The sequence below is a fragment of the Phyllobates terribilis genome, unplaced genomic scaffold (assembly GCF_046119375.1).
Source record: "Phyllobates terribilis strain yellow unplaced genomic scaffold, ASM4611937v1 Scaffold_237__1_contigs__length_3040347, whole genome shotgun sequence".
NCBI lineage: Eukaryota > Metazoa > Chordata > Amphibia > Anura > Dendrobatidae > Phyllobates > Phyllobates terribilis.
In genome coordinates this window covers 2,831,058-2,903,146 of record NW_027362997.1, presented here as the reverse complement: position 1 = coordinate 2,903,146, position 72,089 = coordinate 2,831,058, and positions in this window count along the sequence as shown.

Sequence of the window (72,089 nt, the reverse complement as noted above, 5' to 3'; positions counted from 1 at the left end):
AGAAATAGACATTCCTTACATGTACTAAAGCTGTCAAACAGTCGCAAATCATGCACACGGGAGTGATTCAAACATAACACTGAGCAGCTGTAACTACTCGGTGCTCGGCCCAAGCATACTCGCCGAAAGGGTTAACAGAACATACTCGCTCAACACTAATAATTATCCATCATGCAATACCATCAGTTAAGCGTCTGACTGACTGTAAATTTATTATTCAGCAGTGTAATGCGCTAACGCAGAAAGACCCAGCAAGACTGGCACCAAACCAGCAAATCCGCAGGGACAGACGCACTTGGCGTCTTTAGGACCGGGAACACTTTTCACTCAGCTCCCAGTGATGGAAGGGGGACTTTGGCAGAGCCTTCCCAGGTCCACTGTCGCCAGCCAGCTGGCGTCTGGTGACACGGCCGGTGCCTAGTCAAGAACCAGGTGGGTACCTCTGTAAGAACACCTAGGAAAAATTAAAAGGGAAAGAGAAGACTCCTAAGACAAAACGCTGGAAAGATAACAACTAATAATGATAGCACCCCTCACCACCACAGCACATTGAAACTGTAATAAACAGCAAAGGACTGAGCAGGGAACAGGGTTAAATAGCCCACCTAATGATCACATGTTGAATACCTCTCAATCATCCCACGACAACCACTCCCTGCTAACTTGCAAAGCAGCTTGGACCCAATCCCACCACTGCCTAGTGCCAGACACAGCAGTATAGTGTGTTGCCTGGCAACCGGGGGAACACAGCATCCCATGTTAACCGAGCATTATATCAGTGGGAGATACGGCGTCCCGCATCCTCACAAATCCTACTACTCCAGAGCGCAATGCTCCATACGATTGAGACGGTTTTCCTGCATGCGTAGTAGCTTCGCCTGCAGAGTCAGGACAATGGTGACCCCTGCGACCGGAGTAGTGTAGCACTGGACTTGATCCATTCCCAGATGGGAGCACAGAACCACAATACCTAAAAAGTAGGACAATGACCCCAAACATAAAGCCAATTTGACTAAGTACTATCTACAGTATAAAAAAGAACAACGAACCTGGAAGTGATGATATGGCCCCCACAGAACACTGATCTCAAAATCATCAAGTCTGTCTTGGATTACATAGAGAGACAGAAGTATTTTTGTCCAAGCCTACATCCACAGAAGATCTGTGGTTATTTTTTAGTGAGCCAAGATATTGGGAACAGTCTCCTTGTTGAGGTCCTTCACAAAACTGTATGCAAGTATACCTGATGCTTTGATGTTGTTTTGCAGCATTTTTCGATACCTGTTTAAAAATATTGCAGAGTACTGTATGTACCCATTTGACTGACTGGTTATAGCTGCATGTAGTGGCGTAACTAGAGTCCAATGGGCCCGAGTGCAAGATCTGGACCGGGTCCCCCTTCCATCTTGAATGAATTATTATATTATATATATATATATATATATATATATATATATATATATATACTAGATGGTGGCCCGATTCTAACGCATCGGGTATTCTAGAATATGTATGCGTCCGACCGGGCGCGACTAATCAGCGAAGCCGTGTTTAAATGGGTTGTGCACTACTTTAAATTAACCCCCCAATGTATCCCCCTGGGGCCCCTAATGAATTTTGGAGGACCGGGGAGCGAGACCGCCGGTCGGCGTACTTCTGCTGCGAGCAGCCGGGAGATGACCGGCTAGCACAGGGTGAGCGTGTGAGGGAGATGACCGGCTAGCACAGTGTGAGCGTGTGAGGGTGAGCGTGGGAGCGTGTGAGGGTGAGCGTGGGAGCGGGTGTGAGGGTGAGCGTGGGAGGGTGAGCGTGGGAGCGGGAGTGTGTGAGGGTGAGCGTGAGAATGTGAGCGTGAGAATGAGAGTGTGTGAGCGTCTGAGGGTGAGCGTTCGAGGGTGATCGTCCGAGGGTGAGCGTCTGAGGGTGAGTGTCCGAGGGTGAGCGTCAAAGCCTGAGCGTCAGAGCGTGAGCGTCCGAGCGTGAGTGTGAGCGTCAGAGCGAGAGCGTCAGTGCGTGAGCGTCTGAGCGTGAGCGTCCGAGCGTGAGCGTCAGAGCGTGAGCGTCCGAGCGTGAGCGTCAGAGCGAGAGCGTCAGTGCGTGAGCATCCGAGCGTCCGAGCGTGCGCGTCCGAGAGTGAGCGTCTGAGCGTGAGTGTCTGAGGGTGAGCGTCCGAGGGTGAACGTCCGAGGGTGAGCGTCCGAGGGTGAGCGTCCGAGGGTGAGGGTCTGAAAGTGAGCGTCCGAGGGTGAGCGTCAAAGCGTGAGAGTCAGAGCCTGAGCGTGAGCGTCCAAGTGTGAGCGTCCGAGCGTGAGCGTCAGAGCGTGAGCATCTGAGGGTGAGCGTCCGAGCGTGAGCATCAGAGCGTGAGCGTCAGAGCGTGAGCGTCTGAGGGTGAGCATCTGAGGGTGAGCGTGTGAGGGTGAGCCGCTAACGGCCGCCATCTTGTTCTGAAATCCCGTGTCTCTGATTGGCCGTGGCCTGACCAATCAGCGACGTGGGATTTCCTGGACAGAAAGACAGACAGACAGACGGGACAAGACAATTATATATATATATTATATATATATATATATATATATATATATGCGCGTCCTCCATCCTGGTATATACCGTATATCGCTCATCCTGGTATATATGTCCCTCATCCTGGCCCCATCCTGGTATTTATATCGCCCATTCTGGTATATGTCCCTTATCCCCGGCCCATTCTGGTATATACAGTATATCCCTCATCCTGGTATATTTTCCCCATTCTGCTACTGTTCTTTAATGTATAGAAGAAAATAAACTATGCTCATCAGGGGCGTACGTAAAAGTCACGGGGCTCCATAGAAGAAGTATAATGGACATCTCATAGTCCTTTATATTGTATAATACATCCCATAGTCCTCCATATAATACACTGCACAGCCCATAGTCATCCATATTAGCATAATACACAGCCCATATCCTTCATATAATATAATACACAGCCATTAGTCCTCCATAAAGTATAATGTACAGCCCATAGTCATCCATGTAGTATAGTGCACCCCATAGTCATCCATAAATTATAATGCACAATCCATAGTCATTCATAACGTATAATGCACAGCCCATAGTCATCCATGTACTATAATGCACCCCCATAGTCATCCATAAAATATAATGCACCCCATAGTCATCCATAAAACATAATGCACCCTATAGTCATCCATAAATTATAATGCACAGCCCATAATCATCCATGTACTATAATGCAGCCCCATAGTCATCCATAAAGTATAATGCATCTCCATAGTCATCCATGTAGTAGTGTGGCGCCCCTGAGGGTTCGGTCGCCACAGAGGTACTGCACCTCACCCAGAGGTGTGGTGTCTCCCTTCTCTCAGGTAAGGAGGAAGTGCTGCACGGAACCCCAACACCTACATCCAACACTACACTACCCCAGGCCAGCAGGAGGGGCAAGAGGCAATGTAGTTTTCTGCTGAGACCTGACCCTGGCTGGGGTGGGGGGAACCCAAAGTTAGGGGGAACCAGTAGTGGGTGTGGGTGGAGGAAGTAGTTTATGGGAGCACTCATACAGTAGATATATAAAAAGGTAGACATCTTAACAAGAGCAGGGAGTTGAGGAGTGTGGTTCAGAGGAACAGTGTGGGAGCAGAGTCTCTGTAGGAGCTCTGCTCCACTACAAGGTCCCAGGACTGAGGCCCAGGAGGGGAGCAGGGAGTAAGCTCTGTTCTGTAGAAGGGATCCTAGGGGAATACGGCGAGTGCAGGCGGCACCCATACACCCCGAACCTGCCAAGTGTCAGGAGGATCTAGGCCGCAAGAAGGGGACCGGCCCCTGGCCCAGTCGTGCAGCTTCAGGCCTCGGCTGGAAAAACCGGAGGCTTCTGACTTCTATAGCCAGGAGCCAAACCCCCACTTCAATCCAAGTGAGGTCAAGCAGGTCTATGCAACTCCGACGGACAGGGGGGACCTCGCAGCCACCCGAACAGGATTCACAGTGGGAAGCGCAGGGCAGGAGGGAGTAAGACCCAGCGTGAAGTCGGTCTAGAGAGGTACATAAGAAAGTGGGGTTCTGTACACCCGAACTGCCTGAGGAAGGATGGAACCCCTGCCCGGTGAACGTGGCGCGACGCGGGAGGCTTGCATCAGTACAGTGCACCTGTGGACTGTCTAAGAACTGTGAGTAAATCTTGGATGAGTGCACTGAGCTGCCTCCGCTCCTTTCTTTCGCCGGTGCCATTTCCCTCCCTGCACTACAACACCTGTGGGGAGCCATTCCATCTCAAGCTGCCCTATCATCTGCCTCAGAGGACTGTCGCAGCGCTGGTGATCCTCACCAGGCACCACAGGTGGCGTCACGACAAATCCCCTATAAATATCCCCTTTTTGCACTGACCGCCCTGGGTCACGGCAACGGGCCAGCCACCGTGATCTCTCCCCCGAAAGCAGCCATAAGGCCCGGCTGCCGAGTAACCCACGGCCCTGGGGGCGAGTCACTAGCATGACCACTGATTTAAAATAAATAAATAAATACTCACCTGCCCCCCGTTCTCCCGCCGAGCAGCGTCCTCTTGTAAAGCCGGCAGCTGACTTTGGCAGGCGACAGGAGTGTATGACGTCACTGCCATGCTCGCCTTCACATGCATGCCGACGTCAGCTGCTGGCCTCTGATAGGCCATCAGCATGTATTGTCGCCAGGGGCTCTCTGGCACAAAGAATTGGCCCATGATTGGCAATCTATATTGGCTCTGATTCATTAACCCCTTTACAGCCCATGACTTACTAATACGCATCTGTGCCCTGGGCTTTAAGAGCCTGACCCGTATTAGTACGTCATGGCAATCGCGCACCCACACAGTCTGTGCGGGCGCGATCGCCGCCGGGTGTCAGCTGATTGTCACAGCTGACACCCGGTACTATGTGCAGGGAGCTGTCCCGCACCGCTCCCGGCACATTAACCCCCGCAATGCTGCGATCGAAGTCGATCGCAGCATTGCGGTGGCTAGGGGAGGTGATCGCAATACTCACCTCCTCTTCCGGCCTCCAGCGCTGTCTGCCGGGGCTTCCCGGGTGTTGCCATGACGACCCGATGTCGTCATGACAACATCCAGGTCACCATTTAGCAGGAACATTGTTTGGTCATGCACAGTGCACGACCAAACAATCTCACTGTGCAGCGCTGACTGCCTTCATGGCACAGGGATGGTGCTCCATCCCTATGCTATGCAGGCGATCAGAATAAAAAAAGAGAAAGTCCCACAGTGGGACAAAGTAAAAAAGTGTAAAAACTGTCAGAAAGTGAAAAAAAAAATTGTAAAAATATTTAAAAAAAAAATAATAATAATAATCCACCAGAAATAAAAATATAATGTACCCATCAATAAATATTATTATGAAAAAAAAGCAAACAAGCAAAAAAAGTACACATATTTGGTATCGCCGCATCCGGACAACCTGACCTATTAAACTGTCCCACTAGTTAACCCCTTCAGTGAACACGGTAAAAAAAAAAAAAACGAAGCAAAAAACAATGCTTTATCTTCATACTGCCAAACAAAAAATGGAATAACACGCGATCAAAAAGACGAATATAAATAAAAATGGTACCGCTGAAAACGTCATTTTGTCCCGCAAAAAACAAGCTGCCTACAGCTCCATCATCCGAAAAATCAAAAAGTTATAGCTCTCAGAATAAAGCGATGCAAAAAAAAAATTTTTTCTATAAAATATCTTTTATTGTGTAAAAGTGCAAAACATAGAAATACGATATAAATGTGGTACCGCTGTAAACGTACTGACCCAAAGAAGAAAGCTGCCTTATCAATTTTACCACACGCGGAACAAAATAAAAAAATAAAAAAAACAATTCCTGAATTGCTGGTTTTTGTTTATTCTGCCTCCCAAAAATCGGAATAGAAAGCGATCAAAAAATGTCACATGCCTGAAAATGGCACCAATAAAAACGTCAACTTGTCCCGCAAAAAACAAGCTGTCATATGACTCTATCAGCCCAAATATGGAAAAATTATAGCTCTCAAAATATGGCGATGCAAAAACTAGATTTTACAAAAAATGCGTCTTTTAGTGTGTGACAGCTGTCAATCATAAAAACCCCATATGATTCTGGTATCGCTGTAATCGCACCGACCCGAAGAATAAAGTCGTCTAATCACTTATACCGTACGAGGAACGGTGTAAAAAATAAACTCTCGGGTTAGGGTTGTGCTAGCTTTAGGGTTGTGCTAGGGTTAGGGCTGGGGTTGGGGTTGTGATGGGGTTGGGATTTTTTTCAAAAGTAAGGAAAAAAGATGACGATATGGCGACTAGTGTTGAGCGCAAGTGCTCGCTACTTGATTTTGCATCGGGTGCTCTGGTATGCATTGAGTATCGTGGGTATTTGAGTGACATGCTCGAGTCTCCGCCCCATATGCTTCACGGCCAAAAAAACTTTGCGGGGATTGCCTGCCATGCACGAGCGATCCCTGCATGGGTTTTTTTGGGTGTCCAATAACCGTGAAACATGCGGGGCAGGGACTCGAGCATGTCACTCGAGCACACGCAGTACATGGTGCATACCTGAGTACCCGATGCAAACTCAAGTAGCGAGCACTTGCTCTCAAGACTAATGACAACTTATTCAATATGATGATCTAATGTTATCAAATTCTGTGTCGTACCTCTGGGTTCAAAATGTTCACTATACCCCTTGATAAAATCCTTGAGGGGTCTAGTTTCCAAAATGGGGTCTCTTGTGGGGCGTTTCCACTGTTAAGGCACATCAGGGGCTCTCCAAACGCGACATGGTTTCCGCTAACAAATTGAATGGAAAATCGGCTCAAATTGTTAGCGGACACCATGTTGCGTTTGGAGAGCCCCTGTGTGCCTAAACATTGGAGCTCCCCCACAAGTGACCCCATTTTGGAAACTAGACCCCCCAAGGCACCTATCTAGATGCATAGTGAACACTTGGAACCCCCAGGTGCTTCACAAATTGATTCGTAAAAATGAAAAAGTGGAAAAAAAATACTTTTTCATTTTTACGGATTAATTTGTGAAGCACCTGGGCTACGATAGAGGAGAGCATGGCTTCTCTATCCTCATCTCAGTTGCCTCTGGAACCATGTCTTACCCTGCTTCAACATCTGACCTAGTGAATAATATTGGCCTCACTATGTGTACACCTGATATGCCCAAACAAATCCATCACAACTGTGCCAGGTGCTGTCTAATCCTAGTGTACATGGTATGAGCTGATCAGTCAACTGATTGGCTGCAGCAGTCACATGTGGTACGGTCATGACGCAGTGGCATACCGCTAACAGCAGATAAACATATGGCTGTTATGAGGCCCATGAATCTGAGGGATCTTGGGTAATCATACTGTTTGTGGGCCATCATACTATTTGGAGAGCTATGTGGGAACCATCATACTATTTGGAGGGCTAGGTGGGGGCCATCATACTATTTGAAGTGCTATGTGGGGCCATCATACTATTTGTAGGGCTATGTGGGGGCCATCATACTATTTGGAGGGCTATGTGGGGGCCGTCATACTATTTGGGAGGGCCATCATACTATTTAGAGGGCTATGTGGGGGCCTGTCATACCATTTGGAGGGCTATGCGGGGGCCGTCATACCATTTGAAGGGCTATGTGGGGCCGTCATACCATTTGGAGGGCTATGTGGGGGGCTTTCATACTATTTGTAGGGCTATATGGGGGCCGTCATACTATTTGGAGGGCTATGTGGGGGCCGTCATACTATTTGGAGGGCTATGTGGGGGACATCATACTATTAGAGGGCTATGAAGGGGGCCATCATACTATTTGAAAGGCTATGAAGGGGGCTGTAAATACTATTTGAAGGCCATCATGCTATTTGGAATGCTATGTAGAGGCCATCATACAATTTGGAGGACTATGTGGGGGCCATTATACTGTTTGGAGGGCTGTGTGGTATTCTACTTTACGGGGGGTACTAAAAGAAAGGAGCTTCTGAACTCTCTCATCCATTGAATTTGTCAGGTTTTGGATGGTTTCTGCTTCAATTGTTTTGCATGAAGACAGAATACCCTCCCAGAGCTGTTGCTTAGATGTGAACTGCCTCCCGCCATCATAAACACTCCTTTTGATGATGCTCCAGACGGGGCATTATCATGCATGAAAATGATCTTGCTGCGGAATGCACGGTTCTTCTTCTTGAACCATGGCAGGAAGTGCTGTTTGAGAAACTCAACATACATTATGGAGTTCATCTATACCCCTTCAGGGATCTTAAAGGGGCCGACAATCTCTCTCCCCATGATTCCAGCCCAAAACATTACTCCACCTCCTCCTTGTTGGTGCCGTAGCCGTGTTTGCATGGGGTGTCCATCAACCAGCCATCCTCCACTCCATCCATCTGGACCATCGAGATCATTTCATGCATGATAATGCCCCGTCTCATGCTGCACATAACACATCTGCATCTCTGGCTGCTATGGGCATAAAAGGGGACAAACTTATGGTGTGGCCCCCATGCTCCCCTGACCTCAACCCCATTGAGAACCTCTGGAGCATAAACGCTTGAAAAACGCTACGTGGGCACCCAGCCTAATAGTTATTTGACTGGAAAATTACAATGACTGCAATTCATATAGGAAATTTGGGAAAATCTGAGAAAATATTATTTGCATAATAATTTGCAACATAGTCTATATATCGTATGCTGTGTGTGTGGGGGTGTTTGGTTTGACTTCTCTATATACCGCATGCTGTGTGTGTGTGGAGGGGGGGGACTTGTCTATATACCGTATGCTGTGTGTGGGGGACTTGTCTATATACCGTATGCTGTGTGTGGGGGACTTGTCTATATACCGTATGCTGTGTGTGGGGGACTTGTCTATATACTGTATGCTGTGTGTGGGGGACTTGTCCATATACCGTATGCTGTGTGTGGGGGACTTATTTATATACCGTATGCTGTGTGTGGGGGACTTGTCTATATACTGTATGCTGTGTGTGGGGGACTTGTCTATATACCGTATGCTGTGTGTGGGGACTTGTCTATATACTGTATGCTGTGTGGGGGGGACTTGTCTATATACTGTATACTGTGTGTGGTGGACTTGTCTATATAACGTATGCTGTGTGTGTGGGGGTGGACTTGTCTATATAACGTATGCTGTGTGTGTGGGGGGGGGGCTTGTCTATATACCGTATGCTGTGTGTGGGGGACTTGTCTATATACCGTATGCTGTGTGTGGGGGACTTGTCTATATACCGTATGCTGTGTGTGGGGGACTTATTTATATACCGTATGCTGTGTGTGGGGGACTTGTCTATATACGGCATGCTGTGTGTGGGGGACTTGTCTATATACCATATGCTGTGTGTGGGGGACTTGTCTATATACCGTATGCTGTGTGTGGGGGACTTGTCTATATACCGTATGCAGTGTGTGGGGGACTTGTTTATATACCGTATGCCGTGTGTGGGGGACTTGTCTGTATACCGTATGCCGTGTGTGGGGGACTTGTCTATATACCGTATGCTGTGTGGGGGGGACTTTTCTATATACCATATGCTGTGTGGGGGACTTGTCTATATACCGTATGCTGTGTGCGGGGGACTTGTCTATATACCTTATGCTGTGTGTGGGGGACTTGTCTATATACCGTATGCTGTGTGTGGGGGACTTGTCTATATACCGTATGCTGTGTGTGGGGGACTTGTCTATATACCGTATGCTGTGTGTGGGGGACTTGTCTATATACTGTATGCTGTGTGGGGGGGACTTGTCTATATACCTTGTTTTGATGTGGGAGATATGGCTTTTTCACCACAATTCTGGCCAGTTTTCTCTGAACAGTAGATGAGTGAAGCTGAGTCCCACTGGTTGCTGCCAGTTCTGAGCTGATGGCACTGCTGGACATCTTCCGCTTTTGAAGGAAAGTAACCATAATGTGTCATACATCTGCTGCACTAAGTTTCCATGGCCGACCACTGCATCTACTGACCTCAACGTTGCACATTTTCTTGTGCTTCTTCATAAGTGCTTGAATGACACATCTTGAACCCTCAATCTGCATTGACATTTGTGCCTTAGAGACCTTGCTGATGTAGTATAACTTCCTTGTGTATTCTTGCTCAGTCTTGCCATGGTGTATGACCAGACACCTGACTGTATTATTACAAAATCCCTGACTTTGCGCAGGTGTACCTGGAATAATTGATGCTGTTTTAAAGTGAAAAGTTGGTCACACCAAATATTAATTGGATCTAGATTTTTCATTTGTTCATTCACTTTGTATTTTGTTAATTGATTAAATAAATCATTAACATTTCTATTTTTGAAGCGTTCTTACTTTACAGCATTTTTTCTACACCTTTCTAAAAATTATTTTTATGTGATAGTGTCTTTTATTTGCTCATTAATAATCTGATATATCTTTTGGTATTTTGAGTATAGTTGTTTTTTTGCTGTTGGGGTAAATTGTAGGATATTGATTTCAGAGTGGTTTCCTGATCCTTTGATTGTAGGAATGAGTGGTATATATGTGCTAATAAATTAGGACAAAACATAGGAAATTTAGGAAAAAACTGAACATCTCAGCAGTAATAACATGCTGATTGTGATGTCATGAAGATGACTTGAATTTCCACCAATCAGAGATCAGCATGTTTCAGGTCACCCAGATAGAACAGTCCATGAAACATGAGTCACGGCCACTGTGAGGTCATAATGCTGATTAGAATTTCCACCAGTCAGAAAACAGAACCGCCCAGAAGAACCACCCAGGAGGTATGAGTCATCGCCACTGTGAGGTCATAATGCTGACCAATCACAGAGCAGCCACACCCAGATTTTCCACCAATCAGAGAGCAGCCACACCCAGATTTTCCACCAATCAGAGATCAGCAGTGGGTATAAATAGCCGCTACCACCTGCCCGGCTTAGCCTTGCACTGGTTGGGTCTCTCTTTTTTTCTCTCTCTTGGTATCTCCCGGTATCTCTCCCTCCCCTCTCTCTTCTCTCTCTCTCTCTTTGACCCAACGGCCGTCTTAAGGGCTACCCCAAATGTGTAAAAGATAGAACCAATATTTGTGTTGTTTGTCCGTTTTATGAGCCTGTGATTAACCCCTTCCCACTCTTTGCCATATATATATATATTATATACGTAGTATGTGCAGGTGGGCCTTAAACGGAATTTCCAGGACAAACATATTGATGGCCTATCCCCTGGTTAGCTCATTAATATCAGATTTGTGGGGGTCCGGCACGTGGCACCTCAACTACTCAGTTGTTTGAAACTCTGGCAGAGGTCAGATGTAAACATTGTTGTGGAGCTGAACATCACAGCTCTGGTCACTGTGTAGTGGCTGCTACCTGGTGCTGCAGATCAGCTCCTATTACATGAATATTAGCTGACTTGCAGGACCCACAGTACAGTGAATGGAGCAGTGATGTTCAGATCTTCAAACTATTTACATCTGAGCGTTGCAAACAAGTGATGGGTAGAGCCAGTGCCGCGTGTCGGAGCCCACCGATCTGATATTGATAACCCATCCCCAGGATGGCAGCTCAGTAGATACCATACCAGGATGGGGGACATTATGCCAGAATGGGTACATTATACCAGAATGGGGACATTGTATCAGAATTAGGTCATTATGCCAGAATGTGAGACACTGTAAAAGAATGGAGTGCATTGTACCAGGATGGGGGACATTAAACCAGGACGAGGGACATTAAACCAGTATGATGGTCATTAAACCAGGATGGGGGGCATTATACCAGGATGGGGACATTATACCAGAATGGGGACACTATTCTAGTATGGGGACATTTTACCAAGATGAAGGACACTATATCAGAATGGGGACAATATATCGGAAGGGGGACAACATACCAGGAAGGGGGACTTTAAATCAGAATCGGGACATTATATCAGAATGGGGAAATTATACCAGAATTGGGGAAATTATACCAGAATAAGGGACACTATACCAGAATGGGGTACACCATACCCGGATGGGTGACACTATATCAGAATGGGGACATTATATCACAATGATGATGTTATACCAGGATGGGGGACATTATATCACAAGGATGATATTATACCAGTATGGGGTATATTATAGCAACATGGGGGACATAATGCCAGAACTGGAGATACTATACCAGCATGTGGGGCATTATACCAGCTTTGGGGACATTATAGCAGAATTGGGAGCATTACACCAGCATGGGGATATTATACCAGGTTAGAGACATTATACCAAAATGGGGACATTATATCAGAATGGGGACACTATACCAGGATGGGGACATTAAACCAGAATGAAGGAAATGATGCCAGAATGGGGACATTACCAGACAGGGGCACAGGTGGGGGAAAATGTTATAGCATAAGGCCCTGTATGTGGGAGATTATTACAAGAAGGAGCCAGGATGGGGGACATTGCTACATAGGGAGAGAACACATATACTGTATCTTTATAGGATCCAGAATGCTACAAGGGCCCATACATCTGACCAACATGCAGGTGGGGGCCTATCAGACTCTAGTTACTCCACTGGGTGGGACCAGATCATTTCCAGGACTCCTTGTTCTTTACATTGAAGATAATTCTTAATGACATTGGCTGTACGTTTGGGGTTGTTGTTCTGCTGAAGAAAACATTTGGATCCAATCAGACACCTCCCTGATGATATTCCATGATGGATAAGTATCTGCCTCTATATCTCAGCATTGAGGGAACCAATAATTCTAACCCAATTCCCACTTCCATTTGCTGAAATGCAGCCCCAAACTTACAGGACCCTCCACCGTGCTTATGGATCACTATTGCCCACAGACACTCATTATTGTACTGCTCTCCAGCCCTTTAGTGAACAAAATCTCTTCTGTAATAACAACATTTTTCATATTTTGACTCAACCGTCCAGAGCACATCCTGCCAATTTTCTACACCCTGGTTCCTCTGTTTTAATGCATAGTTGAGTCACTTGGCCTTGTTTTGATGTGGAACATATGGCTTTTTCGCCACAATTCTGCTATGAAGAGAACTTCTGGCCAGTCTTCTCTGAACAGTAGATGAGTGAAGCTGAGTCCCACTGGTTGCTGCCAGTTCTGAGCTGATGGCACTGCTGGACATCTTCCGCTTTTGAAGGAAAGTAACCATAATGTGTCATACATCTGCTGCACTAAGTTTCCTTGGCCGACCACTGCATCTACTGACCTCAACGTTGCACAATTTCTTGTGCTTCTTCATAAGTGCTTGAATGACACATCTTGAACCCTCAATCTGCTTTGAAATTTGTGCCTTAGAGACCTTGCTGATGTAGTATAACTTCCTTGTGTATTCTTGCTCAGTCTTGCCATGGTGTATGACCAGACACCTGACTGTATTATTACAAAATCCCTGACTTTGCGCAGGTGTACCTGAAATAATTGATGCTGTTTTAAAGTGAAAAGTTGGTCACACCAAATATTAATTGGATCTAGATTTTTCGTTTGTTCATTCACTTTGTATTTTGTTAATTGATTAAATAAATCATTAACATTTCTATTTTTGAAGCGTTCTTACTTTACAGCATTTTTTCTACACCTTTCTAAAAATTATTTTTATGTGATAGTGTCTTTTATTTGCTCATTCATAATCTGATATATCTTTTGGTATTTTGTGTATAGTTGTTTTTTTGCTGTTGGGGTAAATTGTAGGATATTGATTTCAGAGTGGTTTCCTGATCCTTTGATTGTAGGAATGAGTGGTATATATGTGCTAATAAATTAGGACAAAACATAGGAAATTTAGGAAAAAACTAAACATCTCAGCAGTAATAAAATGCTGATTGTGATGTCATGAAGATGACTTGAATTTCCACCAATCAGAGATCAGCATGTTTCAGGTCACCCAGATAGAACAGTCCATGAAACATGAGTCACGGCCACTGTGAGGTCATAATGCTGATTAGAATTTCCAACAGTCAGAAAACAGAACCGCCCAAAAGAACCACCCAAGAGGTATGAGTCATCGCCACTGTGAGGTCATAATGCTGACCAATCACAGAGCAGCTGACGCGCCCCCTGGGCCTGTGCTGTGCAGGGGAACCCGGAACCGGGCCTGTTGTAGGATGCTGGGGGTTGTAGTCTCCGTGTGGCGGTGACCCGGTCCGTGCCCAGGGTGGTCAAACCAGTGGCAGTCTTAAGTACTAACAATGTCCGACTACGCCACCCGTGGATTGCGGTCAGTGGGGTCCGCCGCTGCGCTGCCGACCGCTGAGGCTGATGTTGTTTGCGCAGCTGAGTATGGGATGACTCCCCACGGGAGAAGTATTGCCTCAGGGCAGCTAATGTGGATGATGGTGGTGATGGTGTGAGTGTCCCAGTACTGATGGTGCTGGTGCGGCGAGGAACCACAGAGACGTGCAGTTGCAGTTTTCAATGCTTTACTCACAGTTCTTTATCAGGTCACTTGTGCGCAGTTAGGACCGCCCGAATCGTGCTGCGTCCACCAGGTGAGGGACTCGGTCAACTCCCAGGCAATTCCGGAGTGTGGTTCAGAGCTCCCTTCTCTTTCCTTTCTCTGGCCGTCCCCACCAGTGACCCACCTTTGTCCAGTTTCCTCGGGCCTTCTGTTGGCGAAACCTCTCTCCGGTTTCCCTGACCCTATACGGTATGCCTTTCTGGTGGATGTAGTGAGGGGTCGCACCAAGATGTGTTAACAACCTCCGGTCTTTGGCTGAGGAATCTGTTGCCTCCACCAATTTGGGTTCCGGTACCCTGTTCTGCCAACCCTTCACCCTGTATCTCCTCTGGGCATATGGGGTTCCTTCTGTCCTCGTGTCTCTGGGCCTTTCTCTGTGTTCCTTGCTTCCTTTCTCCTCTGTTCCAGTTCCTTTCCTACTTTCCTTTCTGTTCCTTCTTCTCTCTCTCTCTCAGGCTCCAGCCTCCTGACAAGGCCTGCCTGCAGAGCAGAGCCCATGCAGGGGCTCTGCTTCCTGTCTTCTCCTCAGACTGTCTCCACTGAACTGAACCCTGATCTAAGATGGTGCCCACCTTTTATACCTCCTTCTGACACCCGAGCCCAGGTGACTTGCAACCAATGGGCTCCTGCCTATGCCCAGAGACCCACCCCTATCTGCTCCTACACCACTGGGTTTCCCTTTCCCCGCCCCACTCCAGCCAGGGACAGAAGCTGTCGTGCCTGCACTTCTGTGGGAGCACCGTTGAGCTGTCCCTCGGAAATGGGGTGTGTGTGGTGCATGCAGCTAAACGAGTCCTGGTCCACACTCCATCCTTACCCGGGAGTGGAATATCACACCTCTGGTCTGAGGTGCAATACCCCTGTAGCAGCCGAGCCCTCGGGGTGCTACACAGCCACACCCAGATTTTCCACCAATCAGAGAGCAGCCACACCCAGATTTTCCACCAATCAGAAATCAGCAGTGGGTATAAATAGTCGCTACCACCTGCCCGGCTTAGCCTTGCACTGGTTGGGTCTCTCTTTTTATCTCTCTCTTGGTATCTCCCGGTATCTCTCCCTCCCCTCTCTCTTCTCTCTCTCTCTTTGACCCAACGGCCCTCTTAAGGGCTACCCCAAATGTGTAAAAGATAGAACCAATATTTGTGTTGTTTGTCCGTTTTATGAGCCTGTGATTAACGCCTTCCCACTCTTTGCCATATATATATATTATATACGTAGTATGTGCAGGTGGGCCTTAAACGGAACTTCCAGGACAAACATATTGATGGCCTATCCCCTGGTTAGCTCATTAATATCAGATTTGTGGGGGTCCGGCACGTGGCACCTCAACTACTCAGTTGTTTGAAACTCTGGCAGAGGTCAGATGTAAACATTGTTGTGGAGCTGAACATCACAGCTCTGGTCACTGTGTAGTGGCTGCTACCTGGTGCTGCAGATCAGCTCCTATTACATGAATATTAGCTGACTTGCAGGACCCACAGTACAGTGAATGGAGCAGTGATATTCAGATCTTCAAACTATTTACATCTGAGCGTTGCAAACAAGTGATGGGTAGAGCCAGTGCCGCGTGTCAGAGCCCACCGATCTGATATTGATAACCCATCCCCAGGATGGCAGCTCAGTAGATACCATACCAGGATGGGGACATTATGCCAGAATGGGTACATTATACCAGAATGGGGACATTGTATCAGAATTAGGTCATTATGCCAGAATGTGAGACACTGTAACAGAATGGAGTGCATTGTACCAGGATGGGGGACATTAAACCAGGGCGAGGGACATTAAACCAGTATGATGGTCATTAAACCAGGATGGGGGGCATTATACCAGGATGGGGACATTATACCAGAATGGGGACACTATTCTAGTATGGGGACATTTTACCAAGATGAAGGACACTATATCAGAATGGGGACAATATATCGGAAGGGGGACAACATACCAGGAAGGGGGACATTAAATCAGAATGGGGACATTATATCAGAATGGGGAAATTATACCAGAATTGGGGACATTATACCAGAATAAGGGACACTATACCATAATGGGGTACACCATACCCGGATGGGTGACACTATATCAGAATGGGGACATTATATCACAATGATGATGTTATACCAGGATGGGGGACATTATATCACAACGATGATATTATACCAGTATGGTGGATATTATAGCAACATGGGGGACATAATGCCAGAACTGGAGATACTATACCAGGATGTGGGGCATTATACCTGCTTTGGGGACATTATAGCAGAATTGGGAGCTTTACACCAGCATGGGGATATTATACCAGGTTAGAGACATTATACCAAAATGGGGACATTATATCAGAATGGGGACACTATACCAGGATGGGGACATTAAACCAGAATGAAGGAAATGATGCCAGAATGGGGACATTACCAGACAGGGGCACAGGTGGGGGAAAATGTTATAGCATAAGGCCCAGCATGTGGGAGATTATTACAAGAAGGAGCCAGGATGGGGGACATTGCTACATAGGGAGAGAACACATATACTGTATCTTTATAGGATCCAGAACGCTACAAGGGCCCATACATCTGTCCAACATGCAGGTGGGGGCCTATCAGACTCTAGTTACTCCACTGGGTGGGACCATATCATTTCTAGGACTCCTTGTTCTTTACATTGAAGATAATTCTTAATGACATTGGCTGTACGTTTGGGGTTGTTGTTCTGCTGAAGAAAACATTTGGATCCAATCAGACACCTCCCTGATGATATTGCATGATGGATAAGTATCTGCCTCTATATCTCAGCATTGAGGGAACCAATAATTCTAACCCAATTCCCACTTCCATTTGCTGAAATGCAGCCCCAAACTTACAGGACCCTCCACCGTGCTTATGGATCACTATTGCCCACAGACACTCATTATTGTACTGCTCTCCAGCCCTTCAGTGAACAAAATCTCTTCTGTAATAACAACATTTTTCATATTTGGACTCAACCGTCCAGAGCACACCCTGCCAATTTTCTACACCCTGGTTCCTCTGTTTTAATGCATAGTTGAGTCACTTGGCCTTGTTTTGATGTGGAACATACGACTTTTTTGTAGCATCGGCGTCTCTGCCCCGTATTAGGCAGAGACGCCGTCCCTCTCACCTCCCCGCTCCTGGCGCGGCGTCCTCCAGCGCTTCTCTCCCCGCTGCTTCCGGCACGCGCTCCTTCCCCGGCAGTGTGCTTAGGGCGCGCGCGCGCGCGCTCCCCCTCTCTTGAAGGGACCGCGCGCGCCGTCCTAAGGAGTCCCCGGCCAATTGCCGGAGGACCTCCCATATTTAAGGCACCTCCTCCAAAATGGAGGTGCCCGAGCAATGTTGTTGCAAAGCCTTCACTCTGCTTCAGCCCTCAGGTCCCGTTACCAGTTACCAGCCAGTCACCTGCCAGATTCCTGCTTGTTACCTGCCAGTCACCTGCCGGATTCCTGCCTGTTACCTGCCAGTTACCTGCCTGATTCCTGCTTGATACCTGCCTGATATCCGTTTACCTGCTTGCAAGCCTGCAGTCCGACGGTCTGCTTTCCTACACCTGTCAGTCTGTCTATGGACCAGCCTGCTCGCTCACCTGGGAGCGCTCATCTGCTACCTGCCTGCTAGCCTACCTGGAGGCTCCGCCGTCACTTGCCCTGACCACCTGCCTGTCCAGAGACTCTCGCCTGCTCACCTGGGAGCGCTCACCTGCTACCTGTCTGCTAGCCTACCTGGAGGCTCTGCCGTCACTTGCCGTGACCACCTGCCCGTCCAGAGACTCTCGCCCGCTCACCTGGGAGCGCTCACCAGCCACCTGCCTGCTGTCCTTCTACCCAGAGACTGTCCCTGTCACTTGCCGTGAGTACCCATCCTTTTACCCAGAGACTGTCCCTGTCACTTGCCGTGACTACCTGCCCCTCTACCCAGAGACTGTCCCTGTCACTTGCCGTGACTACCTGCCCGTCTTCCCTGGGAGCCACCCGCTTCCTTACATGGACTGCCCCCTTGTATAGTTGCACAGACGTTCCACCTCCCAGACCCGTTACAGTTTGCTCGGGCCATGGAACCCGGTGGCTCCCAGATCTCCGATCTGTACCAGGAAGTCTTACGTCAGAAAACTCTGCAGGAGGTGGTACTGTCCTATCTACGGTCCGTTAACTCTCGTCTAGGCGCATTGTGTGACTTGTCTATGTCTACCTCTGGTCCAGCCGTGCCCATTCCTGCGGTACCGCAATCCAGTCCCTTCATGGTACCCGACTATGGACCTCGGCTTCTGACACCTCCACGCTTTGCCGGCGAACCTACTTTAGCTCGGGGTTTCATAAACCAGTGCACCCTGCACTTTGAGCTATTGGCATACCAGTTCATCTCCGACCGAGCCAAGGTGGCCTTCATCATGTCCCATCTTACTGGGGAGGCACTGGCATGGCTAAATCCCCTGTGGGAGAGAGGGGATCCCCTGGTGTCCGACCTGCCGTCTTTCCTCGCTGCTTTCCGGAAAGTCTTCGATGAACCTGGATGGAAAACCTCTTCTGCCTCCTCACTGCTACGTCTCCGCCAAGGGAGTCTCACCGTGGGCCAATATGCCATACGGTTCCGCACCCTCGCTTCTGAGCTTGACTGGGAAAATGAGGCTCTGGTGTCCGTCTTCTGGGAGGGTCTTTCCGGTCGGATTAAGGACGAGTTAGCTGGTCGGGACATTCCTACCACTCTGGATGACCTGGTGTCACTAGCTACCCGTTCCAAGAACGTGCCAAAGAGACTACCTGGGAGAAAGACTTTTCTTGCTCTGCTCCTACTTCCCTGAGACCTGCCTCTCAATCAGTCACTCCGCAGGCGCCCTCGCCTGAACCTATGCAGATCGACCAGACCAAGATGGTCAAATCTCGCCAAGAATCTCGTCGAGCCGAGGGAAGCTGTTTCTATTGTGGCAGTATGGAGCACTTCATCCGTTCCTGCCCGGAGAAGCCGGGAAACGCCAGTGTCTAGGACCGCTCGGAGAGGTCGTCCTAGACAAAAGTAAGCCCTCTCTGTCTCTGACTTTACCGGTCTCTATTGCTTGGGGAGAAAACCGTCACTTTGAACTTGCCCACCTGGATTCTGGAGCTGCTGGAAACCTCATCTCCCAGTCTCTGGTAGAGAGATACCGTATTCCCACCAAGTCCCTGGCTGAACCATTATCAGTCGCCTCCGTGGATGGAAGACTTCTCTCGGAGACCATCCTGCTCGTCACTGAACCCATAACCCTGCAGGTGGGAATGCTGCACTCTGAGGAAATCTCATTCCATGTGTTGTCCGGACTTTCTCACTCCCTGTTGCTAGGTCTACCTTGGCTCCAGACACACGAACCCGTATTGAACTGGCGATCCGGTGAAGTACTCCGATGGGGTCCAGACTGCCATAGGACCTGCCTGGTTCCGGTCCGCCCAGTTCGCCCTCCGCCTACTCCAGCTAATTTACCAGGTCTCCCGGCTCCTTACTGGCCCTATGCGGACGTCTTCTGTAAGAAGGAAGCAGAGACGTTGCCACCCCATAGGCCATATGACTGCCCGATCGACCTGGTACCTGGCACCACTCCTTCCCGTGGGCGTATCTACCCGTTGTCTGCAGCCGAGACCCGGGCCATGTCTGAGTACATTGAAGAGAATCTGGCTAGGGGATTTATCCGGAAATCTACCTCCCCGGCTGGAGCCGGATTCTTCTTTGTCAAAAAGAAAGACGGCTCGCTACGCCCCTGTATTGACTATAGAGGACTCAATCAGATCACGGTTAAAAATAAATACCCCCTTCCGCTCATCTCTGAGTTATTTGATCGTCTTAAAGGTGCCAGGATCTTCTCCAAGCTGGATCTACGTGGAGCTTATAACCTGGTCCGTATCCGTCAGGGAGACGAGTGGAAAACAGCATTTAATACCCGGGACGGACACTATGAGTACCGTGTGATGCCCTTCGGTCTCTGCAATGCTCCCGCCGTCTTCCAAGAACTGGTCAACGACATCTTCCGTGACCTTCTTTACTCCTGCGTGGTGGTATACCTGGACGACATCTTGGTCTTCTCTCCGGATCTTCCCACACACCGGAGGGATGTTCGTCAGGTCCTGCTTAGGCTCAGGCAGAACCACCTCTATGCTAAATACGAGAAGTGCCTTTTTGAGCAGACCTCTCTTCCTTTCTTGGGCTATGTTATCTCCCAGACAGGCTTGCGAATGGATCCCGAGAAGCTCTCTGCTGTCCTAAAGTGGCCCCGTCCGGAGGGCTTGAAGGCGATACAGCGATTCCTGGGCTTCGCTAATTACTATTGTCTCTTCATTCCTCACTTCTCGTCACGGACTGCTCCCATATCTGCGCTCACCCGTAAGGGAGCAAATCCCAAGGTATGGTCATCCGAAGCTGAGGAGGCCTTCCTTTCCCTGAAACAAGCCTTCTCCTCTGCCCCTGTGCTGCACCGTCCGGACTGCAACAAACAGTTCTACCTGGAGGTTGATGCCTCCTCCTCTGGAGCCGGAGCGGTGCTCACCCAGAAGTCTTCCTCCGGGAGAATGGTAACCTGCGGCTTTTTCTCTAAAATCTTCTCCTCCTCTGAGCGCAATTACTCCATAGGAGACCGAGAACTGCTTGCCGTTAAATTGGCGCTGGAGGAGTGGCGTTACCTGCTTGAAGGGGCTCTATACCCGGTGATCATCTATACGGATCACAAGAACCTGGCATATCTCCAAAATGCCCAGAGACTTAATCCACGTCAAGCCTGGTGGTCTTTGTTCTTTGCCCGCTTCGATTTCATCCTTCATTTCCGCCCGGCGGACAAAAATGTCAAAGCTGATGTGACTCGCCCCCTGGGCCGTGGGGCACTCGGATCCGGGCAATAGGGGGAACGATGGGAGTAGTAGTGGCAACCCGTTCCGTGGCTCAGGGTGGTCAGGCCAGTGGTAGTCCGTTATGTGTTGTTGATTATGTCCGACTACGCCACCCGTGGATTGCGGTTATTAGAAACCGCCGCTGCATGCAGACCGCTGGGGCTGATGATATGTGCAGCTGGGATGGTGTGACTCCCCACGGGAAGAGTGCGGCCCCAGGGCAGTGTAGTGGATGTTGGGAGTGATGGTAGTGAGAGTCCCGGTGCTGATAGTGCTGGAGGAGCAAGGAGCACACAGACAACAAGTTGCAGTCCAGGGTCTTTACTGAAACAGGTAAACTGACCCATAAACAGTCCCGGCTAGGAGGGGACCTGGATGTCTGAGAGCAACGGGGAAATTGGCCCTGGTCAGGGTGAGGGTGTAGGCCTACCGTGCTTTCTGCGCTCCTTCTGGCTATCTCCTTCTTATAGGGTAACAGCCCACGTTTCCGAGCTTTCCGTGTTTTCTCGCCTGTATGGCCTGCGACGTGGGTTCCTTTCTGCTCCCAGCCTTGTACGGCTTTACTGGTCCCTTCGGTTGTGGCAGGGCCTCCAGGCTTCTTAGGCCAAGGAATGTACAGTCCCTTGCGGACTGGTTCTCTGCTGGGGGATGTGGAATCCTTCCAGCCTCAGACACCAAAGTCTGGTAAAATTAAGTCTTTTCTCTGCCAAGACAGGCTCTCTGCGCCTCTTGTCTCTGGCTTGTGGCTCTCCTCCTGCCACACTTCCTCTTAGGTGCAGTGCAACTTTCTGTCCCTGCTCTGGGACACTTCTCAGTGCTGAGGCAGGTCGTCCAGTTCTCTCTAACCCTGCCCTCAGTACCAGCTTTTTATAAGGGCAGCCAGCTCCCCCGACTGGCCTGAGACAGGAGGCATTGCATGCTAATGTTCCCCTGACTAGAGAACCTCCCCCTTGCTCTCAGACACAGCTTTAATTACACTTGTGGCATCCAGGTCAGGGTGACACATTCCCCCCTAGTGAAATTTAGTACTCCGGGACTAAACAGTAAACAAGGATAATATACATGACTATAAAACATTAATGGACAAACGACGCACAAATTGAGTTCTTTAGGTCACAGTGTGGCCTGTGACCGGGTGTCCATATCACCAAAACAACTGGAGCCTTAACCAGGTGGGGGTCTGTTCTACCCCAACTCCTTCACAGTCTTAGTTCATTCCTGGGTTATGCTCAGAATGCAGTCCATACAAGGTCCCGGTTATAAAAAGTCCATAACCTGTGAGTCCTTACGGTAGCTGCAAGAAACTGAAACACACTATTAATAAACATGCAGGTAACTTGGCAAACATTTCAACATTTGGCAACAGGGTTATTTACAATCTTAGTACAATCTATATTCTCCAGCGAGCGGGTATCTGTCCCTTTGTGCTCCTGGTTGACCTACGTAGCTCACTGTCTGGTGGTGGACCAACCTGGCTTTCCCCACTAGCGTTAGGGGTACAGCTACCAGCTGGGTGTACAGGTAGGGCAGGCAGCTGTCTGCGGGTCCTTTGGCTTACCGCAGGCATGGCAGGCTCACTGTCAGCAGAGGGTTGACTCTCCTGGGCTGCTGGAACAGGCTCTTCTGCCTCTGGAACCGCTTGCTCCTCTTCACCTTCCGGCTCTGGTGTTGGTTGTTGCTGGGCCGGTTGCAGGAAATGCAGGACAGGTACCACTATGGCATCATTTATGCGAGTCCAGGACTGAGGGAACTCTCCGAGAACGGTGCTGATCATTTCTTCCTTGTCCTCTGCGGGTTCAAGGTCACTCTGATCTTCTTCTGCACTACGGAGTTGCTCGGGGCATCTTTTGAGGTGGTCTCTGGAGACGACACTAGTGGTTTCTCCTCCGTCCTTGGTGATTACGCACACCTTTGGGTTGTCGTGGTCAGACTGCAGTACGGTGTAGGGTTCCCTTTCCCACTGGTCGTCCAACTTATGTAGCCTTCTTTTTCGCTTTAGGACTTGCTCACCAGGTTCTAGGGGACCAGCAGGGGCGTGTTGATTGAAGAGTCTTTCTTGCTTCTCTCTCACCTGGGCCAGGCTCTTCTCCACACTCTCCTGTACCTTCTTGTACTGCAGTTGCCTTTCCGTATCCCAGTCCGCATCCGGGGAGGTGTCCTCAGGTATTAGGACTCCCATCTCCAGGTCTACGGGCAGCTTAACTGGTCTAACTCGCATCAGGTAAGCCGGGGTGCAGTTTGTAGCATTCACCGGGATATTGTTGTACATGTCTACCAGGTCCGGCAATTTTTCTGGCCACAGGCTGCGTTCCTCCAGGGGGAACGTCTTCAGGAGATCAATGACTATATTGTTCATCTTCTCACACATCCCGTTGGTTTGGGGGTGGTAAGGCGTTGTCCGAATCTTCTTACAGCCATAGAGGTTGCAGAACTCCTGGAAGATTTCAGCTTCGAACGCTGGACCCTGGTCTGTCAGGACCTGTTCCGGATACCCGTGAGGACGGCAGAAGTATTGTTGGAAGGCTCTGGCCGCTGTTTGGGCTGTCAAGTCCTTTACCGGGACCACCACTAGAAAACGGGAATAGTGGTCCACGATTGTCAGGGCATAGATGTATCCAGACCGGCTTGGAGCCAATTTGACGTGGTCCAGAGCTACCAGCTCAAGAGGCTGCGTGGTGACGATGGGCCTCAAGGGTGTCTTCTGGCTGGTACGGTCCTTCCTCCTTAGGTGACAAGGGCCACAGTCTCTGCACCATTTTTCCACAGCTCCTCTCATGCCGACCCAAAAGAACCTTCCTCTTAGTAGGACCTCCAGTTTCTTCCAACCGAAGTGTCCCGCTCTGTCATGGTAAGCTCCCAGGACCATAGCTGCATCCCGCCTTGGAACCACGACTTGCCAGGTCAGCTCGTGCGTCCGGTGGTTGACAATCCTTCTGCACAACTTGCCTTCGTAGAGGAACAGCTTGCTCTTCTCTTTCCATAGCTGCTTGGCTTCCTCTGGGGCATCTAGATCTAGGCGGGCGTCTTCCCGGGTCAGCAGATCTTTCACCAGGCGGACTGCAGGGTCACTATCTTGGGTCTCGGCCCAGCTGTGGTGAGGTAGGGGATTCATCATCACAGTTGTTAGATCCTCCTCCTTCACGCGGTGAGAGTGTTGAGCGGCTCCATACCGGTGAAACGCAGGGAGTTCTACCTCCTCCAGCTCTTCTGGGTCTTTGTCACCTTCAGGTAAGTGAGGCATCCTTGATAGGGCGTCCGCGTTGGCGTTGGTTTTGTCTGCCCGGTACTTGATCACGAAGTCATAGTTGGAGAGACGGGCCATCCACCGCTGTTCCAGGGCACCCAGTCTTGCATTGTTCAGGTGTGTCAACGGGTTGTTGTCCGTGTACACGGTGAACTTTGCGGAGGCCAGGTAATGCTTGAAGCGTTCCGTCACGGCCCACACCACCGCCAAGAATTCTAGCTTGAAGGAGCTGTAATTCTCCGGGTTCCTCTCGGTGGGCCTCAGCTTCCGGCTGGCGTATGCGATCACCCGTTCTCTGCCCTGTTGGTTTTGGGACAGTACGGCTCCCAGTCCCACATTACTGGCATCTGTGTGGAGAATGAAAGGCTGGCCATAATCAGGGTAGGCCAGAATCTCGTCCCCTGTGAGGGCCATCTTTAGCTGGCGGAAGGACTCCTCTTCCGGTTTATCCCACTTGAAGGGTGGCTTTTGACTTCGGGACTTAGACTGTCCGATCAGGAGGTCCTGCATAGGAACTGCCATCTTAGTGAACCCGGGGATGAACCTTCGGTAGTAGCCTACCAACCCGAGAAACTGTCTCACCTCTTTGATGTTCGAGGGGCTTGGCCAGCTCTTGATTGCCGTGACCTTGTCAGGGTCGGGGGCCACTCCTTCCGCGCTTACCACGTGCCCTAGGTACTGGACCTTTGGTTTCAGCAGGTGACACTTCGATGGTTTCACCTTCAGGCCATAGCCTGCCAGGGCTTCGAACACCTCGGCCAGGTGCTTTAGATGGTCCTCGTAGGTCTTCGAATAGACGATCACGTCGTCCAGGTAAAGGAGGACCGTCTCGAAGTTTCGGTGCCCTAGACAGCATTCCATCAGCCGCTGGAAGGTCCCTGGTGCGTTTCAGAGCCCGAAGGGCATACAGTTGAACTCACTCAGTCCCATCGGGGTGGTGAAGGCGGTCTTCTCCTTGTCAGCCTCTGCCACAGGAACCTGCCAGTACCCGCTAGTAAGGTCCAAAGTAGAAAAGAAGTTAGCAGATTTTAGTGCGGCTAAAGACTCCTCTATTCTAGGCAACGGATATGCGTCTTTGTGGGTGATACGGTTGATTTGTCTATAGTCCACGCACATTCTCATGGTGCCGTCTTTCTTTTTCACCAGAACCAAGGGGGCTGCCCAGGGGCTACAGCTGTCTCTAATAACCCCAGCTTCTTTCATCTCTCTTAGCATACCCTTGGCGTTCTGATAATGTGCAGGGGGTACAGGTCTGTGTCTTTCTTTTATTGGTGGGTGGCTCCCTGTGGGGATGTGGTGTTCTATCCCCTTTACTCTGCCGAAGTCTAGCGGGTGCTTACTAAAGACTCTCTCGTACTCCTGTACCACCCGGTAGACTCCTTGTTTTTGGTGCAGGGGAGTGGAGTCAGCACCCACGTGGAGTTTCTGGCACCAGTCCTCCTTTTGTTTCTGGGAGCCATTACCCTCCGCCTGTGGAGATGGGGGCAAGGGTTCCACGGCCCTGATAGATTTGTGTTCGACAACAAACAGTTTGGCAAGTGTAGCGTACCTGGGTAAGTGTACCTCCCTCTCCCCAATGTTGAGGATGCGGACGGGCACCTTCCCATGACGGACATCAACCACCCCCCGGGCTGTCAAAATGGTGGGCCTGCTGTCTGAGTACACGGGTTCTACCATGGCTTGGTAGTCTCTACCTCTCAACCCGATTGCAGTCCGACACCAGATCATCATTTCACTTTTGGGAGGCATGGAAATGGGGAATGGGTCACTCTGTCTTACGCTACCGATCTCACCACCAGACAGTTCTACCTGCTGCCGTCTCATCAGGGCTTTTATCTCCTTGTTGAGGACTCTCTGTTGGCTGGAACTAGCATTCACCGCCACCTGTTGTAGAATTACAATTACCTCTGAAAGACAATTTTCAATTATGTTAGTACCCACAGTTATTTTAGGGTGACTTTCATGACGGTCAATGTCCACAATAATCACTCCCTGTGCCGGCAGTTCAACTTTACCAATTTTAATGGTCATCTCCTTGAACCCCATCTGCGGCACGGGTAAGCCATTACTGGCGATGATGCTCAAGTTACTGTCTGGATACCGTGTGATATCAGCATCAGTCCAATACTGCTTAAAAAGTACATAAGGGATTGTGGTTACTTGCGACCCAGTATCCAGCAAGGCGCTCATGGGGATACCGTCCAGCACCACGGGTAAAACCGGGCGCCCCCCAACGTACTTATCACGCCAATTATAAGGGCCTGGTGATCTTATGCCTGGGGGTCGGCCCTCTGCCCCAGGTTGGACCCGTTTAAATTACAGTACCTGGAAAGGTGTCCGGGCTGGTTGCATCGACGGCAAATGGGCTGTCCATCCTCTGCGTAGCGGTCTGTGGGCCTCCCTCGGAACGACGGTTTCCTCCTCTGTCGATGCCACGGGACATCCTCCGGACTTGAAGCCAGCTCGATGGGTCTTGACGGGTCCACTTGCAACGCCTGGACGGTCCTGGTCAACGCCGCGACGCTCCTGGTCAGCTCCTGGACTTGGTGGTGCAGATCTGTCGACGGGGCTTGGTTCAGGGCCTGTGCATCAGCCTCCACGGAGTCCATAGAGGAGGGCGCCGCCTCCTGGTGGTAAGTGATAGCAGGGCGCCGGGGGTTTATAGCGCCACTGGTTGCAGATTCACGGAGCACCCTTATGGCCCTGTCCTTAAATTGGGCAAAGGTCAGGTCGGGGTTCTGAAAGAACATGAGGCGCAGTTGGGCCCTGTGGGCGCTAGACAGCAGACCCTCTATGAATTGTTCTGTTAGCAGTTTATCCGTTTCCTGCACACTGCCAGGGTCAGTTTGTTGAATAGCCCTCAAGGCTTCCTGCAGATTTAGGGCATAGTCTCTGATGCTGTCCTGTGACCGCTGCCTACATCCATAGAACCTCATTTTAATCTCAGCGGAGGTACGTGTGTCAAAGGTACCCCGCAGCCGGGCCAGAATACCCTTCACAGTCCTTTTCTCCTCAGTGGGCCATGATTTTACCTCCCTTTGGGCAGCGCCAGTTAACTGCCCTGTTAGTATGCTGACCTTCTGTTCCTCTGTCAGGGGGTAAACGTGGAACAAACTGTATAGCCTTTCCTTGAAGTCAGTTAGGGCATGGGGCTCCCCTGAGTATTTGGGCAGCCAGGCCGCTCCAGGGATGTAGGGCAGGGAAAAGGGCATCACCGCTGCTGCAGCTGCGTTAGTGGTAGTGGGCGCCTCTGTGTCCGACATCTTCCTCCCCCCTAGTCAAGCGTGGCCTACCTTCCGACGATCCTCTTCTGTAGGCCGCGGCTCCGCTGCTGCTGCTCTGGACGAGGACCTGGCGTCGCGTCCTAATGATGTCAGCGTCGCTCTCTCTCCCTTCCAGGACCTTGCGCAGCGTCGGTGCGTGGGGCGGAGCTTCGGATCTCGCGCGGTTTTGACGTCCACGCCCCTCTTCTTCCCGCGCGGCGTCCTGGAGATGGCGTCCGATGGCGGGAAACAGCTGCAGATGGCGGGAAGACGGCAGAAGACGGCGGGAAACGGTCCAAGATGGCGTCTGATGGCGGGAATCGGCTCCGAATGGCGGGAAACGACTCCGGACGGCGGGAAACTTTGCCACAGGTAAGTTACAAAAGTCTTTTTCAGGCACGCAGTACCCGGTGGTTGCGGGCACGAAATCCTGCCGACTACGCCAAAGCTGACTCGCACCCTGGGCCGTGGGGCACTCGGATCCGGGCAATAGGGGGAACGATGGGAGTAGTAGTGGCAGCCCGGTTCCGTGGCTCAGGGTGGTCAGGCCAGTGGTAGTCCGTTATGTGTTGTTGATTATGTCCGACTACGCCACCCGTGGATTGCGGTTATTAGGAACCGCCGCTGCATGCAGACCGCTGGGGCTGATGATATGTGCAGCTGGGATGGTGTGACTCCCCACGGGAAGAGTGCGGCCCCAGGGCAGTGTAGTGGATGTTGGGAGTGATGGTAGTGAGAGTCCCGGTGCTGATAGTGCTGGAGTAGCAAGGAGCACACAGACAACAAGTTGCAGTCCAGGGTCTTTACTGAAACAGGTAAACTGACCCATAAACAGTCCCGGCTAGGAGGGGACCTGGATGTCTGAGAGCAACGGGGAAATTGGCCCTGGTCAGGGTGAGGGTGTAGGCCTACCGTGCTTTCTGCGCTCCTTCTGGCTATCTCCTTCTTATAGGGTAACAGCCCACGTTTCCGAGCTTTCCGTGTTTTCTCGCCTGTATGGCCTGCGACGTGGGTTCCTTTCTGCTCCCAGCCTTGTACGGCTTTACTGGTCCCTTCGGTTGTGGCAGGGCCTCCAGGCTTCTTAGGCCAAGGAATGTACAGTCCCTTGCGGACTGGTTCTCTGCTGGGGGATGTGGAATCCTTCCAGCCTCAGACACCAAAGTCTGGTAAAATTAAGTCTTTTCTCTGCCAAGACAGGCTCTCTGCGCCTCTTGTCTCTGGCTTGTGGCTCTCCTCCTGCCACACTTCCTCTTAGGTGCAGTGCAACTTTCTGTCCCTGCTCTGGGACACCTCTCAGTGCTGAGGCAGGTCGTCCAGTTCTCTCTAACCCTGCCCTCAGTACCAGCTTTTTATAGGGGCAGCCAGCTCCCCCTACTGGCCTGAGGCAGGAGGCATTGCATGCTAATGTTCCCCTGACTAGAGAACCTCCCCCTTGCTCTCAGACACAGCTTTAATTACACTTGTGGCATCCAGGTCAGGGTGACACAGATGCCTTGTCCCGATCCTTCCTGTCCTCCGACCAAGAGGAGGAGCCTATGCACATTATCGACTCCTCCAAGGTGATGAATGTGGCCCCCTTGGATTTGACTCGTCTTCCACCCGGCAAGACGTTCGTGGCACCTCCAGACCGTGAGAGGGTTCTTCGCTGGGGTCATTCTTCTAAACTAGCTGGCCATGCCAGCCAAAAGAAGACCTTCCTACTCATTTCCCGGCATTACTGGTGGTCTACCCTGCGTAAGGATGTGGTAGACTTCGTCTCTGCCTGTTCATCTTGTGGCCGCAACAAAATTCCCAGACACTTACCAGCTGGTCATCTCCTGCCGCTTCCCATACCTGTTGCCCCGTGGCAACACATCGCTATGGACTTCATTACCGATCTTCCTGTCTCTGCCGGGTGTACTGTCATTTGGGTGGTCGCGGACCGCTTCTCTAAAATGGCCCACTTCATTCCCCTGCCTGGTCTTCCGTCTGCACCTGAGCTGGCTAAGGACTTTATTCGCCATATCTTCCGTCTCCATGGCCTACCCCTCCACATCGTGTCGGATCGAGGGGTTCAGTTTACCTCACGCTTCTGGAGAGCCACATGTAAACTGCTGGACGTCACCCTGGACTTCTCCTCCGCTTACCACCCTCAGTCCAATGGTCAAGTGGAGCGGATCAATCAGATCCTTACCAGCTATCTCCGGCACTTTGTTAATGACCACCATTCTGAATGGGTGGACCTCCTTCCTTGGGCCGAGTTCTCTTATAATAACCACGAGAGCGAATCCTCTTCCAAGTCCCCGTTCTTTATTGTCTATGGCCAGCACCTCCGGATTCCGCTCCCTGTCTCCGTTTCTGTGGACAACCCTGCTGCGGAGTCTCTTGTCAGCGAATTTTCTACTATTTGGGAGAGTACCAGGTCCGCTCTTCTTCTGTCCTCTGAGCAGATGAAGAGATATGCTGATAAGAGACGTCTGGATCCGCCTCAATTCCGTCCGGGAGACAAGGTTTGGCTCTCGTCCAAACATGTGCGGCTCAAAGTACCCTTCTTCAAGTTGGGCCCTCGATTCATCGGTCCCTTCGAAGTCCTCAGGCAAATTAACCCTGTGGCCTACAAATTAAAACTCCCGGCCACCCTACGGATTCCCAACTCCTTCCACGTATCTCTCCTCAAACCCGTTGTCTTTAACTCTTTTTCCAATAATCCAGGTGCCCCTCCTGCTCCGGTTTCCGCTGATGACGTCTTTGAGGTAGAGAGTATTCTGGCCTCCAAGAGGGTTAGAGGAAAGACCTTTTTTCTGGTAGATTGGAAGGGGTTTGGTCCTGAGGAGAGAACTTGGGAACCCAGGGAGAACATCAACGCCCCGCTTCTCCTTGAAAAATTTCTTTCTGGCCAAAAAAAGAGGGGGCCTAAAGGGGGGGGGGTACTGTAGCATCGGCGTCTCTGCCCCATACTAGGCAGAGACGCCGTCCCTCTCACCTCCCCGCTCCTGGCGCGGCGTCCTCCAGCGCTTCTCTCCCCGCTGCTTCCGGCACGCGCTCCTTCCCCGGCAGTGTGCTTAGGGTGCGCGCGCGCTCCCCCTCTCTTAAAGGGACCGCGCGCGCCGTCCTAAGGAGTCCCCGGCCAATTGCCGGAGGACCTCCCATATTTAAGGCACCTCCTCCAAAATGGAGGTGCCCGAGCAATGTTGTTGCAAAGCCTTCACTCTGCTTCAGCCCTCAGGTCCCGTTACCAGTTACTGTAACGGGTCTGGGAGGCGGAACCTCTGGGCTACTATACAAGGGGGCGGTCCTTGTAAGGGAGCGGGTGGCGACCAGTCAGGCAGTCACAGCAGGTGACCGGGACAGTCTCTAGAAGAACGGGCAGGAGGTCACGGCAAGTGACCGGGGCAGTCTCTGGATGAACGGGCAGATGGTCACGGCAAGTGACCGGGGCAGTCTCTGGGTGAACGGGCAGATGGTCACGGCAAGTGACCGGGGCAGTCTCTGGGTGAACGGGCAGATGGTCATGGCAAGTGACCGGGGCAGTCTCTGGGTAAAGGGTTGGTACGACCTGTGGCGGCTGATGGTAGACGTGAGCTCCCAGGTGAGCAGGCGAGAGTCTCTGGATAAACGGGTGGTCACAGCATGTGACGGCGGAGCCTCCAGGAAGACCAACAGACAGGCGGCAGATGAGCGCTCCCAGGTGAGCGGGCAGGAGTCACTGGACAGGCAGGTGGTCACAGCACGTGACGGCAGAGCCTCCAGGTAGGCTAGCAGACAGGTAGCAGATGTGCGCTCCCAGGTGAGCGGGCAAGCTGGTCCATAGACGGACTGACAAGAGTTGGAAGGCAGACCGTCGGACCTCAGGCAAGCAGGCAGGTAGTTGATGTGCGCTCCCAGGTGAGCGGGCAAGCTGGTCCTTAGACAGACTGACAGGAGTAGTAAGGCAGACCGTCGGACCTCAGGCTAGCAGGCAGGTAGCAGGATATCAGGCAGGAATTAGACAGCAGACTGGCAGGAATCTGGCAGGTATCTGGCAGGTAACTGGCAACGGGACCTGAGGGCTGAAGCAGAGTAGTGAACAGTGCTACAACATTGCTCGGGCACCTCCATTTTGGAGGAGGTGCCTTTTATATGGGAGGTCCTCCGGCAATTGTCCGGGGACTCCTTAGGACGGCGCGCGCGGTCCCTTTAAGAGAGGGGGAGCGCGCGCGCGCCCTAAGCACACTGCCGGGGAAGGAGCGCGTGCCGGAAGCAGCGGGGAGAGCAGCGCTGGAGGACGCCGCGCCAGGAGCGGGGAGGTGAGAGGGACGGCGTCTCTGCCTAGAACGGGGCAGAGACGCCGATGCTACAGTACCCCCCCCTTTAGGCCCCCTCTTTTTTTGGCCAGAAAGAAATTTCTCAAGGAGAAGCGGGGCGTTGATGTTCTCCCTGGGTTCCCAATTTCTCTCCTCAGGACCAAACCCCTTCCAATCTACCAGAAAAAAAGGTTTTTCCTCTTACCCTCTTGGAGGCCAGAATACTCTCTACCTCAAAGATGTCATCAGCGGAAACCGGAGCAGGAGGGGCACCTGGATTTTTGGAAAAAAAGTTAAAGACAACGGGTTTGAGGAGAGATACGTGGAAGGAGTTGGGGATCCGTAGGGTGGCCGGGAGTTTTAATTTGTAGGCCACAGGGTTAATTTGCCTGAGGACTTCGAAGGGGCCGATGAATCGAGGACCCAACTTGTAGGAGGGTACTTTGAGCCGCACATGTTTGGATGAGAGCCAAACCTTGTCTCCCGGACGGAATTGGGGCGGATCCAGACGTCTCTTATCAGCATATCTCTTCATCCGCTCAGAGGAGAGAAGAAGAGCGGACCTGGTGCTCTCCCAAATAGTAGAAAATTCGCTGACAAGAGTCTCCGCAGCAGGGTTGTCCACAGAAACGGAGACAGGAAGTGGAATCCGGGGATGTTGGCCACCGACTATAAAGAACGGGGATTTGGAAGAGGACTCGCTCTCATGGTTGTTATAAGAGAACTCGGCCCATGGTAGGAGATCCACCCAGTCCGAGTGGTGAGCATCAACGAAGTGCCGGAGGTAGCTGGACAAGATCTGATTGATCCGCTCCACTTGACCATTGGACTGAGGGTGGTAAGCGGAGGAGAAATCCAGGGTAATGTCCAGCAGCTTACATGTGGCTCTCCAAAAGCGAGAGGTGAACTGAACCCCACGATCCGACACGATGTGGAGGGGCAGACCATGGAGACGGAAGATGTGGCGGATAAAGTCTTTAGCCAGCTTGGGTGCAGACGGAAGACCAGGCAGGGGAATGAAGTGGGCCATCTTAGAAAAACGGTCAGCGACAACCCAAATGACAGTGCAACCGGCAGAAACTGGAAGGTCGGTGATAAAGTCCATAGCGATGTGTTGCCAAGGAGCAGCAGGTACGGGAAGGGGCAGGAGATGGCCGGCAGGTAGATGTCGGGGAACTTTGTTACGGGCACAGGATGAACAGGCCGCGACGAAGTCTACCACGTCCTTACGCAGGGTAGGCCACCAGTAATGCCGGGTAATAAGTTGGAAGGTCTTCTTTTGGCCAGCATGGCCAGCTAGTTTAGAAGAATGTCCCCAGCGAAGAACCCTCTCCCGATCTGGCACAGCTACGAACGTCTTACCGGGTGGAAGACGAGTCAGATCCAAGGGGGCCACATTCATCACCTTGGAGGAGTCGATGATGTCCGTAGGTTCCTCCTCTTGATCGGAGGACAGGAAGGACCGGGACAAGGCATCAGCTTTGACGTTCTTGTCCGCCGGACGGAAATGAAGAATGAAGTCGAAGCGGGCAAAAAACAACGACCACCGGGCCTGGCGAGGATTGAGTCTCTGGGCATTTTGGAGATATGCCAGGTTTTTGTGATCCGTGTAGATAATTACCGGGTAGAGAGCCCCTTCAAGCAGATAGCGCCACTCTCCCAGTGCCAATTTGATGGCTAGCAATTCCCGGTCTCCAATGGAGTAGTTGCGCTCCGACGAGGAGAAGATTTTGGAGAAGAAGCCGCACGTTACCATTCTCCCAGTAGAAGACTTCTGGGTGAGCACCGCTCCGGCTCCGGAAGAGGAGGCATCAACCTCCAGGTAGAATTGTTTATTACAGTCCGGACGGTGCAGGACGGGAGCAGAGGCGAAGGCTTTCTTTAGGGAAAGGAAGGCCTCCTCGGCTTCAGGCGACCATGTTCTGGGGTTAGCCCCCTTACGGGTAAGTGTAGATATGGGAGCAGTCCGAGACGAGAAATGTGGGATGAAAAGACGATAATAATTAGCGAAGCCCAGGAATCGCTGTATCGCCTTCAAACCTTCAGGACGAGGCCATTTTAGAACGGAAGAGAGCTTCTCGGGATCCATTTGCAGACCTGTTTGGGAGATGACATAGCCCAAGAACGGAAGGGAGGTCTGATCGAAGAGGCACTTCTCGTATTTGGCGTAAAGGTGGTTCTGCCGAAGCCTAAGCAGGACCTGACGAACATCCCTCCGGTGTGTGGGGAGATCCGGAGAGAAGACCAATATATCGTCCAGGTATACCACTACGCAGGAGTACAGGAGGTCACGGAAGATGTCGTTGACTAGTTCCTGAAAGATCGCGGGAGCATTACAGAGACCGAAGGGCATCACAAGGTACTCGTAGTGACCGTCCCGGGTATTGAATGCCGTCTTCCACTCGTCTCCTTGACGGATACAGACCAGATTATACGCTCCTCGTAGATCCAGCTTGGAGAAGATCCTGGCGCCCTTGAGACGGTCAAACAATTCGGAGATGAGTGGCAGGGGATATTTGTTTTTTACCGTGATGAGATTGAGTCCTCTGTAGTCAATACAGGGACGTAGCGAGCCGTCTTTCTTTTTGACAAAGAAGAATCCGGCTCCAGCCGGGGAGGTAGATTTTCGGATAAATCCCCTAGCCAGATTCTCTTCAATGTACTCAGACATGGCTCGGGTCTCGGCTGCAGACAACGGGTAGATACGCCCACGGGGAGGAGTGGTGCCAGGTACCAGGTCGATCGGGCAATCGTATGGCCTATGGGGTGGCAACGTCTCAGCTTCCTTCTTACCGAAGACGTCCGCATAGGGCCAGTAGGCAGCCGGGAGACCAGGTAAGTTAGCTGGAGTAGGCTGAGGGCGAAGTGGATGGACTGGGACCAGGCAGGTCCTATGGCAATCAGGACCCCATCGGAGTACTTCACCGGACCGCCAGTTCAATACGGGTTCATGTGGCTGGAGCCAAGGTAGACCTAGCAACAGGGAGTGAGAAAGTCCGGACAGCACATGGAATGAGATCTCCTCAGAGTGCAGCATTCCCACCTGCAGGGTTATGGGTTCGGTGACGAGCAGGATGGTCTCCGAGAAAAGTCTTCCATCCACGGAGGCGACTGACAATGGTTCAGCCAGGGACTTGGTGGGAATATGGTATCTCTCTACCAGAGACTGGGAGATGAGGTTTCCAGCAGCTCCAGAATCCAGATGGGCGAGTTCAAAGAGACGGTTTTCTCCCCAAGCAATAGAGACCGGTAAGGTCAGAGACGGAGAGGGCTTACTTTTGTCTAGGACGACCTCTCCGAGTGGTCCTAGACACTGGCGTTTCCCGGCTTTTCCGGGCAGGAACGGATGAAGTGCTTCATACTGTCACAATAGAAACAGCTTCCCTCGGCTCGGCGAGATTCTTGGCGAGAACCGACCATCTTGGTCTGGTCGACCTGCATAGGCTCAGGAGAGTGTAGCTGAGGAGAGACGGAGGGAGTGACGGGTTTCTGAAAAGTAGGAGCTAGACGTGGAAACCTCCTCTCACGGGTGACCTCTTTGGCACGCTCCTGGAACCGCAGGTCAATCCGGGTGGCAAGAGTTATTAGGTCATCGAGAGTGGTAGGAATATCCCGACCGGCAAGTTCATCTTTTATATGGCCGGACAGACCCTCTCAGAAGACGGAAACCAGAGCGTCATTATCCCAGGCCAGCTCCGAGGCAAGGGTACGGAACCGTATGGCATATTGGCCCACGGTGAGACTTCCCTGACGGAGGCGTAGCAGAGATGATGCGGATGAGGTCTTCCGTCCGGGTTCGTCGAAGACTTTCCGGAAAGCCGTGAGAAAGGCAGGCAAGTCGGACACCAGGGGGTCTCCTCTCTCCCATAGAGGATTTAGCCAAGCCAGGGCCTCTCCGGTGAGATGGGACATGATGAAGGCAATTTTGGCCCTGTCGGAGTTAAACTGGTGAGACAGGAGTTCAAAGTGCAGGGTGCACTGATTTATGAAGCCGCGAGCCTGGGCGGAGTCGCCTCCGAAAGGAGGAGGTGCAGAAAGCCGGGGTCCGGGGTAGGATACCATGTTATTAGTGGGCAGTGGAGCTGCCGGATTGCGAGTCATGGCACTGGCGGTGGTTGCAGGCAGAGCAGTCAGAGTGTCCAGGCGAGAATTGACATTCCGCAGGTGACCCAGGATGGACTCCTGTTGGGACCTCTGACGGGACAGTTCATGACACAGGTCCGAGAGCGAGGGAGCTTGGGGGCCACCGGGTTCCATGGCCCGAGCAAACTGTAACGGGTCTGGGAGGCGGAACCTCTGGGCTACTATACAAGGGGGTGGTCCTTGTAAGGGAGCGGGTGGCGACCAGGCAGGCAGTCACAGCAGGTGACCGGGACAGTCTCTAGAAGAACGGGCAGGAGGTCACGGCAAGTGACCGGGGCAGTCTCTGGATGAACGGGCAGATGGTCACGGCAAGTGACCGGGGCAGTCTCTGGGTGAACGGGCAGATGGTCACGGCAAGTGACCGGGGCAGTCTCTGGGTGAACGGGCAGATGGTCACGGCAAGTGACCGGGGCAGTCTCTGGGTAAAGGGTTGGTACGACCTGTGGCGGCTGATGGTAGACGTGAGCTCCCAGGTGAGCAGGCGAGAGTCTCTGGATAAACGGGTGGTCACAGCATGTGACGGCGGAGCCTCCAGGAAGACCAACAGACAGGCGGCAGATGAGCGCTCCCAGGTGAGCGGGCAGGAGTCACTGGACAGGCAGGTGGTCACAGCACGTGACGGCAGAGCCTCCAGGTAGGCTAGCAGACAGGTAGCAGATGTGCGCTCCCAGGTGAGCGGGCAAGCTGGTCCATAGACAGACTGACAAGAGTTGGAAGGCAGACCGTCGGACCTCAGGCAAGCAGGCAGGTAGTTGATGTGCGGTCCCAGGTGAGCGGGCAAGCTGGTCCTTAGACAGACTGACAGGAGTAGTAAGGCAGACCGTCGGACCTCAGGCTAGCAGGCAGGTAGCAGGATATCAGGCAGGAATTAGACAGCAGACTGGCAGGAATCTGGCAGGTAACTGGCAACGGGACCTGAGGGCTGAAGCAGAGTAGTGAACAGTGCTACAACATTGCTCGGGCACCTCCATTTTGGAGGAGGTGCCTTTTATATGGGAGGACCTCCGGCAATTGGCCGGGGACTCCTTAGGACGGCGCGCGGTCCCTTTAAGAGAGGGGGAGCGCTCACCCTAAGCACACTGCCGGGGAAGGAGCGCGTGCCGGAAGCAGCGGGGAGAGCAGCGCTGGAGGACGCCGCGCCAGGAGCGGGGAGGTGAGAGGGACGGCGTCTCTGCCTAGAACGGGGCAGAGACGCCGATGCTACAGTTACCAGCCAGTCACCTGCCAGATTCCTGCTTGTTACCTGCCAGTCACCTGCCGGATTCCTGACTGTTACCTGCCAGTTACCTGCCTGATTCCTGCTTGATACCTGCCTGATATCCGTTTACCTGCTTGCAAGCCTGCGGTCCGACGGTCTGCTTTCCTACACCTGTCAGTCTGTCTATGGACCAGCCTGCTCGCTCACCTGGGAGCGCTCATCTGCTACCTGCCTGCTAGCCTACCTGGAGGCTCCGCCGTCACTTGCCGTGACCACCTGCCTGTCCAGAGACTCTCGCCTGCTCACCTGGGAGCGCTCACCTGCTACCTGTCTGCTAGCCTACCTGGAGGCTCTGCCGTCACTTGCCGTGACCACCTGCCCGTCCAGGGACTCTCGCCCGCTCACTTGGGAGCGCTCACCAGCCACCTGCCTGCTGTCCTTCTACCCAGAGACTGTCCCTGTCACTTGCCGTGAGTACCCGTCCTTTTACCCAGAGACTGTCCCTGTCACTTGCCGTGACTACCTGTCCCTCTACCCAGAGACTGTCCCTGTCACTTGCCGTGACTACCTGCCCGTCTTCCCTGGGAGCCACCCGCTTCCTTACATGGACTGCCCCCTTGTATAGTTGCACAGAGGTTCCACCTCCCAGACCCGTTACATTTTTCACCACAATTCTGCTATGAAGAGAACTTCTGGCCAGTCTTCTCTGAACAGTAGATGAGTGAAGCTGAGTCCCACTGGTTGCTGCCAGTTCTGAGCTGATGGCACTGCTGGACATCTTCTGCTTTTGAAGGAAAGTAACCATAATGTGTCATACATCTGCTGCACTAAGTTTCCTTGGCCGACCACTGCATCTACTGACCTCAACGTTGCACAATTTCTTGTGCTTCTTCATAAGTGCTTGAATGACACATCTTGAACCCTCAATCCGCTGTGAAATTTGTGCCTTAGAGACCTTGCACTGGTTGGGTCTCTCTTTTTTTCTCTCTCTTGGTATCTCCCGGTATCTCTCCCTCCCCTCTCTCTTCTCTCTCTCTCTCTCTTTGACCCAACGGCCCTCTTAAGGGCTACCCCAAATGTGTAAAAGATAGAACCAATATTTGTGTTGTTTGTCCGTTTTATGAGCCTGTGATTAACCCCTTCCCACTCTTTGCCATATATATATATTATATACGTAGTATGTGCAGGTGGGCCTTAAACGGAATTTCCAGGACAAACATATTGATGGCCTATCCCCTGGTTAGCTCATTAATATCAGATTTGTGGGGTCCGGCACGTGGCACCTCAACTACTCAGTTGTTTGAAACTCTGGCAGAGGTCAGATGTAAACATTGTTGTGGAGCTGAACATCATAGCTCTGGTCACTGTGTAGTGGCTGCTACCTGGTGCTGCAGATCAGCTCCTATTACATGAATATTAGCTGACTTGCAGGACCCACAGTACAGTGAATGGAGCAGTGATGTTCAGATCTTCAAACTATTTACATCTGAGCGTTGCAAACAAGTGATGGGTAGAGCCAGTGCCGCGTGTCGGAGCCCACCGATCTGATATTGATAACCCATCCCCAGGATGGCAGCTCAGTAGATACCATACCAGGATGGGGAACATTATGCCAGAATGGGTACATTATACCAGAATGGGGACATTGTATCAGAATTAGGTCATTATGCCAGAATGTGAGACACTGTAACAGAATGGAGTGCATTGTACCAGGATGGGGGACATTAAACCAGGGCGAGGGACATTAAACCAATATGATGGTCATTAAACCAGGATGGGGGGGCATTATACCAGGATGGGGACATTATACCAGAATGGGGACACTATTCTAGTATGGGGACATTTTACCAAGATGAAGGACACTATATCAGAATGGGGACAATATATCGGAATTGGGACAACATACCAGGAAGGGGGACATTAAATCAGAATGGGGACATTATATCAGAATGGGGAAATTATACCAGAATTGGGGACATTATACCAGAATAAGGGACACTATACCAGAATGGGGTACACCATACCCGGATGGGTGACACTATATCAGAATGGGGACATTATATCACAATGATGATGTTATACCAGGATAGGGGACATTATATCACAACGATGATATTATACCAGTATGGGGTATATTATAGCAACATGGGGGGCATAATGCCAGAACTGGAGATACTATACCAGGATGTGGGGCATTATACCAGCTTTGGGGACATTATAGCAGAATTGGGAGCATTACACCAGCATGGGGATATTATACCAGGTTAGAGACATTATACCAAAATGGGGACATTATACAGAATGGGGACACTATATCAGGATGGGGACATTAAATCAGAATGAAGGAAATGATGCCAGAATGGGGACATTACCAGACAGGGGCACAGGTGGGGGAAAATGTTATAGCATAAGGCCCAGCATGTGGGAGATTATTACAAGAAGGAGCCAGGATGGGGGACATTGCTACATAGGGAGAGAACACATATACTATATCTTTATAGGATCCAGAACGCTACAAGGGCCCATACATCTGACCAACATGCAGGTGGGGGCCTATGAGACTCCAATTACTCCACTGGGTGGGACCATATCATTTCCAGGACTCCTTGTTCTTTACATTGAAGATAATTCTTAATGACATTGGCTGTACGTTTTGGGTTGTTGTTCTGCTGAAGAAAACATTTGGATCCAATCAGACACCTCCCTGATGATATTGCATGATGGATAAGTGACGCACCCCTTGGGCCATGTTCAGGGGATACCCGGAGCCGGATCTGGATAGGGGTAGTAGTCCTTGTGGCGGTGACCCGGTCCGTGCCCAGGGTGTCAAACTAAGTGGCAGTCTATGGCAGTAGATGTTAACTTGATTGTCGACTACGCCACCCGTTGAGTGCGGCTTTGACGCCGCCGCTGCAGAGCAGTCCGCTGAGGCCGGTCGTATATGTGCAGCAGTGATGGTATAACCCCCAACGGGAGGGGTATGGCCTCAGGGCAGCAGGTGTGGATGATGGGGGTTGTGATGATGCAGAAAGAAGACTCAGAGTCAGGAGATGCAGTTCAGGGTTTTTACTTACTGGTGTTCTTTTGGTCACTCTGGCCTTGAGTGACCACCCGAGCCGTGCTGCGTCCACCAGGTCCTGGACTCGGCTAACCCCCAGGCGATTCCGGAGCGTGGTCCTGAGCTCCCTTCTGACTCTCTCTCTCTCTCTGGCCGTTCCCACCAGGGATCCACCTGTGTCCGGCTCCCTCGGGTCTCTTGTTGGTTGAACCTTCCCTGGCTTCCCTGACCCTATGCTCGGTGTGCCATTCTGGTGGATTTGGTGAGGGTCGTGGCAGATCCTGCCCACGACCTCCGGTTCCTGGCTAAGGTTTGTTTTGGCCTCTGCCAGCTTGGGATCCGGTACCTGTGTCCGCCAACCCTTCACCCTTTTGTCTTTATTCTGGGGTCTTGGGGTTCCCTTCTTGTCTTTCTCTCTGGGACCTTCTTTTCTCCTCTCTCCCTCTGCATCCTTGGCTCTGGAGCTGGGCCCAGCCGGAGCCACAGCTCCCTGTCAGCCCTCCTGGCTGAGCTCCTCTGCTCTGCTCCTCAGGCTGAAAAGACCCTGTCCTAAGATGGTGCCCACCATATATACTCCCTCTATGTGTGAGCCCAGGTGACTAGCACCCAATGAGCTCCTAGCTTTACCCAGACTACTCCCCCTATCTGCCCCTACACTACTGGGATGTTCCACCCCCCTCCCACTCCAGCCAGGGACAGACGCTGTCGTACCTGCACATATACTTGGTGGGAGTACCGTTGATCTGTCCCCCGGAAATGGGATGTATGTAGTGTATGCAGCCTACTGAGCTCAGTTCCACACTCCATCCTTACCCGGGAGTGGAATACCACACCTCTGGAGTGAGGTGCAATACCCCTGTAGCAGCCGAATCCTCAGGGTGCTACATTCCCCCCTGGTAAATCACAGCACGTCCTCGGGCTGTAAAAGAATAAAATATCCACAAACATACAATTTTTTTTCAAAACATCATAAACATATAAAACACTATATATATATCAGCAGCATAATACTCTTCATATAAAACTTTTCATAAAAAACATTTTTGACCTCTGGCCACTTGTGCAAATTGTGACCAGGTAAGTGCCACAGTCTCTGGTAGAAAACACAGTTTCCTATAAAACCGGTAGGGGGCACTTTAGGAAGCGCAACTATATACAAGGGAAGGTGGCCGCTCTCAGTCCTCGGCCAGTGGGGAAAAGGGATGGCTGCTCACAGTCCTCAGCCTGTGGGGAGATGGGACACACTGGAACAGTTCACTGGTCCCAACGGGGACTATAATGGTAACAGTTCCTGTACCCTAACGGGTAACTATTTTACAGTTCCATTTACCGTACTTTAGTAGCGGCGTCCTCCTGATGCTTCCTCCCTGTATTCTTCAGACCCGTCCGGGTCCTCTTGCTTCTCCTGACACCTCAGCTCTTTCTCTGTCAGTCGGTGTACATGAAGGGCATAGGGTCCTTTGGCACATTGGTGCCGGGTGAAGGTGACCTCATCACCCAGGTAAAGGTCACGACCTCTGTGTCCCTCCGGTAGGTGGGACTCGACATCTCTTCTGGTCACGAAGACGTCACCGGGGGTGTGATGATCTCTGATGAAGCCCCAACCGTGCTGCAGTTGGAATTTGATTACAGTCCCGGTGGTACGGGGACCGTGGGCTGCACGGGGGTTCCTTCGGGTCCGGCTCTTTTGTTCTGCACTCTTTACTTGCAGCCGCTCCTCGCGGACCCGTCTCTCTCTCCGTTCTCGCTCAAAGACTTCCAACTGCTGGCGGCAGCACTCTGCACGCTCCGCTGCAGCCGCCCGGGTCTCTTGAGTGAACCCGATGAGGTCTCCTCCTGCGGGGTCCCACGCAAACTGCGCTTCCTCCAGCGAGAGCGGGGTCATCTTGACGGGCGCCGGAACCGGGATTAGGGGCTCATCCAGGGGTCTTTCTTTCCGGAGTCGGGGATGGTGGTACTCCGGCGGCCACACAAAGGGCTGCCCATCCGGGCAAGTGTGCTGGGCAAACAAGTCCTCACCCAGGTGCGGCACAGTGGAAGTTGAGGGCGCGGTGGTGGCAGCGGCGCCCGGGATCACTAGGCCTTGCGACCAGGCTTGGGGTACCCTGAAGGTAAAGGGCACCGTGAAGACGGCGGCGCCCGGGGGCACTCGGCCTTGCGACCAGGCCGGTGGCATCTCCTGCTTGGCCGCGCTCAGGGTTGAGGCGCGTGACGTCACAGGGGGCGTGGTCGCGGCTCCTGCTTGGGGCCTAGTCTGGAGCGGTAGCGGTGCGGCAACGGGCACGATCAGTGGGACTTCGGGCTCTGCGACGGGGAGCGGGGGTAGGCTTACGGTGGCTGGGCTCGGGGTAGTGACGTCCCCTTTACTTGCCTCCGTCTCTTCAGCTCCCTCTGCGGCGTCGTCTCCGGCCTCCGTCCCTTCTGCATCCTCTTCAGGGGCAGGCGTGCTCCTCGTTGCGGGTGGTGTGCTCCGCTGGCAGGCTCCAGCCTGCTGGGCCATCTCCCTGCTCCATTCCGTCAGCGTTTCTCGCTGCACCTGGGCCATCCTCCGTGCGAGGGCCTCCAGCGCGGTCTGTGCACGCTCCCGGTCTCGGGGGAGCTGTGCCAGGATCTCCACCAGGTCTTGTGGGGTGGTTGCTTGCATCAGGCTCCTGACCACAGGGTCGGTGCTGCCTGCCTCTCCCTCCATCTCCGGGTACGGCTCCTCCAGACTCCTCCAAGCTGCTCCCATCTTCTCTCTTTTGTTCTGTCTCCGCCCCCATTGAGGGCGGTCCTGGGGCAACTTGGTGATTGACAGCTCCAGGGGCAGTTCTCTCACACTGATGGACATCGCTAGCATCGCAGCCTCTGCTGGTGGGGGCGGTCTTCGTTTTTGGCGCCATTCTTGGTCCTGGCCCACGATGGGAGGTCGTCTCTTACCACCCTCTGGCACGCCCATAATGGCGTCCGCTCTGCCAGGGCGGGAAATCTTCTCAGATGGCGGGAACCGCTTCCCAATGGCGGGAAACTCCGTGGATGGCGGGAAAAGGCTGCAGATGGCGGGCAAACGGCGGAAAACGATCCGAGATGGCGTCCGATGGCGGGGACCCTCTGGAATTGGCGGGAGACTTCTTCTTGCGGTAACTGTGAACTTTTCTTCAGGCACGCAGTACCCGATGGTTGCGGGCACGTGATCCTGCCGACTACGCCAAAAGTTGACGCACCCCCTGGGCCATGTTCAGGGGATACCCGGAGCCGGATCTGGATAGGGGTAGTAGTCCTTGTGGCGGTGACCCGGTCCGTGCCCAGGGTGTCAAACTAAGTGGCAGTCTATGGCAGTAGATGTTAACTTGATTGTCGACTACGCCACCCGTTGAGTGCGGCTTTGACGCCGCCGCTGCAGAGCAGTCCGCTGAGGCCGGTGGTATATGTGCAGCAGTGATGGTATAACCCCCAACGGGAGGGGTATGGCCTCAGGGCAGCAGGTGTGGATGATGGGGGTTGTGATGATGCAGAAAGAAGACTCAGAGTCAGGAGATGCAGTTCAGGGTTTTTACTTACTGGTGTTCTTTTGGTCACTCTGGCCTTGAGTGACCACCCGAGCCGTGCTGCGTCCACCAGGTCCTGGACTCGGCTAACCCCCAGGCGATTCCGGAGCGTGGTCCTGAGCTCCCTTCTGACTCTCTCTCTCTCTCTGGCCGTTCCCACCAGGGATCCACCTGTGTCCGGCTCCCTCGGGTCTCTTGTTGGTTGAACCTTCCCTGGCTTCCCTGACCCTATGCTCGGTGTGCCATTCTGGTGGATTTGGTGAGGGTCGTGGCAGATCCTGCCCACGACCTCCGGTTCCTGGCTAAGGTTTGTTTTGGCCTCTGCCAGCTTGGGATCCGGTACCCGTGTCCGCCAACCCTTCACCCTTTTGTCTTTATTCTGGGGTCTTGGGGTTCCCTTCTTGTCTTTCTCTCTGGGTCCTTCTTTTCTCCTCTCTCCCTCTGCATCCTTGGCTCTGGAGCTGGGCCCAGCCGGAGCCACAGCTCCCTGTCAGCCCTCCTGGCTGAGCTCCTCTGCTCTGCTCCTCAGGCTAAAAAGACCCTGTCCTAAGATGGTGCCCACCATATATACTCCCTCTATGTGTGAGCCCAGGTGACTAGCACCCAATGAGCTCCTAGCTTTACCCAGACTACTCCCCCTATCTGCCCCTACACTACTGGGATGTTCCACCCCCCTCCCACTCCAGCCAGGGACAGACGCTGTCGTACCTGCACATATACTTGGTGGGAGTACCGTTGATCTGTCCCCCGGAAATGGGATGTATGTAGTGCATGCAGCCTACTGAGCTCAGTTCCACACTCCATCCTTACCCGGGAGTGGAATACCACACCTCTGGAGTGAGGTGCAATACCCCTGTAGCAGCCGAATCCTCAGGGTGCTACATAAGTATCTGCCTCTATATCTCAGCATTGAGGGAACCAATAATTCTAACCCAATTCCCACTTCCATTTGCTGAAATGCAGCCCCAAACTTACAGGACCCTCCACCGTGCTTATGGATCACTATTGCCCACAGACACTCATTATTGTACTGCTCTCCAGCCCTTTAGTGAACAAAATCTCTTCTGTAATAACAACATTTTTCATATTTTGACTCAACCGACCAGAGTACATCCTGCCAATTTTCTACACCCTGGTTCCTCTGTTTTAATGCATAGTTGAGTCACTTGGCCTTGTTTTGATGTGGAAGATATGGCTTTTTCACCACAATTCTGCTATGAAGAGAACTTCTGGCCAGTCTTCTCTGAACAGTAGATGAGTGAAGCTGAGTCCCACTGGTTGCTGCCAGTTCTGAGCTGATGGCACTGCTGGACATCTTCCGCTTTTGAAGGAAAGTGTAACGGGTCTGGGAGGCGGAACCTCTGAGCTACTATACAAGTGGGCGGTCCTTGTAAGGGAGCGGGTGGCGACCAGGCAGGCAGTCACAGCAGGTGACCGGGACAGTCTCTAGAAGAACGGGCAGGAGGTCACGGCAAGTGACCGGGGCAGTCTCTGGATGAACGGGCAGATGGTCACGGCAAGTGACCGGGGCAGTCTCTGGGTGAACGGGCAGATGGTCACGGCAAGTGACCGGGGCAGTCTCTGGGTGAACGGGCAGATGGTCACGGCAAGTGACCGGGGCAGTCTCTGGGTAAAGGGTTTTTACGACCTGTGGCGGCTGATGGTAGACGTGAGCTCCCAGGTGAGCAGGCGAGAGTCTCTGGATAAACGGGTGGTCACAGCATGTGATGGCGGAGCCTCCAGGAAGACCAACAGACAGGCGGCAGATGAGCGCTCCCAGGTGAGCGGGCAGAAGTCTCTGGACAGGCGGGTGGTCACAGCACGTGACGGCAGAGCCTCCAGGTAGGCTAGCAGACAGGCAGCAGATGAGCGCTCCCAGGTGAGCGGGCAGGAGTCACTGGACAGGCAGGTGGTCACAGCACGTGACGGCAGAGCCTCCAGGTAGGCTAGCAGGCAGGTAGCAGATGTGCGCTCCCAGGTGAGCGGGCAAGCTGGTCCATAGACAGACTGACAAGAGTTGGAAGGCAGACCGTCGGACCTCAGGCAAGCAGGCAGGTAGTTGATGTGCGCTCCCAGGTGAGCGGGCAAGCTGGTCCTTAGACAGACTGACAGGAGTAGTAAGGCAGACCGTCGGACCTCAGACTAGCAGGCAGGTAGCAGAATATCAGGCAGGAATAAGACAGCAAGCTGGCAGGAATCTGGCAGGTATCTGGCAGGTAACTGGCAACGGGACCTGAGGGCTGAAGCAGAGTAGTGAACAGTGCAACAACATTGCTCGGGCACCTCCATTTTGGAGGAGGTGCCTAATATATGGTGAAGTCCTCCGGCCATTGGCCGGGGACTCCTTAGGACGGCGCGCGCGGCCCCTTTAAGAGGGAGGGAGAGCGCGCGCGCGCGCCCTAAGCACAGTGGCCGGGAAGGAGCGCGCGCTGCCAGCAGAGCGGGAGGAGGACGCCGGGCACGGAGCAGAGAGGTGAGGGGAACAGCGTCCCTGCCTAGCAGAGGGCAGGGACGCCGGCGCTACAGAAAGTAACCATAATGTGTCATACATCTGCTGCACTAAGTTTCCATGGCCGACCACTGCATCTACTGACCTCAACGTTGCACAATTTCTTGTGCTTCTTCATAAGTGCTTGAATGACACATCTTGAACCCTCAATCTGCTTTGAAATTTGTGCCTTAGAGACCTTGCTGATGTAGTATAACTTCCTTGTGTATTCTTGCTCAGTCTTGCCATGGTGTATGACCAGACACCTGACTGTATTATTACAAAATCCCTGACTTTGCGCAGGTGTACCTGGAATAATTGATGCTGTTTTAAAGTGAAAAGTTGGTCACACCAAATATTAATTGGATCTAGATTTTTCGTTTGTTCATTCACTTTGTATTTTGTTAATTGATTAAATAAATCATTAACATTTCTATTTTTGAAGCGTTCTTACTTTACAGCATTTTTTCTACACCTTTCTAAAAATTATTTTTATGTGATAGTGTCTTTTATTTGCTCACTAATAATCTGATATATCTTTTGGTATTTTGTGTATAGTTGTTTTTTTGCTGTTGGGGTAAATTGTAGGATATTGATTTCAGAGTGGTTTCCTGATCCTTTGATTGTAGGAATGAGTGGTATATATGTGCTAATAAATTAGGACAAAACATAGGAAATTTAGGAAAAAACTGAACATCTCAGCAGTAATAAGATGCTGATTGTGATGTCATGAAGATGACTTGAATTTCCACCAATCAGAGATCAGCATGTTTCAGGTCACCCAGATAGAACAGTCCATGAAACATGAGTCACGGCCACTGTGAGGTCATAATGCTGATTAGAATTTCCACCAGTCAGAAAACAGAACCACCCAGAAGAACCACCCAGGAGGTATGAGTCATCGCCACTGTGAGGTCATAATGCTGACCAATCACAGAGCAGCCACACCCAGATTTTCCACCAATCAGAGAGCAGCCACACCCAGATTTTCCACCAATCAGAGATCAGCAGTGGGTATAAATAGCCGCTACCACCTGCCCGGCTTAGCCTTGCACTGGTTGGGTCTCTCTTTTTTTCTCTCTCTTGCTATCTCCCGGTATCTCTCCCTCCCCTCTCTCTTTTCTCTCTCTCTCTCTTTGACCCAACGGCCCTCTTAAGGGCTACCCCAAATGTGTAAAAGATAGAACCAATATTTGTGTTGTTTGTCCGTTTTATGAGCCTGTGATTAACCCCTTCCCACTCTTTGCCATATATATATATTATATACGTAGTATGTGCAGGTGGGCCTTAAACGGAATTTCCAGGACAAACATATTGATGGCCTATCCCCAGGTTAGCTCATTAATATCAGATTTGTGGGGTCCGACACGTGGCACCTCAACTACTCAGTTGTTTGAAACGCTGGCAGAGGTCAGATGTAAACATTGTTGTGGAGCTGAACATCACAGCTCTGGTCACTGTGTAGTGGCTGCTACCTGGTGCTGCAGATCAGCTCCTATTACATGAATATTAGCTGACTTGCAGGACCCACAGTACAGTGAATGGAGCAGTGAAGTTCAGATCTTCAAACTATTTACATCTGAGCGTTGCAAACAAGTGATGGGTAGAGCCAGTGCCGCGTGTCGGAGCCCACCGATCTGATATTGATAACCCATCCCCAGGATGGCAGCTCAGTAGATACCATACCAGGATGGGGGACATTATGCCAGAATGGGTACATTATACCAGAATGTGGACATTGTATCAGAATTAGGTCATTATGCCAGAATGTGAGACACTGTAACAGAATGGAGTGCACTGTACCAGGATGGGGGACATTAAACCAGAGCGAGGGACATTAAACCAGTATGATGGTCATTAAACCAGGATGGGGGGCATTATACCAGGATGGGGACACTATTCTAGTACGGGGACATTTTACCAAGATGAAGGACACTATATCAGAATGGGGACAATATATCGGAAGGGGGACAACATACCAGGAAGGGGGACATTAAATCAGAATGGGGACATTATATCAGAATGGGGAAATTATACCAGAATTGGGGACATTATACCAGAATAAGGGACACTATACCAGAATGGGGTACACCATACCCGGATGGGTGACACTATATCAGAATGGGGACATTATATCACAATGATGATGTTATATCAGGATGGGGGACATTATATCACAACGATGATATTATACCAGTATGGGGTATATTATAGCAACATGGGGGGCATAATGCCAGAACTGGAGATACTATACCAGGATGTGGGGCATTATACCAGCTTTGGGGACATTATAGCAGAATTGGGAGCATTACACCAGCATGGGGATATTATACCAGGTTAGAGACAATATACCAAAATGGGGACATTATATCAGAATGAGGACACTATACCAGGATGGGGACATTAAACCAGAATGAAGGAAATGATGCCAGAATGGGGACATTACCAGAGAGGGGCACAGGTGGGGGAAAATGTTATAGCATAAGACCCAGCATGTGGGAGATTATTACAAGAAGGAGCCAGGATGGGGGACATTGCTACATAGGGAGAGAACACATATACTGTATCTTTATAGGATCCAGAACGCTACAAGGGCCCATACATCTGACCAACATGCAGGTGGGGGCCTATCAGACTCTAGTTACTCCACTGGGTGGGACCATATCATTTCCAGGACTCCTTGTTCTTTACATTGAAGATAATTCTTAATGACATTGGCTGTACGTTTGGGGTTGTTGTTCTGCTGAAGAAAACATTTGGATCCAATCAGACACCTCCCTGATGATATTGCATGATGGATAAGTATCTGCCTCTATATCTCAGCATTAAGGGAACCAATAATTCTAACCCAATTCCCACTTCCATTTGCTGAAATGCAGCCCCAAACTTACAGGACCCTTCACCGTGCTTATGGATCACTATTGCCCACAGACACTCATTATTGTACTGCTCTCCAGCCCTTTAGTGAACAAAATCTCTTCTGTAATAACAACATTTTTCATATTTTGACTCAACCGTCCAGAGCACATCCTGCCAATTTTCTACACCCTGGTTCCTCTGTTTTAATGCATAGTTGAGTCACTTGGCCTTGTTTTGATGTGGAAGATATGGCTTTTTCACCACAATTCTGCTATGAAGAGAACTTCTGGCCAGTCTTCTCTGAACAGTAGATGAGTGAAGCTGAGTCCCACTGGTTGCTGCCAGTTCTGAGCTGATGGCACTGCTGGACATCTTCCGCTTTTGAAGGAAAGTAACCATAATGTGTCATACATCTGCTGCACTAAGTTTCCTTGGCCGACCACTGCATCTACTGACCTCAACGCTGCACAATTTCTTGTGCTTCTTCATAAGTGCTTGAATAACACATCTTGAACCCTCAATCTGCTTTGAAATTTGTGCCTTAGAGACCTTGCTGATGTAGTATAACTTCCTTGTGTATTCTTGCTCAGTCATGCCATGGTGTATGACCAGACACCTGACTGTATTATTACAAAATCCCTGACTTTGCGCAGGTGTACCTGGAATAATTGATGCTGTTTTAAAGTGAAAAGTTGGTCACACCAAATATTAATTGGATCTAGATTTTTTGTTTGTTCATTCACTTTGTATTTTGTTAATTGATTAAATAAATCATTAACATTTCTATTTTTGAAGCGTTCTTACTTCACAGCATTTTTTCTACACCTTTCTAAAAATTATTTTTATGTGATAGTGTATTTTATTTGCTCATTAATAATCTGATATATCTTTTGGTATTTTGTGTATAGTTGTTTTTTTGCTGTTGGGATAAATTGTAGGATATTGATTTCAGAGTGGTTTCCTGATCCTTTGATTGTAGGAATGAGTGGTATATATGTGCTAATAAATTAGGACAAAACGTAGGAAATTTAGGAAAAAGCTGAACATCTCAGCAGTAATAACATGCTGATTGTGATGTCATGAAGATGACTTGAATTTCCACCAATCAGAGATCAGCATGTTTCAGGTCACCCAGATAGAACAGTCCATGAAACATGAGTCACGGCCACTGTGAGGTCATAATGCTGATTAGAATTTCCACCAGTCAGAAAACAGAACCGCCCAGAAGAACCACCCAGGAGGTATGAGTCATCGCCACTGTGTGGTCATAATGTTGACCAATCACAGAGCAGCCACACCCAGATTTTCCACCAATCAGAGAGCAGCCACACCCAGATTTTCCACCAATCAGAGATCAGCAGTGGGTATAAATAGCCGCTACCACCTGCCCGACTTAGCCTTGCACTGGTTGGGTCTCTCTTTTTTTCTCTGTTTTGGTATCTCCCGTTATCTCTCCCTCCCCTCTCTCTTCTCTCTCTCTCTCTCTTTGACCCAATGGCCCTCTTAAGGGCTACCCCAAATGTGTAAAAGATACAACCAATATTTGTGTTGTTTGTCCGTTTTATGAGCCTGTGATTAACCCCTTCCCACTCTTTGCCATATATATATATTATATACGTAGTACGTGCAGGTGGGCCTTAAATGGAATTTCCAGGACAAACATATTGATGGCCTATCCCCTGGTTAGCTCATTAATATCAGATTTGTGGGGGTCCAGCACGTGGCACCTCAACTACTCAGTTGTTTGAAACTCTGGCAGAGGTCAGATGTAAACATTGTTGTGGAGCTGAACATCACAGCTCTGGTCACTGTGTAGTGGCTGCTACCTGGTGCTGCAGATCAGCTCCTATTACATGAATATTAGCTGACTTGCAGGACCCACAGCACAGTGAATGGAGCAGTGATGTTCAGATCTTCAAACTATTTACATCTGAGCGTTGCAAACAAGTGATGGGTAGAGCCAGTGCCGCGTGTCGGAGCCCACCGATCTGATATTGATAACCCATCCCCAGGATGGCAGCTCAGTAGATACCATACCAGGATGGGGGACATTATGCCAGAATGGATACATTATACCAGAATGGGGACATTGTATCAGAATTAGGTCATTATGCCAGAATGTGAGACACTGTAACAGAATGGAGTGCATTGTACCAGGATGGGGGACATTAAACCAGTATGATGGTCATTAAACCAGCATGGGGGGCATTATACCAGGATGGGGACATTATACCAGAATGGGGACACTATTCTAGTATGGGGACATTTTACCAAGATGAAGGACACTATATCAGAATGGGGACAATATATCGGAAGTGGGACAACATACCAGGAAGGGGGACATTAAATCAGAATGGGGACATTATATCAGAATGGGGAAATTATACCAGAATTGGGGACATTATACCAGAATAAGGGACACTATACCAGAATGGGGTACACCGTACCCGGATGGGTGACACTATATCAGAATGGGGACATTATATCACAATGATGATGTCATACCAGAATGGGGGACATTATATCACAACGATGATATTATACCAGTATGGGGTATATTATAGCAACATGGGGGGCATAATGCCAGAACTGGAGATACTATACCAGGATGTGGGGCATTATACCAGCTTTGGGGACATTATAGCAGAATTGGGAGCATTACACCAGCATGGGGATATTATACCAGGTTAGAGACATTATACCAAAATGGGGACATTATATCAGAATGGGGACACTATACCAGGATGGGGACATTAAACCAGAATGAAGGAAATGATGCCAGAATGGGGACATTACCAGACAGGGGCACAGGTGGGGGAAAATGTTATAGCATAAGGCCCAGCATGTGGGAGATTATTACAAGAAGGAGCCAGGATGGGGGACATTGCTACATAGGGAAAGAACACATATACTGTATCTTTATAGGATCCAGAAAGCTACAAGGGCCCATACATCTGACCAACATGCAGGTGGGGGCCTATCAGACTCTAGTTACTCCACTGGGTGGGACCATATCATTTCCAGGACTCCTTGTTCTTTACATTGAAGATAATTCTTAATGACATTGGCTGTACGTTTGGGGTTGTTGTTCTGCTGAAGAAAACACTTGGATCCAATCAGACACCTCCCTGATGATATTGCATGATGGATAAGTATCTGCCTCTATATCTCAGCATTGAGGGAACCAATAATTCTAACCCAATTCCCACTTCCATTTGCTGAAATGCAGCCCCAAATTTACAGGACCCTCCACCGTGCTTATGGATCACTATTGCCCACAGACACTCATTATTGTACTGCTCTCCAGCCCTTTAGTGAACAAAATCTCTTCTGTAATAACAACATTTTTCATATTTTGACTCAACCGTCCAGAGCACATCCTGCCAATTTTCTACACCCTGGTTCCTCTGTTTTAATGCATAGTTGAGTCACTTGGCCTTGTTTTGATGTGGAAGATATGGCTTTTTCGCCACAATTCTGCTCTGAAGAGAACTTCTGGCCAGTCTTCTCTGAACAGTAGATGAGTGAAGCTGAGTCCCACTGGTTGCTGCCAGTTCTGAGCTGATGGCACTGCTGGACATCTTCCGCTTTTGAAGGAAAGTAACCATAATGTGTCATACATCTGCTGCACTAAGTTTCCTTGGCCGACCACTGCATCTACTGACCTCAACGTTGCACAATTTCTTGTGCTTCTTCATAAGTGCTTGAATGACACATCTTGAACCCTCAATCTGCTTTGAAATTTGTGCCTTAGAGACCTTGCTGATGTAGTATAACTTCCTTGTGTATTCTTGCTCAGTCTTGCCATGGTGTATGACCAGACACCTAACTGTATTATTACAAAATCCCTGACTTTGCGCAGGTGTACCTGGAATAATTGATGCTGTTTTAAAGTGAAAAGTTGGTCACACCAAATATTAATTGGATCTAGATTTTTCGTTTGTTCATTCACTTTGTATTTTGTTAATTGATTAAATAAATCATTAACATTTCTATTTTTGAAGCGTTCTTACTTTACAGCATTTTTTCTACACCTTTCTAAAAATTATTTTTATGTGATAGTGTCTTTTATTTGCTCATTAATAATCTGATATATCTTTTGGTATTTTGTGTATAGTTGTTTTTTTGCTGTTGGGGTAAATTGTAGGATATTGATTTCAGAGTGGTTTCCTGATCCTTTGATTGTAGGAATGAGTGGTATATATGTGCTAATAAATTAGGACAAAACATAGGACATTTAGGAAAAAACTGAACATCTCAGCAGTAATAACATGCTGATTGTGATGTCATGAAGATGACTTGAATCTCCACCAATCAGAGATCAGCATGTTTCAGGTCACCCAGATAGAACAGTCCATGAAACATGAGTCACGGCCACTGTGAGGTCATAATGCTGATTAGAATTTCCACCAGTCAGAAAACAGAACCGCCCAGAAGAACCACCCAGGAGGTATGAGTCATCGCCACTGTGAGGTCATAATGCTGACCAATCACAGAGCAGCCACACCCAGATTTTCCACCAATCAGAGAGCAGCCACACCCAGATTTTCCACCAATCAGAGATCAGCAGTGGGTATAAATAGCCGCTACCACCTGCCCGGCTTAGCCTTGCACTGGTTGGGTCTCTCTTTTTTTCTCTCTCTTGGTATCTCCCGGTATCTCTCCCTCCCCTCTCTCTCTTTGATCCAACGGCCCTCTTAAGGGCTACCCCAAATGTGTAAAAGATAGAACCAATATTTGTGTTGTTTGTCCGTTTTATGAGCCTGTGATTAACCCCTTCCCACTCTTTGCCATATATATATATTATATACGTAGTATGTGCAGGTGGGCCTTAAACGGAATTTCCAGGACAAACATATTGATGGCCTATCCCCTGGTTAGCTCATTAATATCAGATTTGTGGGGGTCCGGCACGTGGCACCTCAACTACTCAGTTGTTTGAAACTCTGGCAGAGGTCAGATGTAAACATTGTTGTGGAGCTGAACATCACAGCTCTGGTTACCTTGTAGTGGCTGCTACCTGGTGCTGCAGATCAGCTCCTATTACATGAATATTAGCTGACTTGTAGGACCCACAGTACAGTGAATGGAGCAGTGATGTTCAGATCTTCAAACTATTTACATCTGAGCGTTGCAAACAAGTGATGGGTAGAGCCAGTGCCACGTGTCGGAGCCCACCGATCTGATATTGATAACCCATCCCCAGGATGGCAGCTCAGTAGATACCATACCAGGATGGGGGACATTATGCCAGAATGGGTACATTATACCAGAATGGGGACATTGTATCAGAATTAGGTCATTATGCCAGAATGTGAGACACTGTAACAGAATGGAGTTCATTGTACCAGGATGGGGGACATTAAACCAGGGCGAGGGACATTAAACCAGTATGATGGTCATTAAACCAGGATGGGGGGCATTATACCAGGATGGGGACATTATACCAGGATGGGGGACATTATGCCAGAATGGGTACATTATACCAGAATGGGGACATTGTATCAGAATTAGGTCATTATTCCAGAATGTGAGACACTGTAACAGAATGGAGTGCATTGTACCAGGATGGGGGACATTAAACCAGGGCGAGGGACATTAAACCAGGGCGAGGGACATTAAACCAGCATGATGGTCATTAAACCAGGATGGGGGGCATTATACCAGGATGGGGACATTATACCAGAATGGGGACACTATTCTAGTATGGGGACATTTTACCAAGATGAAGGACACTATATCAGAATGGGGACAATATATCGGAAGGGGGACAACATACCAGGAAGGGGGACATTAAATCAGAATGGGGACATTATATCAGAATGGGGAAATTATACCAGAATTGGGGACATTATACCAGAATAAGGGACACTATACCAGAATGGGGTACACCATACCCGGATGGGTGACACTATATCAGAATGGGGACATTATATCACAATGATGATGTTATATCAGGATGGGGGACATTATATCACAACGATGATATTATACCAGTATGGGGTATATTATAGCAACATGGGGGGCATAATGCCAGAACTGGAGATACTATACCAGGATGTGGGGCATTATACCAGCTTTGCGGACATTATAGCAGAATTGGGAGCATTACACCAGCATGGGGATATTATACCAGGTTAGAGACAATATACCAAAATGGGGACATTATATCAGAATGAGGACACTATACCAGGATGGGGACATTAAACCAGAATGAAGGAAATGATGCCAGAATGGGGACATTACCAGACAGGGGCACAGGTGGGGGAAAATGTTATAGCATAAGACCCAGCATGTGGGAGATTATTACAAGAAGGAGCCAGGATGGGGGACATTGCTACATAGGGAGAGAACACATATACTGTATCTTTATAGGATCCAGAACGCTACAAGGGCCCATACATCTGACCAACATGCAGGTGGGGGCCTATCAGACTCTAGTTACTCCACTGGGTGGGACCATATCATTTCCAGGACTCCTTGTTCTTTACATTGAAGATAATTCTTAATGACATTGGCTGTACGTTTGGGGTTTTTGTTCTGCTGAAGAAAACATTTGGATCCAATCAGACACCTCCCTGATGATATTGCATGATGGATAAGTATCTGCCTCTATATCTCAGCATTAAGGGAACCAATAATTCTAACCCAATTCCCACTTCCATTTGCTGAAATGCAGCCCCAAACTTACAGGACCCTTCACCGTGCTTATGGATCACTATTGCCCACAGACACTCATTATTGTACTGCTCTCCAGCCCTTTAGTGAACAAAATCTCTTCTGTAATAACAACATTTTTCATATTTTGACTCAACCGTCCAGAGCACATCCTGCCAATTTTCTACACCCTGGTTCCTCTGTTTTAATGCATAGTTGAGTCACTTGGCCTTGTTTTGATGTGGAAGATATGGCTTTTTCACCACAATTCTGCTATGAAGAGAACTTCTGGCCAGTCTTCTCTGAACAGTAGATGAGTGAAGCTGAGTCCCACTGGTTGCTGCCAGTTCTGAGCTGATGGCACTGCTGGACATCTTCCGCTTTTGAAGGAAAGTAACCATAATGTGTCATACATCTGCTGCACTAAGTTTCCTTGGCCGACCACTGCATCTACTGACCTCAACGCTGCACAATTTCTTGTGCTTCTTCATAAGTGCTTGAATAACACATCTTGAACCCTCAATCTGCTTTGAAATTTGTGCCTTAGAGACCTTGCTGATGTAGTATAACTTCCTTGTGTATTCTTGCTCAGTCATGCCATGGTGTATGACCAGACACCTGACTGTATTATTACAAAATCCCTGACTTTGCGCAGGTGTACCTGGAATAATTGATGCTGTTTTAAAGTGAAAAGTTGGTCACACCAAATATTAATTGGATCTAGATTTTTTGTTTGTTCATTCACTTTGTATTTTGTTAATTGATTAAATAAATCATTAACATTTCTATTTTTGAAGCGTTCTTACTTCACAGCATTTTTTCTACACCTTTCTAAAAATTATTTTTATGTGATAGTGTCTTTTATTTGCTCATTAATAATCTGATATATCTTTTGGTATTTTGTGTATAGTTGTTTTTTTGCTGTTGGGATAAATTGTAGGATATTGATTTCAGAGTGGTTTCCTGATCCTTTGATTGTAGGAATGAGTGGTATATATGTGCTAATAAATTAGGACAAAACGTAGGAAATTTAGGAAAAAGCTGAACATCTCAGCAGTAATAACATGCTGATTGTGATGTCATGAAGATGACTTGAATTTCCACCAATCAGAGATCAGCATGTTTCAGGTCACCCAGATAGAACAGTCCATGAAACATGAGTCACGGCCACTGTGAGGTCATAATGCTGATTAGAATTTCCACCAGTCAGAAAACAGAACCGCCCAGAAGAACCACCCAGGAGGTATGAGTCATCGCCACTGTGTGGTCATAATGTTGACCAATCACAGAGCAGCCACACCCAGATTTTCCACCAATCAGAGAGCAGCCACACCCAGATTTTCCACCAATCAGAGATCAGCAGTGGGTATAAATAGCCGCTACCACCTGCCTGACTTAGCCTTGCACTGGTTGGGTCTCTCTTTTTTTCTCTGTTTTGGTATCTCCCGTTATCTCTCCCTCCCCTCTCTCTTCTCTCTCTCTCTCTCTTTGACCCAATGGCCCTCTTAAGGGCTACCCCAAATGTGTAAAAGATACAACCAATGTTTGTGTTGTTTGTCCGTTTTATGAGCCTGTGATTAACCCCTTCCCACTCTTTGCCATATATATATATTATATACGTAGTACGTGCAGGTGGGCCTTAAATGGAATTTCCAGGACAAACATATTGATGGCCTATCCCCTGGTTAGCTCATTAATATCAGATTTGTGGGGGTCCAGCACGTGGCACCTCAACTACTCAGTTGTTTGAAACTCTGGCAGAGGTCAGATGTAAACATTGTTGTGGAGCTGAACATCACAGCTCTGGTCACTGTGTAGTGGCTGCTACCTGGTGCTGCAGATCAGCTCCTATTACATGAATATTAGCTGACTTGCAGGACCCACAGCACAGTGAATGGAGCAGTGATGTTCAGATCTTCAAACTATTTACATCTGAGCGTTGCAAACAAGTGATGGGTAGAGCCAGTGCCGCGTGTCGGAGCCCACCGATCTGATATTGATAACCCATCCCCAGGATGGCAGCTCAGTAGATACCATACCAGGATGGGGGACATTATGCCAGAATGGATACATTATACCAGAATGGGGACATTGTATCAGAATTAGGTCATTATGCCAGAATGTGAGACACTGTAACAGAATGGAGTGCATTGTACCAGGATGGGGGACATTAAACCAGTATGATGGTCATTAAACCAGCATGGGGGGCATTATACCAGGATGGGGACATTATACCAGAATGGGGACACTATTCTAGTATGGGGACATTTTACCAAGATGAAGGACACTATATCAGAATGGGGACAATATATCGGAAGTGGGACAACATACCAGGAAGGGGGACATTAAATCAGAATGGGGACATTATATCAGAATGGGGAAATTATACCAGAATTGGGGACATTATACCAGAATAAGGGACACTATACCAGAATGGGGTACACCGTACCCGGATGGGTGACACTATATCAGAATGGGGACATTATATCACAATGATGATGTCATACCAGGATGGGGGACATTATATCACAACGATGATATTATACCAGTATGGGGTATATTATAGCAACATGGGGGGCATAATGCCAGAACTGGAGATACTATACCAGGATGTGGGGCATTATACCAGCTTTGGGGACATTATAGCAGAATTGGGAGCATTACACCAGCATGGGGATATTATACCAGGTTAGAGACATTATACCAAAATGGGGACATTATATCAGAATGGGGACACTATACCAGGATGGGGACATTAAACCAGAATGAAGGAAATGATGCCAGAATGGGGACATTACCAGACAGGGGCACAGGTGGGGGAAAATGTTATAGCATAAGGCCCAGCATGTGGGAGATTATTACAAGAAGGAGCCAGGATGGGGGACATTGCTACATAGGGAAAGAACACATATACTGTATCTTTATAGGATCCAGAAAGCTACAAGGGCCCATACATCTGACCAACATGCAGGTGGGGGCCTATCAGACTCTAGTTACTCCACTGGGTGGGACCATATCATTTCCAGGACTCCTTGTTCTTTACATTGAAGATAATTCTTAATGACATTGGCTGTACGTTTGGGGTTGTTGTTCTGCTGAAGAAAACACTTGGATCCAATCAGACACCTCCCTGATGATATTGCATGATGGATAAGTATCTGCCTCTATATCTCAGCATTGAGGGAACCAATAATTCTAACCCAATTCCCACTTCCATTTGCTGAAATGCAGCCCCAAATTTACAGGACCCTCCACCGTGCTTATGGATCACTATTGCCCACAGACACTCATTATTGTACTGCTCTCCAGCCCTTTAGTGAACAAAATCTCTTCTGTAATAACAACATTTTTCATATTTTGACTCAACCGTCCAGAGCACATCCTGCCAATTTTCTACACCCTGGTTCCTCTGTTTTAATGCATAGTTGAGTCACTTGGCCTTGTTTTGATGTGGAAGATATGGCTTTTTCTCCACAATTCTGCTCTGAAGAGTACTTCTGGCCAGTCTTCTCTGAACAGTAGATGAGTGAAGCTGAGTCCCACTGGTTGCTGCCAGTTCTGAGCTGATGGCACTGCTGGACATCTTCCGCTTTTGAAGGAAAGTAACCATAATGTGTCATACATCTGCTGCACTAAGTTTCCTTGGCCGACCACTGCATCTACTGACCTCAACGTTGCACAATTTCTTGTGCTTCTTCATAAGTGCTTGAATGACACATCTTGAACCCTCAATCTGCTTTGAAATTTGTGCCTTAGAGACCTTGCTGATGTAGTATAACTTCCTTGTGTATTCTTGCTCAGTCTTGCCATGGTGTATGACCAGACACCTAACTGTATTATTACAAAATCCCTGACTTTGCGCAGGTGTACCTGGAATAATTGATGCTGTTTTAAAGTGAAAAGTTGGTCACACCAAATATTAATTGGATCTAGATTTTTCGTTTGTTCATTCACTTTGTATTTTGTTAATTGATTAAATAAATCATTAACATTTCTATTTTTGAAGCGTTCTTACTTTACAGCATTTTTTCTACACCTTTCTAAAAATTATTTTTATGTGATAGTGTCTTTTATTTGCTCATTAATAATCTGATATATCTTTTGGTATTTTGTGTATAGTTGTTTTTTTGCTGTTGGGGTAAATTGTAGGATATTGATTTCAGAGTGGTTTCCTGATCCTTTGATTGTAGGAATGAGTGGTATATATGTGCTAATAAATTAGGACAAAACATAGGACATTTAGGAAAAAACTGAACATCTCAGCAGTAATAACATGCTGATTGTGATGTCATGAAGATGACTTGAATTTCCACCAATCAGAGATCAGCATGTTTCAGGTCACCCAGATAGAACAGTCCATGAAACATGAGTCACGGCCACTGTGGGGTCATAATGCTGATTAGAATTTCCACCAGTCAGAAAACAGAACCGCCCAGAAGAACCACCCAGGAGGTATGAGTCATCGCCACTGTGAGGTCATAATGCTGACCAATCACAGAGCAGCCACACCCAGATTTTCCACCAATCAGAGAGCAGCCACACCCAGATTTTCCACCAATCAGAGATCAGCAGTGGGTATAAATAGCCGCTACCACCTGCCCGGCTTAGCCTTGCACTGGTTGGGTCTCTCTTTTTTTCTCTCTCTTGGTATCTCCCGGTATCTCTCCCTCCCCTCTCTCTTCTCTCTCTCTCTCTCTTTGATCCAACGGCCCTCTTAAGGGCTACCCCAAATGTGTAAAAGATAGAACCAATATTTGTGTTGTTTGTCCGTTTTATGAGCCTGTGATTAACCCCTTCCCACTCTTTGCCATATATATATATTATATACGTAGTATGTGCAGGTGGGCCTTAAACGGAATTTCCAGGACAAACATATTGATGGCCTATCCCCTGGTTAGCTCATTAATATCAGATTTGTGGGGGTCCGGCACGTGGCACCTCAACTACTCAGTTGTTTGAAACTCTGGCAGAGGTCAGATGTAAACATTGTTGTGGAGCTGAACATCACAGCTCTGGTTACCTTGTAGTGGCTGCTACCTGGTGCTGCAGATCAGCTCCTATTACATGAATATTAGCTGACTTGCAGGACCCACAGTACAGTGAATGGAGCAGTGATGTTCAGATCTTCAAACTATTTACATCTGAGCGTTGCAAACAAGTGATGGGTAGAGCCAGTGCCGCGTGTCGGAGCCCACCGATCTGATATTGATAACCCATCCCCAGGATGGCAGCTCAGTAGATACCATACCAGGATGGGGGACATTATGCCAGAATGGGTACATTATACCAGAATGGGGACATTGTATCAGAATTAGGTCATTATGCCAGAATGTGAGACACTGTAACAGAATGGAGTTCATTGTACCAGGATGGGGGACATTAAACCAGGGCGAGGGACATTAAACCAGTATGATGGTCATTAAACCAGGATGGGGGGCATTATACCAGGATGGGGACATTATACCAGGATGGGGGACATTATGCCAGAATGGGTACATTATACCAGAATGGGGACATTGTATCAGAATTAGGTCATTATTCCAGAATGTGAGACACTGTAACAGAATGGAGTGCATTGTACCAGGATGGGGGACATTAAACCAGGGCGAGGGACATTAAACCAGGGCGAGGGACATTAAACCAGCATGATGGTCATTAAACCAGGATGGGGGGCATTATACCAGGATGGGGACATTATACCAGAATGGGGACACTATTCTAGTATGGGGACATTTTACCAAGATGAAGGACACCATATCAGAATGGGGACAATATATCAGAAGGTGGACAACATACCAGGAAGGGGGACATTAAATCAGAATGGAGACATTATATCAGAATGGGGAAATTATACCAGAATTGGGGACATTATACCAGAATAAGGGACACTATACCAGAATGGGGTACACCATACCCGGATGGGTGACACTATATCAGAATGGGGACATTATATCACAATGACGATGTTATACCAGGATGGGGGACATTATATCACAACGATGATATTATACCAGTATGGAGTATATTATAGCAACATGGGGGACATAATGCCAGGACTGGAGATACTATACCAGGATGTGGGGCATTATACCAGCTTTGGGGACATTATAGCAGAATTCTGAGCATTACACCAGCATGGGGATATTATACCAAGTTAGAGACATTATACCAAAATGGGGACATTATATCAGAATGGGGACACTATACCAGGATGGGGACATTAAACCAGAATGAAGGAAATGATGCCAGAATGGGGACATTACCAGACAGGGGCACAGGTGGGGGAAAATGTTATAGCATAAGGCCCAGCATGTGGGAGATTATTACAAGAAGGAGCCAGGATGGGGGACATTGCTACATAGGGAGAGAACACATATACTGTATCTTTATAGGATTCAGAACGCTACAAGGGCCCATGCATCTGACCAACATGCAGGTGGGGGCCTATCAGACTCTAGTTACTCCACTGGGTGGGACCATATCATTTCCAGTACTCCTTGTTCTTTACATTGAAGATAATTCTTAATGACATTGGCTGTACGTTTGGGGTTGTTGTTCTGCTGAAGAAAACATTTGGATCCAATCAGACACCTCCCTGATGATATTGCATGATGGATAAGTATCTGCCTCTATATCTCAGCATTAAGGGAACCAATAATTCTAACCCAATTCCCACTTCCATTTGCTGAAATGCAGCCCCAAACTTACAGGACCCTCCACCGTGCTTATGGATCACTATTGCCCACAGACACTCATTATTGTACTGCTCTCCAGCCCTTTAGTGAACAAAATCTCTTCTGTAATAACAACATTTTTCATATTTTGACTCAACCGTCCAGAGCACATCCTGCCAATTTTCTACACCCTGGTTCCTCTGTTTTAATGCATAGTTGAGTCACTTGGCCTTGTTTTGATGTGGAAGATATGGCTTTTTCACCACAATTCTGCTATGAAGAGAACTTCTGGCCAGTCTTCTCTGAACAGTAGATGAGTGAAGCTGAGTCCCACTGGTTGCTGCCAGTTCTGAGCTGATGGCACTGCTGGACATCTTCCACTTTTGAAGGAAAGTAACCATAATGTGTCATACATCTGCTGCACTAAGTTTCCTTGGCCGACCACTGCATCTACTGACCTCAACGCTGCACAATTTCTTGTGCTTCTTCATAAGTGCTTGAATAACACATCTTGAACCCTCAATCTGCTTTGAAATTTGTGCCTTAGAGACCTTGCTGATGTAGTATAACTTCCTTGTGTATTCTTGCTCAGTCATGCCATGGTGTATGACCAGACACCTGACTGTATTATTACAAAATCCCTGACTTTGCGCAGGTGTACCTGGAATAATTGATGCTGTTTTAAAGTGAAAAGTTGGTCACACCAAATATTAATTGGATCTAGATTTTTCGTTTGTTCATTCACTTTGTATTTTGTTAATTGATTAAATAAATCATTAACATTTCTATTTTTGAAGCGTTCTTACTTTACAGCATTTTTTCTACACCTTTCTAAAAATTATATTTATGTGATAGTGTCTTTTATTTGCTCATTAATAATCTGATATATCTTTTGGTATTTTGTGTATAGTTGTTTTTTTGCTGTTGGGGTAAATTGTAGGATATTGATTTCAGAGTGGTTTCCTGATCCTTTGATTGTAGGAATGAGTGGTATATATGTGCTAATAAATTAGGACAAAACATAGGAAATTTAGGAAAAAACTGAACATCTCAGCAGTAATAACATGCTGATTGTGATGTCATGAAGATGACTTGAATTTCCACCAATCAGAGATCAGCATGTTTCAGGTCACCCAGATAGAACAGTCCATGAAACATGAGTCACGGCCACTGTGAGGTCATAATGCTGATTAGAATTTCCACCAGTCAGAAAACAGAACCGCCCAGAAGAACCACCCAGGAGGTATGAGTCATCGCCACTGTGAGGTCATAATGCTGACCAATCACAGAGCAGCCACACCCAGATTTTCCACCAATCAGAGAGCAGCCACACCCAGATTTTCCACCAATCAGAGATCAGCAGTGGGTATAAATAGCCGCTACCACCTGCCCGGCTTAGCCTTGCACTGGTTGGGTCTCTCTTTTTTTCTCTCTCTTGGTATCTCCTGGTATCTCTCCCTCCCCTCTCTCTTCTCTCTCTCTCTTTGACCCAACGGCCCTCTTAAGGGCTACCCCAAATGTGTAAAAGATAGAACCAATATTTGTGTTGTTTGTCCGTTTTATGAGCCTGTGATTAACCCCTTCCCACTCTTTGCCAAATATATATATTATATCCGTAGTATGTGCAGGTGGGCCTGAAACGGAATTTTCAGGACAAACATATTGATGGCCTATCCCCTGGTTAGCTCATTAATATCAGATTTGTGGGGGTACGGCACGTGGCACCTCAACTACTCAGTTGTTTGAAACTCTGGCAGAGGTCAGATGTAAACATTGTTGTGGAGCTGAACATCACAGCTCTGGTCACTGTGTAGTGGCTGCTACCTGGTGCTGCAGATCAGCTCCTATTACATGAATATTAGCTGACTTGCAGGACCCACAGCACAGTGAATGGAGCAGTGATGTTCAGATCTTCAAACTATTTACATCTGAGCGTTGCAAAGAAGTGATGGGTAGAGCCAGTGCCGCGTGTCGGAGCCCACCGATCTGATATTGATAACCCATCCCCAGGATGGTAGCTCAGTAGATACCATACCAGGATGAGGGACATTATGCCAGAATCGGTACATTATACCAGAATGGGGACATTTTATCAGAATTAGGTCATTATGCCAGAATGTGAGACACTGTAACAGAATGGAGTGCATTGTACCAGGATGGGGGACATTAAACCAGGGCGAGGGACATTAAACCAGTATGATGGTCATTAAACCAGGATGGGGGGCATTATACCAGGATGGGGACACTATTCTAGTACGGGGACATTTTACCAAGATGAAGGACACTATATCAGAATGGGGACAATATATCGGAAGGGGGACAACATACCAGGAAGGGGGACATTAAATCAGAATGGGGACATTATATCAGAATGGGGAAATTATACCAGAATTGGGGACATTATACCAGAATAAGGGACACTATACCAGAATGGGGTACACCATACCCGGATGGGTGGCACTATATCAGAATGGGGACATTATATCACAATGATGATGTTATATCAGGATGGGGGACATTATATCACAACGATGATATTATACCAGTATGGGGTATATTATAGCAACATGGGGGGCATAATGCCAGAACTGGAGATACTATACCAGGATGTGGGGCATTATACCAGCTTTGGGGACATTATAGCAGAATTGGGAGCATTACACCAGCATGGGGATATTATACCAGGTTAGAGACAATATACCAAAATGGGGACATTATATCAGAATGAGGACACTATACCAGGATGGGGACATTAAACCAGAATGAAGGAAATGATGCCAGAATGGGGACATTACCAGACAGGGGCACAGGTGGGGGAAAATGTTATAGCATAAGGCCCAGCATGTGGGAGATTATTACAAGAAGGAGCCAGGATGGGGGACATTGCTACATAGGGAGAGAACACATATACTGTATCTTTATAGGATCCAGAACGCTACAAGGGCCCATACATCTGACCAACATGCAGGTGGGGGCCTATCAGACTCTAGTTACTCCACTGGGTGGGACCATATCATTTCCAGGACTCCTTGTTCTTTACATTGAAGATAATTCTTAATGACATTGGCTGTACGTTTGGGGTTGTTGTTCTGCTGAAGAAAACATTTGGATCCAATCAGACACCTCCCTGATGATATTGCATGATGGATAAGTATCTGCCTCTATATCTCAGCATTAAGGGAACCAATAATTCTAACTCAATTCCCACTTCCATTTGCTGAAATGCAGCCCCAAACTTACAGGACCCTTCACCGTGCTTATGGATCACTATTGCCCACAGACACTCATTATTGTACTGCTCTCCAGCCCTTTAGTGAACAAAATCTCTTCTGTAATAACAACATTTTTCATATTTTGACTCAACCGTCCAGAGCACATCCTGCCAATTTTCTACACCCTGGTTCCTCTGTTTTAATGCATAGTTGAGTCACTTGGCCTTGTTTTGATGTGGAAGATATGGCTTTTTCACCACAATTCTGCTATGAAGAGAACTTCTGGCCAGTCTTCTCTGAACAGTAGATGAGTGAAGCTGAGTCCCACTGGTTGCTGCCAGTTCTGAGCTGATGGCACTGCTGGACATCTTCCGCTTTTGAAGGAAAGTAACCATAATGTGTCATACATCTGCTGCACTAAGTTTCCTTGGCCGACCACTGCATCTACTGACCTCAACGCTGCACAATTTCTTGTGCTTCTTCATAAGTGCTTGAATAACACATCTTGAACCCTCAATCTGCTTTGAAATTTGTGCCTTAGAGACCTTGCTGATGTAGTATAACTTCCTTGTGTATTCTTGCTCAGTCTTGCCATGGTGTATGACCAGACACCTGACTGTATTATTACAAAATCCCTGACTTTGCGCAGGTGTACCTGGAATAATTGATGCTGTTTTAAAGTGAAAAGTTGGTCACACCAAATATTAATTGGATCTAGATTTTTTGTTTGTTCATTCACTTTGTATTTTGTTAATTGATTAAATAAATCATTAACATTTCTATTTTTGAAGCGTTCTTACTTCACAGCATTTTTTCTACACCTTTCTAAAAATTATTTTTATGTGATTGTGTCTTTTATTTGCTCATTAATAATCTGATATATCTTTTGGTATTTTGTGTATAGTTGTTTTTTTGCTGTTGGGATAAATGGTAGGATATTGATTTCAGAGTGGTTTCCTGATCCTTTGATTGTAGGAATGAGTGGTATATATGTGCTAATAAATTAGGACAAAACGTAGGAAATTTAGGAAAAAGCTGAACATCTCAGCAGTAATAACATGCTGATTGTGATGTCATGAAGATGACTTGAATTTCCACCAATCAGAGATCAGCATGTTTCAGGTCACCCAGATAGAACAGTCCATGAAACATGAGTCACGGCCACTGTGAGGTCATAATGCTGATTAGAATTTCCACCAGTCAGAAAACAGAACCGCCCAGAAGAACCACCCAGGAGGTATGAGTCATCGCCACTGTGTGGTTATAATGTTGACCAATCACAGAGCAGCCACACCCAGATTTTCCACCAATCAGAGAGCAGCCACACCCAGATTTTCCACCAATCAGAGATCAGCAGTGGGTATAAATAGCCGCTACCACCTGCCCGACTTAGCCTTGCACTGGTTGGGTCTCTCTTTTTTTCTCTGTTTTGGTATCTCCCGTTATCTCTCCCTCCCCTCTCTCTTCTCTCTCTCTCTCTCTTTGACCCAATGGCCCTCTTAAGGGCTACCCCAAATGTGTAAAAGATACAACCAATATTTGTGTTGTTTGTCCGTTTTATGAGCCTGTGATTAACCCCTTCCCACTCTTTGCCATATATATATATTATATACGAAGTACGTGCAGGTGGGCCTTAAATGGAATTTCCAAGACAAACATATTGATGGCCTATCCCCTGGTTAGCTCATTAATATCAGATTTGTGGGGGTCCAGCACGTGGCACCTCAACTACTCAGTTGTTTGAAACTCTGGCAGAGGTCAGATGTAAACATTGTTGTGGAGCTGAACATCACAGCTCTGGTCACTGTGTAGTGGCTGCTACCTGGTGCTGCAGATCAGCTCCTATTACATGAATATTAGCTGACTTGCAGGACCCACAGCACAGTGAATGGAGCAGTGATGTTCAGATCTTCAAACTATTTACATCTGAGCGTTGCAAACAAGTGATGGGTAGAGCCAGTGCCGCGTGTCGGAGCCCACCGATCTGATATTGATAACCCATCCCCAGGATGGCAGCTCAGTAGATACCATACCAGGATGGGGGACATTATGCCAGAATGGATACATTATACCAGAATGGGGACATTGTATCAGAATTAGGTCATTATGCCAGAATGTGAGACACTGTAACAGAATGGAGTGCATTGTACCAGGATGGGGGACATTAAACCAGGGCGAGGGACATTAAACCAGTATGATGGTCATTAAACCAGGATGGGGGGCATTATACCAGGATGGGGACATTATACCAGGATGGGGGACATTATGCCAGAATGGGTACATTATACCAGAATGGGGACATTGTATCAGAATTAGGTCATTATTCCAGAATGTGAGACACTGTAACAGAATGGAGTGCATTGTACCAGGATGGGGGACATTAAACCAGGGCGAGGGACATTAAACCAGGGCGAGGGACATTAAACCAGCATGATGGTCATTAAACCAGGATGGGGGGCATTATACCAGGATGGGGACATTATACCAGAATGGGGACACTATTCTAGTATGGGGACATTTTACCAAGATGAAGGACACCATATCAGAATGGGGACAATATATCAGAAGGTGGACAACATACCAGGAAGGGGGACATTAAATCAGAATGGAGACATTATATCAGAATGGGGAAATTATACCAGAATTGGGGACATTACACCAGAATAAGGGACACTATACCAGAATGGGGTACACCATACCCGGATGGGTGACACTATATCAGAATGGGGACATTATATCACAATGACGATGTTATACCAGGATGGGGGACATTATATCACAACGATGATATTATACCAGTATGGAGTATATTATAGCAACATGGGGGACATAATGCCAGGACTGGAGATACTATACCAGGATGTGGGGCATTATACCAGCTTTGGGGACATTATAGCAGAATTGGGAGCATTACACCAGCATGGGGATATTATACCAAGTTAGAGACATTATACCAAAATGGGGACATTATATCAGAATGGGGACACTATACCAGGATGGGGACATTAAACCAGAATGAAGGAAATGATGCCAGAATGGGGACATTACCAGACAGGGGCACAGGTGGGGGAAAATGTTATAGCATAAGGCCCAGCATGTGGGAGATTATTACAAGAAGGAGCCAGGATGGGGGACATTGCTACATAGGGAGAGAACACATATACTGTATCTTTATAGGATTCAGAACGCTACAAGGGCCCATGCATCTGACCAACATGCAGGTGGGGGCCTATCAGACTCTAGTTACTCCACTGGGTGGGACCATATCATTTCCAGGACTCCTTGTTCTTTACATTGAAGATAATTCTTAATGACATTGGCTGTACGTTTGGGGTTGTTGTTCTGCTGAAGAAAACACTTGGATCCAATCAGACACCTCCCTGATGATATTGCATGATGGATAAGTATCTGCCTCTATATCTCAGCATTGAGGGAACCAATAACTCTAACCCAATTCCCACTTCCATTTGCTGAAATGCAGCCCCAAACTTACAGGACCCTCCACCGTGCTTATGGATCACTATTGCCCACAGACACTCATTATTGTACTGCTCTCCAGCCCTTTAGTGAACAAAATCTCTTCTGTAATAACAACATTTTTCATATTTTGACTCAACCGTCCAGAGCACATCCTGCCAATTTTCTACACCCTGGTTCCTCTGTTTTAATGCATAGTTGAGTCACTTGGCCTTGTTTTGATGTGGAAGATATGGCTTTTTCACCACAATTCTGCTATGAAGAGAACTTCTGGCCAGTCTTCTCTGAACAGTAGATGAGTGAAGCTGAGTCCCACTGGTTGCTGCCAGTTCTGAGCTGATGGCACTGCTGGACATCTTCCGCTTTTGAAGGAAAGTAACCATAATGTGTCATACATCTGCTGCACTAAGTTTCCTTGGCCGACCACTGCATCTACTGACCTCAACGTTGCACAATTTCTTGTGCTTCTTCATAAGTGCTTGAATGACACATCTTGAACCCTCAATCTACTTTGAAATTTGTGCCTTAGAGACCTTGCTGATGTAGTATAACTTCCTTGTGTATTCTTGCTCAGTCTTGCCATGGTGTATGACCAGACACGTGACTGTATTATTACAAAATCCCTGACTTTGCGCAGGTGTCCCTGAAATAATTGATGCTGTTTTAAAGTGAAAAGTTGGTCACACCAAATATTAATTGGATCTAGATTTTTCGTTTGTTCATTCACTTTGTATTTTGTTAATTGATTAAATAAATCATTAACATTTCTATTTTTGAAGCGTTCTTACTTTACAGCATTTTTTCTACACCTTTCTAAAAATTATTTTTACGTGATAGTGTCTTTTATTTGCTCATTAATAATCTGATATATCTTTTGGTATTTTGTGTATAGTTGTTTTTTTGCTGTTCGGGTAAATTGTAGGATATTGATTTCAGAGTGGTTTCCTGATCCTTTGATTGTAGGAATGAGTGGTATATATGTGCTAATAAATTAGGACAAAACATAGGAAATTTAGGAAAAAAATGAACATCTCAGCAGTAATAACATGCTGATTGTGATGTCATGAAGATGACTTGAATTTCCACCAATCAGAGATCAGCATGTTTCAGGTCACCCAGATAGAACAGTCCATGAAACATGAGTCACGGCCACTGTGAGGTCATAATGCTGATTAGAATTTCCACCAGTCAGAAAACAGAACCGCCCAGAAGAACCACCCAGGAGGTATGAGTCATCGCCACTGTGAGGTCATAATGCTGACCAATCACAGAGCAGCCACACCCAGATTTTCCACCAATCAGAGAGCAGCCACACCCAGATTTTCCACCAATCAGAGATCAGCAGTGGGTATAAATAGCCGCTACCACCTGCCCGGCTTAGCCTTGCACTGGTTGGGTCTCTCTTTTTTTCTCTCTCTTGGTATCTCCCGGTATCTCTCCCTCCCCTCTCTCTTCTCTCTCTCTCTCTTTGACCCAACGGCCCTCTTAAGGGCTACCCCAAATGTGTAAAAGATAGAACCAATATTTGTGTTGTTTGTCCGTTTTATGAGCCTGTGATTAACCCCTTCCCACTCTTTGCCATATATATATATTATATACGTAGTATGTGCAGGTGGGCCTTAAACGGAATTTCCAGGACAAACATATTGATGGTCTATCCCCTGGTTAGCTCATTAATATCAGATTTGTGGGGTTCCGGCACGTGGCACCTCAACTACTCAGTTGTTTGAAACTCTGGCAGAGGTCAGATGTAAACATTGTTGTGGAGCTGAACATCACAGCTCTGGTCACTGTGTAGTGGCTGCTACCTGGTGCTGCAGATCAGCTCCTATTACATGAATATTAGCTGACTTGCAGGACCCACAGTACAGTGAATGGAGCAGTGATGTTCAGATCTTCAAACTATTTACATCTGAGCGTTGCAAACAAGTGATGGGTAGAGCCAGTGCCGCGTGTCGGAGCCCACCGATCTGATATTGATAACCCATCCCCAGGATGGCAGCTCAGTAGATACCATACCAGGATGGGGGACATTATGCCAGAATGGGTACATTATACCAGAATGGGGACATTGTATCAGAATTAGGTCATTATGCCAGAATGTGAGACACTGTAACAGAATGGAGTGCATTGTACCAGGATGGGGGACATTAAACCAGGGCGAGGAACATTAAACCAGTATGATGGTCATTAAACCAGGATGGGGGGCATTATACCAGGATGGGGACATCAAACCAGAATGGGGACACTCTTCTAGTACGGGGACATTTTACCAAGATGAAGGACACTATATCAGAATGGGGACAATATATCGGAAGGGGGACAACATACCAGGAAGGGGGACATTAAATCAGAATGGGAACATTATATCAGAATGGGGAAATTATACCAGAATTGGGGACATTATACCAGAATAAGGGACACTATACCAGAATGGGGTACACCATACCCAGATGGGTGACACTATATCAGAACGGGGACATTATATCACAATGATGATGTTATACCAGGATGGGGGACATTATATCACAACGATGATATTATACCAGTATGGGGTATATTATAGCAACATGGGGGACATAATGCCAGAACTGGAGATACTATACCAGGATGAGGGGCATTATACCAGCTTTGGGGACATTATAGTAGAATTGGGAGCATTACACCAGCATGGGGATATTATACCAGGTTAGAGACATTATACCAAAA